Below are 71,458 nucleotides of genomic sequence, written 5' to 3' on the forward strand. Positions count from 1 at the left end.
GTCGATTCCTTTTCGCGCGCGCACACACACACACACATATATATATAAAAATGACGCGCTTGGACATGTGACCTGAAAGGTCACGGGCCAGTTTAATACGTAGCTACACTTCATTATTATTATTATTATTATTATTATTATTATTATTATATTATAATTATTATTATCATTACTATTATTATTAGAAAGGCTCAGAGCTCAACGTGACTCTCGGTTTTCATACTGAGACTCTTCTTTGCAAACAATAATCAGACGCGACTGAACCCGCAACATGCTGATCTTCTGATGATGCTTCGATTTTCAGCTCATATGCGTCAAAATATCCACTGGCGGCGGCGGGAGGGAGGGAGGGGAGAGGAGGTGTTAACACATTTAATGACTCTGGGCTGAAGTTTGACTAATTTAAACTTTGCAACTTGTTCGATTAAAAAAAGAAAAGAAAAAAAAAACACAAAACAAAAACGCCAGACCTGCGTTTGCAGATGTTTCCTTTTACCTTTTAAGGATTGGACGCGAATCCCGCTCGCAGCGTGTGTACTCTCCAAAGCCTGAGTCGTGTTTGATTCATCCTCTTAATAAGAACTTGCTCTCTTCAGGGAGGGCACGAAGCTTTTCTTAATGAATCTTCAGATGACTGATGGCTGCTTGAGGTGAGACGAACAAACATTTACCATGTTATATTGATAATCAGACTAAGTAATGGCAAAGCACGAGGGAGGCTTTGTCTGTCTATATAAACCCTGCAAGGTGCTGAGTGAAACCTGGGGTCCAGACAAACCTCCGGGAAGCACCAGGGCCAAGTGCAGGTAACACCCTGGGTCTGATGTGCTGCTGTCCAGCCTCACTAACACTGAGGTATAATACACAACAAACCCTGCACCAGTGCTCAAGGCCAATACCAGGAGCTGCCTGATGATTTTATAGAAAATCGAACCCCTTTTTAAAAATATGTGATTTGACCTGCTCCTCCTCCTTTTCCACTTATTTTCTAAAAACAGAATTTCACCCTGTGAAATACGGCTCGTGTGTTTTTTTTTTAGCATGAAGGCCCAGAACAGCCTGCGTTTTTACTGTTTCACCTATTAAACAGTTTGACAACGTAAATGTATTTTTAGCCTTGACAGCGTCGTGTCTGCGTGGTGCTGTTTCTGTGCCAAGCAGTTCCATTACTCAAAGCTCCGGTGCGTCTAGTCTGGCTGCCTTTTCTCCGCACAGTTACACACTATTTGACTAAGCTGAAGTGTGTGTACATGAGCCACTGTGGATGTTAATGCTTCACCGTGGAGACTGTTATTCCTCAGAGGAGTCTTATCATTTCAGATTCAGCTTTGAATTCAATGTAAAATTATTCTCTTTTGGATTTGAGGATTTTCATGCATTTTAGAGAGAAACTGCAGAACCGCCTTCACTTAATATCTATTTCTTTATATTTCTATTTACATTTTTACGCAGTAAAACTAAGTAGTAAATACAAACATACCTGATCAGCATTTATGATATTTGACTGGTGAAGCTGCGCGTTGTTGTCCAACGAATTAAATCGAAACACAAGTACAAATATTACAAGAGTTTCGATTGAATTGTGTTGCATTCAAAGTCCTTTTCTAAATTCACTATTTCTTCTTAATGAAGGTCCAGGCGAAAACGATCAAAGCAAATAGGATCAGGTCTTGCAGATCTCGCAGTTTAGTGGGTCATATCCCTCCCCTCCCTGGATTAAATAATATTGGATCAAAGCGCAGTGTCTTCTCTATTTGCTCTTGTGTGTGTGTGTGTGTGTGTGTGTGTGTGTGTGTGTGTGTGTGTGTGTGTGTGTGTGTGTAGGCTTTGGAAATTTCCGGATGTGTCTCCAGGTCCCAGCTATTCTGTGCCTTTTGTGTGTGTCCTTACCGGAGGCTTGACATTACCAATAAAGTTTAGTGTACCTGCTGTAAACTTTATTGGCGGTGTAAAGGCGCGGCTCGGATGTGTCTGAGTCTTTTGTCTGAGTGTGCCGAAGCTCAGTGTGGAGATCACGGCCTGCAAGGACAGGATGCACCTCTTCTCCTAGTATGTAGCACAAATTTCTTTGATTATTTTCTGTGCGGAAATTTATTTTATTCCTCACCGAGGCTGCGTGCCATATTTTAAAGGAGAAGCCTCGCTCTGCTGGGATTTATAAAAGCTGCCTGTTGGGCTCAAATGAAATGATTTCTCTTCATACTGAGCTCTCGTGTTTTTAGATGTAGGCCTATTTCAGATGCAGTATCTTTGTTGAAAGGAGGAAAATCTCTTAAAGCCAGTGCCCGCCTTATGTTGTCCGTTTTTCCCGGACGTAATATTTACGCACACATTTTCCACATTGAGCGTAAATCTACTGTGTGCGCAGTACTTAAAATCCTGGTGAAAGTTTCAACCAGATTTACAATGTATGTCGCTTCCATGTCATTAGTTTTGATAGCTGGTGTGTATCTGTGTGTGTGTGTGTGTGTGTGTGTGCAGGCTCAAGCTCCACCTCACCCGCTTTTCAAGTTAAAAAATATGATGCTTTGTGGCCAATTAGTTAAATTAAACGCAATTTTAACATCATGCGTGCACTTGGGGCATCTAGTTGATGGTGGATGTGTGCAGCACTAAAATCTGACATGTGCTTACAGTCATGAAATCCATTCTGAGGCTCAGTCAGTGAGACGCAGGCCCTAATATGGAAGTATAGTTTCATCAAATGCCGCCAAATTGAAGTATAATTGGATATTTCTCTCTCCCCTCGTGTCTCTGTGCCTCTGTCTCTCTCCCCCCTCCACCACCCCCACGTCTCTCTCTCTTTCTCACACTTTAATTTCCTATTTCCCGTTGGCATGGGCACATCATGGCACACAGCTGCTCCACCAGGGGAACTGTCATGTTTTTTTTGACGCACGTCTAATTTGTGACATACGGGGAATTTTTCAGCATCGCAGTCCATGGAGTGTAGCCATTTTTAGTTTTGTGCAATCGGAAAAAAGAAAAGGGAAAGATGGGTGCAAACATTCCTGGTTGTTAAAGGGAGAAATTTACAGCTGAGTAATAAAAGTTTACGACTGAATCCCTTCTGCGATTGGCTGCGGTGAGCCACGTGGCACACGCTCTATGAACATGAACTTTATGCTGTTGTCTATTCTCTGGTCCTTCCCTTGTATCAGCAGCAGACTAAGCCGGGGCGTAGAAACCTCTTTTTTCTCTGTAATATCAAAACATTGCACGGTCATTTTGACGCTGCTTCGTGTGATATTCATCCGATCTCCGACTTCCTGACAGTGGGATCTTCGGGACAGTCGCCGCCTCTACCAACCTCAGCCTGCGTTTATCCCCCCCACCGGAGGCAATAAAGCCGCGACTGGAAAGGGAAAAGGAGCAAGCAAGCCTGCTAGACAAGACTTTCCCCCCCATGCCTCCATAAGCTCCTTATCACCGCGATGTGAAGACAAGCCAGCAGTGCGTGGGGGAGATGTGCGCTGTGTTGATATTTCCCACTCGCCATCGTGACCCCTCAGCTGCTGTGTTGGACCACAGCGAAGCAAAAAACAAAAAAACTACAGGGAGCCTGTTGTGGTAAGATAGCATGTTTCCCTATCTGGGTTTTTATGCTGAGTTTGGCAGTCGGCCACGATTGCTGGGTCGGAGGGGTGAATGATGCAGAGCGGTGAATGTGTGAAAGCACGAGAAGGTGGAGGTGTCTGCTCCGTGAGCTTATGACCTGACCTGTAGCCTGGGGGGCTGCTGCTGATGCCCACAGTCATTATGCTCCACTGGCTGCTGTAGTAGCACCTGCGAGGGCACTGAGCGCATTAGCCTACATTAGCCGAGCAGTTTAGAGATGCCGTGCCAATATGTTGTAATAAATTGCGCACTGATAGTAAACTTTCTCATCAGTCATAGGCCCCTGTGACCAGGCAGTGACAAATTGCATCCTGAGCTGGCTGATGTGCTCTAATTAGGCTATTTCTTGTTTCCACACTTGTTGTATCCAGTCTGTGCCAAGAGCCTGAATAACAATCTATAGGCTGTTTAACACGCGCACGCACGCGCATATAACACACACAGACACACACACACACACACACACACAGGCTACAGTATGTACACAATGACACTCAGTGCAGCTCCCCACAGTGCCCCCTAGCGATCAGAAGCGGCTCATGTGGAAGTGGGCGGGTGTTGAGGCTTGTTGTTTATGGCTGCTGGTTTTCGGCAGCGGTTCACTGCGGATGTCAGCTGACCCCGCGGATCCGCCGCTGCCAGCTAGTAACTGCATGAGGTGGCACACAGGAGTGTTGTCCGATTTGTGGTCGGACACACTGAGGTTCCTCTGTTGTTTTGCTGCGAGACAATGAGATGCTGTGATTTGTACCAGACGCATCGCTCTGTGACATAATCACTGACGACATCATGAGGAGTTAGCATGTCCTTTTATTCATACCATGAACCAAAGCCATCACAGGAGTCTTCTTCATCATCATCATCATCATCATCATCCGGGTCACCAGCAACAGTGACAGGCGTTTTAACAGCGGTGCACAGGGCGACAACAAAGTGGATCGAATAAATCAGATACACTCCAGAGTTCCTGCTAACATTTGATAAGAAAGTAAAAAAATAAAAGACTAATTTCTTCCTCAGCTTGTGAAAGAGCACACATAAGAGACTGAGTGTGTGTGTGAGTGTGTGTGTGTGTGTGTGTGTGTGTGTGTGAGAGAGAGAGACATGAACCAAGACAGTGAAGAAGAAAAACATCAAGAATCATAGGGGACACAGTGTTGGCCTGTATTATGGCATTACAATATAAACTACTGTGTCTATCAATAAGCTACAGTGTGTGTTGCAAAGGCATCTACTCTCCCACCGTGTGTGTGTGTGTGTGTGTGTGAGAGAGAGAGAGAGAGAGAGAGACAGCAAGCTGAAAGCGGTTGTTTTATCAAAGCTGAGCCCTGTGTATTTTATTATTGTCTGTGCAGAGACGAAATATGGTTTGTGTTGTAAACCGGTTTCATGTGTGTGTGTCCCCTGCTGAAGCTGCAGTGCTGCCTTTCCATCTTGTGAAACACAATTATTGGCACAGCCTCGTCCTGGAAGCCTTTAAAGTCTTATAACCTACTGTTACACATGGTGTTTGCTTTTCCCTTATGAAACATTGCTGTTGCAATGGATCGTGTCCGCCGCTGCCCAGTACTCTGCCTGCAGAGAGAGAGACAGGGAGAGTCCGTTTAATACATGCCGTTTGGGTTGTTAGGTACATCTTGGTTTGAAATAAGAAGGGGGGAAACCACAGTCTATTGTTTTGCCCTGCGGTGTTTTTAAAACAAGAGAGACGGGTTCGCATAAAACTCCATGCAGTCATGAATCTGTCCACATCACCACATTTAGAAGCTCACTTCCAAATCCCGACAGGGCCGAAATTTTGCCTTCTAATGGTCATAATTTATGAAGTGTGGATCAACATGCGCTCGTTGGGCAACAGCTTCCTGAGTGCTTAACGAGCATAACGTCGAACACTTCCGGACATTAATTGGGCCAGCCAGCGACGGTAAAGTGCTTATAGAGGGCTTTACATTGTTAGTACGTGAATTACTCCTTATTAGGAAGGTTAAAAGCGAGGGAGAGGAAAAAGCATCAGCGGCTGACCAGACTTCGCCTCCCTCGCTGTGTTTTTAATCACGGCTGATAATGTAGAAATTTTACAGGTCCCATACAACTAATGCTGAATAATGGCGTGCTGTTTGATACTGATGCACGACTGGGAACATGCGGGAGGAGAAGCGATGTTGGTCCATGGAAGTGGACGGAGCCTGGCATGCTGCAGGGGAGCGGGGCTGTTAAAGTTGGGCCTTTATTAAAGCGTAAATTTAAAGCTGTTGCAACACGTTAATAACTAACATCACAACACCAACAAGTAATAATAATTAACAGCACCGATATTATTATCACGCCTGCCTCACGCGTGATCCTTAAGCTTTCTTAGCACATGCATTATTTTGCGGATAATTACAAATTAAGGGCCTATAATATTCATTGTTGGTCTATTAATGCTAATTATTAATTTTAATGGTTAGTGCACAGTACGAGTTTATTCTTAATAATTTATAATTTTCATTTTGGACCTCCCTGGTCCTTTCGCTGGTCATAATATGCCTTTAAAGATCGTGGAAAAAAGTGGAACAAACGGCTTCTTGCCGTCCTGCATCAAAAGCCGCGCATGGGGATTTGCCTCACGGGCCGCAATAAAACACTAAAACACAAGGGAAAGAATGACCTTTCTAATTCTGCACACTGGCACAACCTCTGCTGCATTCCAGCCTCCCCAGTCCACACATTGGCTTGACTGTTCAGCCTTTATTTACAACCTGAACTCTGTGGACCAGCGTGTTTTTGGAGGGCTGTGAACAACAATTCAGGAAAATCTGTGTTTGGAAACTCAAATGATTTTTAGCGGCGTTTTAAACTGAATTAACGCCTTTGAACTGGTCTATTCATTTCCGGATCGTTTAATAATGAGTGAAACCTATGGAAACACAGCCTTAAACAAATGTCATAATAGTTTCTAATTTTGGGAGCATGACAAATTAGGAAGTTAACAGGAAAAAAAGCGAATTCAGAACATTTTGGTTTTATTCTGAATTAATGTTCAAAAGTGGCGCAGTCACTTTTTAGGTTTTCCTCAGCAACTTGTTTTTAATTGTTCCCCCTGTGGGTTGAAAACGTTTGTGTAAACATGGACACAACAAGTTTTATTCCGGTCTGTATGTTTCTTTTACACCATCATCAGCTAATTCGTTTCTTAATATCAAAGTAAAGAGGAAAAAATATTCCCAGGGCAGCAGTAGAGGGACATTACAGCCTCCAACTTTTTGCGCTTTTTCGCCCCAAATTTGTGCTACGCGGATGTCACATATGGTCACGAATAAGGTGAAGGGGAACTTTTATTGCACCAGCTACTTCCTTCTCTTTGTTCTTGTCTCTTTTATGGGCCATTCAGGATCCCAAACATCAGACCAAACAGTGTTGCATGTTTAGGCTGCAAGTATTCACCCTATTCAAGAAATCAATGAGGTGAACCAATAGGCTGCTGGAGACTGCGCCTGAACAGACGTTCTCAATAACTCTATTGATTATTTTATTGGTATTTATTATGACATGTGGCAAAAACGTCCAGATAATCTGAATTAAATAGTTTCAGATGAATGTGCGGATTTTTTATTTTTTTCAATTTGGTTTAAACGCGTTGGGAAACAAAATGCCAGTGATGTATAAATGCGCTCTGATCAGCTTAAATAAGTGATTTAATTATGTTAATTACAAGAAGAAAAAAAATACAACTGAGCGTGAGTGATGTTGTCTTCTCTAATATTATTAATGTGAAATTTTAAAGGAAGGCACATTTCGCTCAGACAGGCGCTGAAGTTTTGTTGGATCTTTGTGAAAACACCCCTGAAGTAATTTCCAACCCCATCATTTGCTGCCGAGCTAATTATCGGTTCCCCTTTGAGCTGTGTGTGCCAGAGCAGGAAGGAACAGACCGGGACATCTGCGGAAGGATTTTAATGCGTTGCATTTTTACTGTAATTCAACCGTAACTTCTGCGCGTAAAGTGGGAAATGTGCTTTTTAGTGCTCCGAGTTAAAGAGACTGGACAGAGCACATATAGTGGACACCGGGTGCTGTTGACCTGTGGAGCGTTTTCTCTGACATGTGCTGGACAATCGCATGACTGATCTCCCCCCCCCAAAGAGGGAGGCAGAAATAGTCTTCTCACACACAGTTTTATATTAGCCAGCCGGAACTGTACACGCGTTCCTCTTTGCTTTATGTGTGCACATGCTGTGCAGTGCTTTCATTTCCGAGCCTGGAAGATTGCTGCTCGTGTTGCAGGGCTTTGCTGCAGAGATAGTTGTTGGTGAGCTGGGGAACGTCACTTGTTTTATTGCCCTCACAGAAGAGAGACCATAAACGCATTCTTACCACCTACACCCTCCCCCAGTCCACAGCAAAAGCATGGAAACTGTTCACATGCCTGATCATTCATACACAATGGAAGCATTAACAGTATGTTGGAATGGTGTAATTGTCGATATGGCTGAGATAAACAATAAATGCCAATATTAATTTTTAGTTTTCACACGACGGCTGCGCGTCCTGCGGGGATCAGAGCATGGAGATGGTAGATATTGCAGCTCTTTGCAGTGATTTGAAATTAAAAGTGACTGAGTTTGAACACACACACACACACACACTCACACACACACACACACACACATATAAATATACACACACACACATATAAATATACACACACACACACACATCAGGAGAAGTCAGTATCACACGTCAGGGTACTGCATTAAATCTCAGTAAATGTATTTAGTTTCTAAAGAAGGCCCTCTAAGGCACATTTGAGCACGAGTCAATGTGTATTTTGATGCAAATCGTCCGCCTTCCTGTGAATATGATCACTGTACTGAATGACATTGGCCACGGTTTGCGCCACACTTCCTCCTTAAACACCACATCTCTTAAACTTCGATCCAAATATTTCTCATCCAGCCCAGCTGCACAGTGTGCCACTCCAACTCTACGTTGTGTTTATCGGTATTTAGCACTAATGTTCAAGCTCTGAGCTAAAAGCTACAGTTTCTCCTCAACTCCTGCCTCTCAATTGGTGGAGAACGGTCAGCTGACATTGTCATATTGTCTCTCACCGAGCCAAGCCTCGGCTATAACACTCGGGTTTGTGCGTCTTAACCGGAGATTGGAAATTAATAATATTGAATCCTCAAAGTAGCCCACGTCCAGTTAGAGGAGCAGAAAGTCGAGAAAAAAGAAGAGCTTGGAGAAAGGTGTGGTTGGTTGACACATACGGGAAGGAGATTTACTGAGGAGGAGATTGAAAAGAGACCGATAAAGAAGTGGGGAGAGTTGGAGAGAGGGTTTACAGGCAAGGTATGAATTCTTATTTCGCAAACCCGTCGCTTTCCTGCCATTTATCCGGTGGTCAAGATGTTTTGCCTAACGTACCCCTAAACTCCACCACCTATGACACAGTCAGACATTTTTCGTCGTACGGCGCTGCTGTGACCCAGAATCGGATATATGCACCTTTCTACTCCCCTCAAGATAATGTCGTTTTTGGGTCTGGCAGGGCACAGTATGAATATGGCTCAAACGTGTTTCTTCAAGACAAGGACGTGCTGCCCAGCTGCAGACAAACAAACATGGGACTCAACACACAAAGCCACATTGCTCAAGAGTACAGTTTGGATCAAGGAAGAGCGGGAGCGCAGGAGCAGAAAAGCAACATCCCGATCTACCCGTGGATGCAGCGAATGAACTCACACAGCGGTGAGTTTTACTACGACAAATAAATTAAGGAAATGGGCCAGTTTTACGATATGTCTTACCAAGAGAGTAAGTTACTTTTTATGGCCCCATAAAACATTACTGTATCCCCTCGACTTGTAGATGGGCCTTTACATGTGCAAACAAACAGCTTTCATTTTAAGAATGACATAGTGGTCATAATCTGAGACAGAGAAAACACGAGGATGCGTTCATTATTTTAGATAATAAAGCAAAGATGCTCTTTGAGATATGATTTGTCCTACAGTTAAAAGGTGTTTATTTTTTATCTTCTGTGGTTTAGATCACAATTATCATTCCTCCAACGAGGCAAAACTTATGCTCGACTGCCTCAGAGTATCAGCAGACCACAGACAGGAGCATGCTCTTCGCTGTCAAACCATTAAATTAGTCACTTTACTTTGTATGTCAGCAGGAGTCGGCTACGGGACAGACAGACGCAGAGGACGCCAGATATACTCCCGTTACCAAACACTTGAGCTGGAGAAGGAGTTTCATTTCAACCGCTATCTGACCAGGCGCAGACGCATCGAAATCGCCAATGCGCTTTGTTTAACAGAGCGGCAGATCAAAATCTGGTTTCAGAACCGACGCATGAAATGGAAGAAGGAGAGCAACCTGACCTCCACGGTGACTGGAAGTGAACAGACAGGAGCCTCTCAAGAGGAGGAACGCAATGGCGCAGTAGAAGAAACTGGGAAGGATGAGGACAAGAAGAAAGAATAGTTCAAAAGAAGAAGTGAAAAAACACGTGATGACCATTAAATCCCAACATAACTACCTAAAAAAAAAAATCTATATGGACTTGAGAGCGACTTCACTGCATGATGGCTTCCCTGCAGCTCTCCCACACTTGTATCTCATGTTGACCACACGAGTCTTGAGCCTTAGAAATCCAAATGATTTCAGCCACAGTATGGCCCCTGTAACATTTGGAGTCTTTTTTAATTATTATCATAATTATTATTATTATTGTTATTATTGCAATGTCACACTTGTATTGTGAAAGTAAAAAAGAAGTATTAATTCCTGTGTTATTCCCATGACAGTAAAAATCTGTGTATTTATCCCCCACCCCCCCATCCATCACTGTGAACTCTTTGATCACCTCACTAAACGCAGTGTTGGTCAGACATAACTCAGTAATGTACATGCACATTCCACGGAGGCAAAGATCGGACGCACACGTTTTTTGATCACAGTCTAATTTAGTACTTGAATCGTCCGCAGAAAAGTATCCTGCTATAACCTGAAAGTTGCACGGATAGTCTACAGTCACTCACACACACACACACACACACAGACACACAAGTGAAATGCCTGTATATAATCAAACTGTTAGTGTACTATGTAAATCATGTGAGGACTTATGTGCATTTAGCCGCTTTGATAGACGCTGAATAACTTGCGCTTAGCCCCGTTTTATTTTCTGTTTTTTTTTGGTGCTCATTTGACCCAATGGGTTTTTCCTTGTGAGGTCGATTTGTACACTTTTGTTTGGGAGTTACCAATTCATGTTTTGTCATAATTGTGTATCATGGAATAAAAATATTTGTAAAACTTTCATCCTCTCTTTGTGTCTTTTTGGGAGCCCCAGACTTCCTAACATGAGTCAGATGATCCCACCCATATATTAAAAAAAAATAATAAAAGGTTCCTTAAATTACGCACCAAACTCCAGTGCGCGACTTGATGGCACACTTTGATTTTATCATGACCCTTTAGCTCAGTTTGGGCTAGTAAAGCCAACCGAGAAACAAATAACCTGAAGAAGTGATTTTTTTTAAAAGTCTCTTAAATAAAAGAGTTTAGAGTTTTTGATTGACATGACGGGAATGAGCTATTGTCCCGCATTAACCATGTTAAAACACTATAACATTCCCATATCGCTGTATTAGTATAACATGCAGCGACGTTCACGTTTCCACGCGTAAAGCTATTTTAACCAAGTCAGCCCTTTAACTTTCTGTTATTATTATTATTATTATGAATAACAATATTTTTATTATGATCATATTATATATTGGTGGTGTTGTTGTTGTTGTTGGGAATTTTAACATGGAACTGGAGGTGACTCACAGTATGTCAGGGCCAGCGGGGTCTGTCCGGTTCTGACCGTCCTGCCCCATACCAGACACCAGATGACGCTCTTGTCTTACTGTCTTGCCCCTTTTCCGCTAAAGATCCCTGCCTGGTCCTCAACACCCAACGGCTCAAAGTTTACCGGACACGTTTCTCCTATTCATCAATATCCCCATTGAGTATCAAAGCCAATTTATGACTGGCCAACATGTGCACGTGATCCCATACAAATACCCCATATTTGGGCAGCGCACGTCGGATCAAGAATTAAAAAAAAGATACCAAAGCCTACTCCACCTATAAATCCTGGATTATTTTTTTAAGAGCAGACAGCTCTGAATTTTCCAAAAGCGGCTACAAAGAAAAGCAATGATCAACAAAAACAAGGAAATAAGCGCATCCTACATCCCGCAGCGCTCCCTGGTTTAAAAAGAAAGTATCCTGATTAGTTAAAATGAGCTCTTATGTTGACAGCTCCAACCTCACGCAAACAAGCGAGACAACTTCTAACACTATGTTTAGTTTCGATGTGCCTGGGCGCAGGTCCAGCCGCTATGAGGGTGTTAATGTGAACGGGATATTCACTTGTCCCGTCCCCACGACCTCTGTTGAACGGGAGGAGATGAAAACTAGCCTGCGTGGCAATACGGATACTCCTCTCCCGGCAGGACCACAGATAACCATGGTCTCCACTAGCTCGTCCGTGGAGGCAAGCGGGCTGAACTACGGCTGCGGCACTCTGCTGGGACGCCGGGCCGACAGGGACCCGGAGAGGAGCGCAAAGTCCGGCGGCAACAAGAGCCAGGAAAGCGAAAGAAACGCGGAGAACACGCAGTCGGTAAAACGAAACTCAAACGTGAACCAGCGTCAGGACAGTGAGCAACAGCCACAGATTTATCCATGGATGACAAAACTGCACATGAGCCACGGTAAAGTTTTCCTATTTTCTAAAGTGCGACTAAGATGCTTTCCCTTATTCACTCTTAACGATGCAACTCTTCTTTTCGCCCCTTCTAGTTTCCCTCTTGAGTTTTATAGGCCAAACGCAGGAAATAATAAAAACTCGCGGTCATAAATTTTATGACAAAGGCATCCATTGCTCGTAAACCTGCTCTGTTACGGTGAAGAGGTGATCTGTGGGGTGATTTATGGTGGTATAATTGGATAAGAGAACAAAACTGTGATAAAACTACGAAATAATATTACAAATTCAACTCTTAAGCGGTGTTCCTCGTTTGCTTTGCTTTGTTTATAGTCTTAGTCAAACTGCATATTTTACATGATCAGACACTGTGTGTGTGTGTGTGTGTGTGTGTGTGTGTGTGTGTGTGTGTGTGTGTGTGTGTGTGGGAGAAGCTTTAGCCTTAAATTGAACTCTGGGAAACACCGATGCCCTGACCCAATCGTGAACTTTTCACCTCTAAAAGATCTGAAAAGGCGTGCTCCTTCCCCATGGCTGACTATTTAGGCTGCAGATGGACACTGAGCACATTTGCTGCAAGAAAAGAAGCTACTTGCGTTTTGTGTTGCTCCATATGCAAACACCCAGGAGCACACAGCGAGGACGCTTAAATATTTACATCCAGGCCTGTTACTTGACTTTGCACGTCGCGCATGATAGAGTCCATAAACAGGGACACATATCTGGAGAACATCAGTTCCCATGTTTTAACATGAACGGTCCTTTAGATTTCACACATCTGTGTTATATGCAGCCGTATCAGGCCGAGGCCAGTGTTTACAGGGGAGGCCAGCACATAATTAGTTACCTCATTCTGCATTTTGCAGTAAGATAATATTTCTTTTAGCAGGAGTTTGGGTATTTTTTATGTTTTAATGTGAAAGGCTGTGCAGAGCCATCCTTTATTTATTGGATCTAGTTAACCATCCTTATCAGCCTGACATATTTTTTTATTACACAAATTCACAGTAAGTAATATCAGGTTAAATTGGGTTATATAAAGATATTTAATCTTTTAAATGAAGATGGAAGGGGACATAAAATAATAGGTTTTGCTTGTATTTCTCGTTTTTATGCATAACCAAGGTATTTCTTTTTAATGCAATAATATTAGTAGAGTATTTTATTTATAAATATATATATATATATATATATATATATATATATTTATCACTATAATGCTGCTGAAAGCTAACTTATTTTAATACCACTTCAGAATCGGAGGGTAAGCGGTCCAGGACCAGTTACACTCGCTACCAAACTCTGGAGCTGGAGAAAGAGTTTCACTTCAACCGGTACCTGAGCCGCCGCAGGCGCATAGAGATCGCCCACAGCCTGTGTCTAAACGAGAGGCAGATCAAAATCTGGTTCCAAAACAGGCGAATGAAGTGGAAGAAGGACTCAAAGATCAAAGTGAAGGAGTGAAAGTGCACGAGTGAACGGGGTGCACGCAGCACGTTTTCAGCCCCACACACTGCTGCACAGAGCTGGAGTGCCGCCTGACCTCCGGATGAACTGCTAGGAGCAATGACATCATGACACCGCTCTGTGTGCTTCATCACCAATTATGTGCCACTTGCTGCAGTTTGGGACCTAATGTATTGAATATCACTCACTTTGATCAATCGGTTTACATTTCTAAATGAATTTGCTGCCCATGCGATGATAACCTCACTTTGCTGCACGAAGGGGACAAGAGGTTGAGGGGAGCTGGGTCCTTCGCCCTGCAGGGCTTTGGTCCGCAGCGCGCTGAGAGGCTGCACAACGCTTCTACTAATCCCTGTGTTTAATTAGGATAAGACTAGTGCAGGCATAACTCCCGACTCTGTATCATCACCGTGTGATCAAACCTTAAGGTCAACGAATCAAATCAATGCTTATTTTGGCAACAGTCGAATAGTTCCCCTCCTCTTTCCTTTTCCTCCACAGTTACTGTCTGATTTTTTTTGTCGCACTTCAGAGTTGTTGGCTGTATGATGTCTGTGAAGGCGTCCTCCATGTTTTCCACCATGTCCTTGTGAAACTAAACCATTATGTAACATTCAGCGACTGTATGTGATAATATTGTGACGTGCAATGAAACCGTGTCTCTCTCCCTTTGTAAACCGAAGGTGTCTGGTTTACACGAGGCCTAGAATAACTGCTAGATGACTCATTTGTTGATTGTAACCAATAAAGTCTTATCATTAAACGTGATGAGGTTTCCTACTGTCAATGTGCACATTTCTGTTTTGTTTTGTTTTTCCTCTCCTGATATTTGAGGTTAATTGTAAAATTACTCTGCTGGCGTGTATTTAATTACTTTTGTGCGACGAGTACAGTGAATTAAAGTACTTAGAAATTGGGGTATTTTTAAGAGTAGCCTACGTTTATTTTGTTTTGTCCCACTGGTCACGTTTCTAACCCAGAACTCACAGGATTTCATTCACAAGCAAATGCGCTCTGAAGTTTAAAGCCCCATAAAACTTTATTGCCCCTTTTCCACCACAGTCAGACTCCGTGTCCTGTTTTTTTGTCGGGGAAGGAAGAGACACACCGGCCTGTGACAACACTCGCCCTCAGCACAACCTGGATGCGAAACTTTGGCTTCCTGTGTCCAACACACGCTGACGCGCCGGCACTGTCGAGGCCATATGGCCACTTTATGATATCGCCCTGCTCTTTAGTCCTGGCATCATTACGCTGTAGTTAAAACAACACTATCTAATCATAGCGGGAGCTGGGTGTCCGCATCCAGCGGCGGCTTGTAGCGGAGGTAACGGTATGACGCAGCACAGCCCGCGGGTATGAGGTCATTCCTGCCTTAACGCTGCTTAGAGAAAATAAAAATCAACTCACCTCGCAAACTAACAGCTTCCTATTCAACTTCCTTCACGGTTTTGAGAACCGGTCAGCGCAGCGTCCACTTTTCTCTGCGCTCTGTTAGGCCTAAGCTATACGTGGACAATGTATTGAATCCCTTTTTGTATGTCTTTCTTTTAGGGTATTTTAAAGTTTACAAGGTTACATATGCCAATTGCCCCGAGCAGGGCCTGTGAATGGTGCATAGGAAGCACGTGGTGTCATTTAAGTGGGTTTTATGGCCTGGAAGAGCTGACAAACCTTCGATATATACACATCATATATAATCTTAACTGTCCGGAATCGCAGCTGCTGGCTTCCCCTTATCTGAGGAAGAAAGGGCTTTGTGGCAGTGAGGATGCAGTACCTTTCTCCGGACTGTGTGTAGTCGGGCGGTGCGAGGACCGAGAGCAGCTGCAGTAAGTTGCCTTTAACTTTGTCTACAGGCCTGAGACTGTGGCGTTATTCTCTGCCGAAAATACGGTTTATGTTTTGTATGGCTTTGGATGCATGCTTGTAAAACTGATTAACTTTAAAATGAACTCCACTCATTAGTTTGCGAATATGCGTTTTATAATTTTACCACCACACGATGTTTTAAACGAGAAAACGTTGATTTTGGGGGATTTTTTTGTTGCTGCATATTTTGCTCCGCCTGAAAGGAGATGACACGGAGGTGACTGTTATTGGCTCCTCATCAGCTTTATTTGTTACCCAGCACCGTCCTGATTTAAATCTCAGGAAAACAAAATCAAAATCAACATAAAAGCGTGTGTTGAACACAGCACACAGACGCAGTGGCTTGGATTTGCCAGCAATAGAAAAGAAAAACATCAGTAAAAAAAAAAAAAAGGCGAGAGTGAGGAAATTAAAAACAAAAAAATCCTGTCGTCCAGCTTCACCCTCTGCTCCACCCTCTCTCTCTCTCTCTCTCTCTCGCACACCCACCTGTATATGTAAAAAATGTTTTAATTCTCTGTGAGCTGTTATGGTTTGGTGCCGTGGCTTCAGGCTAGAGTGTAATTGACCCTGTGTGCTGAGGAATAAAATGTGACTTAGTGAGTGCGACGCTCAAACTTTGTGTCTTGGCTTAAAAGCTCGTGTGCGTCGATAAACGTGGTGTGGGGCGTATAAAACAGAAAGACTCGTGATGAAATTGCTTCGTGTCATTATTTGACCTTAACACGAGGTTGGTGTCTGGGCTCATGGGTCCTGTTGTTTGAGGGTCGTGTCTGGGACAAGGAGCGGGTTTGTTTCAAAGACATGAGCGCAGCCTCGTTTCAAACCGTGTGTCCTGAGGCATGACCCGCACAGAATGCATGATTCACAAACACGCACCTTTCTTGTGCAATACAGAAGAAGAATGTTTGCATATGCAAGAATGTTTTCAGTGTTGAGCTGCTGGTTATTGTGCACCGAGTTAACAAGCAGCTGTTTCGCTTGCTGTCCTCACTGCAGGGGCAGATATTACTGAATTGATCAGTTTGGAGACTGATGAGACAACCTGATCTTATAAAGCTCGATAATTCCCTGCTGCTCTATAGGGCACGTCATTTAATTGGCCGTGCGTCTGGGAAACAAAACCCCACACTCTTCTCAGTCAATGCGCACGAAAAGTGCGAATGACCAGTTTTGTTGTGAGGTCCTGTTTGGGTGCAGCAGGGATGTATATGCACATCTCCAGGCTAATGGAGGAATTAAAGATGATCCAAATGGAAAGAAGTTTTTGGACTCTCTCATCCAAAGTGCAGCTCTTCAGGCTTTAATGCGCTCATATTTGTCACACACTGGTCCTCACAGCTTTGCTCTCAAGGTGTGCAGGAGGATCAATTATACACTTCCAATAGGGGGCACTGTGTAACACGCTCCTGTGTATTGATATACTGCGGGGGCAAGGCAGGGCATCGATTGTTTTCTTCCTGAGAGTCTGTCTTATTTTTGGATAAACAGATACAGTCAAATTAACTGTTGCCACGAGGAGAAAGGGATCATCATAAACTCTCAATATCTAATAAAAGAATCCAAAAGGAAGACAAAAAAATAAAATATTTGTTGTTTTCCAATTTATTATTAAATCTGATGTATGATAGGCCTATAACCGTTTGGTTGCAGGAGCTTGATTATAATGGAAGTTATTTTATTCCCATGACTCTTAAGTACTTGCATCTCGGGAGGAAGTTTGTTTCAAGTTTGCTTCTGCTCCAAACAATCTCGTGTCACTACAGTAAAAGTGAAAGAGTCTAAACATCCGTTTTCACTGACATGTCCTGTGCGCTTGTATTCCTTTCTCTGACCTGTGGAGCTGACACCGCCATCATTCAACCCGCAGAGGTCATTTCCGGGTGAGCACAGACTTCCCTTTGTCTCAGCCCAAAAATAAGAAGCGCACAGTCCCACTGACATCGCTGTCCAGTACAGTCAGATTTTATTTACCATGTGAAGACAAAGTCCTGTTTTTTTATTGACTGCTCGCCATAATTCAGTCTCGCCGAAGTCCAGGGATTTCTATTCATAGAGGATTTGCCCAAGGAAAAACCAAAATGTTGGAGATTTAGTTTTACTGTCTGAACATGACCCGTCCTAAATTCCTGTCCTCGGTCCCAGTTCTGCAGGAGCTCACACATGCCAGAGCTTTTCTAGGGCAGCCTCCCTTCAATGAGGCTAAATAACACAGGAGATTTAGAGGCACAGGCTGAAGGATTATTCAGATGAAATAATAAAGCAACGTGTTTTATGATTCAATGCAGCAAACGTGCGAAAATTGGTTTGAGTCAAATGACTTTTCCATTATTTTGATTTCTATTCTTGATCACTTATTTGATTTGAGTTTTATTTAACACTGTTATTTTTTCTGATTTGAGATCATTTTATTAGCAGCCAAAACGAAATATGCTTCAATCGATAAATTCATATCAACATGATACTTCACTGCAAAATATCTATTTAATTCAGTGTTTAAATTTTTGATCTGATATGTGTTTAGAAAATTTAAAGATTTATTTCTTAAATTGTAAAACAAAACATTTTTATCAAGAATTTTATTTTTCCAATTTTCTGTACAAAAGAGATTTTGCACAGAAAATGTTTTTTTTCCAATTAAAGGTAGTTTTTTTTTTTTTTTTTTTTTTTTACCATCTTTGATCTAATTTTCGTTTTTTTCCTTTCTGTTTTCAGACACTTCATCGGGGCAAAATGAGTGGGACCGTGGATTTTTCAGTAAGTCTTATATAGGTCTATCGCCCCACGCCTCTCCACCTGTGACACTGCTTTGTGGAGTTTGGTATTTGGATTTAGGCAAACCCCTGGCACATCACACACGTGGTGTTTATGGATTCTGACCTGCAGTTTTATCAATGAGCGTTTTTAACATCCATATAAGACTAAAACATCTGGTGCTTAAATGGAAACCTACAATTTGAATCACTTGTCTTTCTGAAAACTACATGAGTCTAAAAAAAATAGACAAAAGTTGCACAGGTGAACTGGAGTTAACACAGCAGTGCAAATCTAAAATGAGCTATTGCTATAATGCCCAACCAACCAACCAACCAACCAAACAACCAACCAAGCAACCAACGGGTGGTTTCTGGGGGGGTCTAGTATCTAAACCACCTCTGATTCCCAGGCTGCAGGTTTTAGAGGGCATTCATATCTAACTAGTCTCCAGCCTGTCTGCACTTCATTAAAACTTTTTATTTTAACTGAACGGTCCAGCCCAACGTTATTGCACCTGGGGAGAGTAAAACGTGTAAAGGCTATTAGGTTAAGGGTTTGATTAAAAGCGCACCGTAACCATTTTCATCAGGGGGCCGAATATTGCTGCGGTGTCTGCATCCAGGTCAGGTGCTGCTGGGCCACCAAATTAAAAACGACCATGCATGAACAGAGCGACCACCTTCACGTAGTTGTGCACAGATTTATTTTTGCTTACATATGTACATGTGTGCACGGGCTTGTACTGCTGTTATTTTGCAGGGGGAAGGGGACGCTTCACAATTTCTCAAATGAACAAATGAAACATCAAATTAGTCCGCCTGAGGGCCTCATTTTTTGTACTTCTACATTATAACTAGTTATTGAACTAGGTGCACGATCTGAAAGCCATTTGTGGGGAGAAAGAATTCATTGCTGTCTCTCCATCAATAATCCTTGGCAGTGAACTATTGGAACCAGTCAAACGCGAGGGGTGAAACGCGGGTCAGGCTGTCTAACTAATATTAAAATGCGTCCGCCAGAGCGCATGGGGCGAGAGGGAGTATGTGGTGCGCATGGAGCTCTTTCACACTGTTTGGGTACACAACAAACAGCATGTATTGAAATAAGCATATGCCAAAGCCAAATAAACATGATTCCGATTTTTTTTGCCACTATCTACTCATCAGTCCACTGTTCGTTGCCTTAGGATGCTTTGTTGTTAGAGGGAAGACGTATACGCATGGCGCACTTGGAAAAATATGTAGATTAACATGTTTTTTGACAGTGCTGGAAGCCTCCTGTGCATTTCCACTGTAATCAATTCCATTGATTCACAATCCGAGCATGTATGCTGTTTTTAATAACCCCCGAAACAGGTCACATGTCTGATATTGCATTTTTCATCCGAGGCTTTTCTCATTAGCTTGCAGAGTGGCAGGAAGAAAGGTTACCGAGCGGTCAGTATGGTAATAGCAAGAAGAAGAAATGGTTGGGAACAATAGAAACGTATTTTTCATTTGTGCTGTCACGCCGTCCCTTTGTATCCGCCGTGTTTGTGGCTGAATATTCATATAGGAGCCACCTCAAAGGCAGAGGCTGAATGTTGAGAAAGGATACCCTCTTGTCTTCTGTGGTGTGTGTGTGTGTGTGTGTGTGTGTGTGTGTGTGTGTGTGTGGAGGGGGAGTGGGGGGGTTATATTTGTGTGCACTGATTTTTTTAAGAGAAAAAGATGTAAAAACAAAAAGCAGTGCTCTCTGTCATGTGTGAATGTACTAAAGGCAGCGCGGAGTTGATTTGTGTTAAAGGAACCCTGACAAACAGCATCCGCTTTGGCACACACTTTGTGCAGCGTTTTCACTCGATTGCAGCCTTACTATTTGTCATGACACTGCTCTCATATATGATACACCAGCCCAGCCTCACACACGAAGACCTGCTCGCACTGAGGTTTGCCTGAGTGCCCACCTTTGAGGCTTCTTATCTAAAACCCGTTAGTTGTCTATATGTACCCTGTAGAACCGAATTTGTGTGAAGTACGAACAATCGCAAATACGTCTCTACAGGAATACATGGGCAGCTGAAATACCACGCCTGCCATGGATTCTTCTTCTGCTGCTGCTGCTGCTGCTCTGCACATCCCTAGCTTTCCCTGCTATTGCATATAGAAGCATCAGTGATTCTGCACATGCACCCTACATCCAGGCACTAGCATTGCAATAACATTGTCACAAAGTGTATTCACAGTCCAGACAGCAATAGATCGCGTCGGTAGGCCGCGGAGACTAAACCCATGTGTGCAGTGTGCGGCTACTACTGTGTCAGACCCTGTAAAACACGTTAGGAACCAGGGGTCGTTTAAAAGTGACTGATTTACGGCTTTTATTGCTCTATAAAACGCCTCTAACATCCTCGCTAGGGGTAATAGAAATGTCGTGCGCATTCTGTGCAAACAGGACTGCCAGAAATATGCCGTTTCACGTCGTTTTTAACCATATTATGTAATTATTGCTGTGAAATAGACACACTCGTTAACAGCAATGTGGTGCTGTTGACCAATGGATAGGGACCAATGGAGACTTGGGCACTAGGTCTACTTTTGTTCAGGCTTAATGTTTCTTCAAGTGGGAGCCTATAAAGGACATTTATGGTTATTATTGTTTCTGCTTTCCTACTTGTGATTATGGATGTTGATTCCCACACAACTGAAGACATAACAATAAAAGAAAAAGAATAAAAGAAAAACATGAAATCCTGATGTTCTTGGGGGGGGGGGCTGCTAAGATATGAGGGAGTTAACCTCTTTCTCTGTGACTACAGCTGCCCTGAGATATGGGAGGCCTACAGCATGACAAGTTTATACAGCCAGGCAGTATCAGTTTACAAAATAACAGCAGGCCTCCAGTAATGGGGCTGATGGCCACTGCTTCATCCAGGATTAACATGGAACACTTACAGACTGGATCTGCAAATGGCATCTGGGCTGACATTTTACTGTAACATTAAGATTTTAACATTCGTATATATGTTTGGACCAAGTGGAACTGTAGTTACTGTAAACAGGACTGTTTGTTTGTTTGGTATTTCTCTAGGCCCCAGACTCTTCCTCTTATATTTGCTTTTTAAAAACTCAGGTTGTAGCTGCTTTTTAAAAATGCTCTTCTCCTCCTCTGGTTGGATCTCAGTGAAGGTCCACACACACACACACACACACACTCATGCTTTTATTTTGTCCTAAAAAGTTCTCATAAAAGGTTTTGATAAGGACCTTTCAGTCATATAAACACAGCGAGCCACGAGGACATGGAGCTACAGCCAGGAGCAGCGGTGCTGTCTGAAAAACTGGTCTGATTTCAGTTGCATTTAGGTTTTTGTTTGGTTTGATTTTTCTCCAGTCTGCAAGCAAGAGGATATGGGAGAGGGTCCACTGCAGTGGTGAAAGACGTACTGAGATCCTTCACTTAAGTAAAAGTATGAATACCACAGTATAATAATACTCTCTTACAAGTAAAGGTCTGCATTAAAAATTGTGCTTCAGTATCACAAAAGTATCAGCATCGAAATCTGCTTGAAGTAGCAAAATTAAAAGTACTCAATGGCACATCTCACATTACTGTATTTTCTATTATTACTGATGCATTATTGTGTTCATCACTGTAATGTTGCAGCTGGTAAAGGTGGAGCTAATGCTAACCAACATATTTGAGTTACTTTACACTCTGCTGGGTAGCTTGTTAATTCTGAGGTTCAATAAAGGTTTAGGATTGTGCTGTGTTTTATATCCGATTCCAAAAAGTAACTAGTTATAAAACAAAAAAGTAAAAGTACATTATTAAGTAAAGTAAAAGTACATTATTAAGTAAAGTAAAAGTATATTATTAAGTAAAGTAAAAGTACATAATTAAGTAAAGTAAAAGTATATTATTAAGTAAAGTAAAAGTACATAAGTAAAGTAAAAGTACATAATTAAGTTAAGTAAAAGTACATTATTTTCCATCAAAATGTATAAAGGCAAAGTATAAATTTGCTACAGATGGAAACACTCATGTATTTCAAGATGCCTTAGATACGTAGTGTTTGAGTCAATGTCCTCAGTGATATGTGCGACTGTACGTCTCCACGTTGCAGCTTCTCAGTCTGCAACAAACAACTTTAACTTCATTTCACTGTTTCACATAGTTAAGTTTGTCCTTGTCTGGTCTGTGACACCATGATGATGATGACGATGATGATGATGATGCACAGTTGTCAGGTTTGTGACACAGTTGTGTTGTTGTGTGGTGGTTGATTGTGTTTCCCAACTCTCTGGCCTTTGACACAGTGTTTGTGAAATCACAAAGCTCTTAATGAAATCTGATTTAATTATTAAAGACTAAAGACGTGTGTTACACTCAGCTGGTATCACTAAAAACCTCAATGACTTTATGTCTTTTATTCTTTTTGTTGTACATCAGCCTACACACGTTTGGCTTCCTGATGTGACATTAACAACAACTTTAAAAAGTACTGATAGTCTATTAAAATATGAAGGTCCGATTGTTTAAAGAGCATAGTTTCAAACCAGATAAATATCTCGTCTTTGTTTAGACACCGACTCTTCCCGTCCACTTTTCTCCAACATTATAAATAATCAGGCCTATTTTAAGGAATCAACCCAGCTCCAGAGCACCTCACCACTCTAGTACCCTCTGACATTTAGACCCACAATAAACCTATTAAATCTTGGTGCTGAAATGCTTTTATTAATATCATCTGACAGAAATGATGCAGCTCTAATTCCTAAGTATATTAATGAGCCATAATGTGCTTCACAGCTGAAGTGCTGTTGGTAAAGAAGGTGCCTCCATTAATTAGCAGATAACCTTTATATAACTCGAGCAGGCTAAAAAAAACAAACAAAAGACTGGTGTGCTATTGTTGCAGCCTATCCTTGGTGAATCACCTATTGTCCCTTTGAATAATTGAGAACAGCGGATTTTGCCTGTTTTATTTTTCCCTTGGTCAGCAACTAGCTACTAGTTTTGTCCCCAAGATCAATTGCTTTGGTAACACAACCAGATAGAGACAGAGAGAGAGAGAGAGGGAGAGAGAGAGAGGGGAAGAGTGAGGGAGAGAGTGAGAGAGAGACAGAGAGAGAGAGAGGGAGATTTGTGCCCACAATGGCGACTGTAGGTATGCTAAACACCTCTGGTTCCTTATCCGGGAACTACCTCTTACTCTGCTATTGGGCCACTGGGTCACGTGGTAAAAGTAACTTTACAGGGCTGCTCGCAAGTAGGAGGGCTTTATGGAGCAGAAAAACGACAAAGCTAGAAAAATTATTTTCCACTCCAGAAATTAATGATCATGAGCTCGTATTTGATGGAGTCTAACTACATTGATCCGAAATTTCCTCCATGCGAGGAATATTCGCAAAATAACTACATCCCTGAGCATAGTCCAGAATATTACAGCCGCGCAAGGGACACTGGCTACCAGCATCACCACCAGGAGTTATATCCTCCGCGGGCGAGCTACCAAGAGCGCCAGTATAACTGTGCAAGCATCCCTGAACCTGACACGCCAAGGGGACATGGAATACCCCATTCTGCGCACCTGCTGACAGGGAAGGGGCAACCAGCTTCATGTGAAACCCCACAGTTGTCCATGTCCCCTGCCACCCCTCCGGCCGCAACCTCCGCCTGCAATCAAGCCACCCCGGAGCATCCAAACAGCACAGCCTCCTCCAAGCAGCCCGTGGTGTACCCATGGATGAAGAAAATTCACGTCAGCACTGGTAGGCAACTTGTGTGTTTATGTTCCCTGCACTCCTCATGCTGCTCTCTTCCTTTCCCTCCCTTTATCAGTCCCTCTGACTCCCATCTCGTTGCCAGCCCCTGCTCCGATAGCAGGGAAGCCTTTGAAATGGCACAATTGAGGCGGATTTACGACTCGGCATTGGTAATTACACCCACCATAAATTTTATAGCCGAGGTATACTCAGGGCAGCCGTATCACCATGTGGCTTCTGCTGTTATGTATTGCGCGATAGAGACAGAGGAGAAATGAATAAGAAAAAAAAAATTGAGCTTTGTAATCTTGCATTAATAATTTAGCTCCTAGTTGGATGTGAGTGTCCTCTCATTACGCCGAGAAGTTCTTAACTTCCCATTTAAATTTTTCAAACAGCTAAACATTCATATCCAATAAATCTTTCCAGCCATATCTCAGTTGAGGCCATTCTTGTTTACCCCTCCTTTCCTCCCTTCCCTGTCTCCCTTTCTCTGCACTTCTCCTTTCTCCAGTGAACTCGGGTTACAACGGGACGGAGCCAAAGCGATCTAGGACAGCATACACCCGGCAGCAAGTCTTAGAATTGGAGAAGGAATTCCACTATAACCGATATTTAACTCGGCGGAGGCGCATCGAGATCGCCCACACCCTGGTTCTCTCCGAGCGACAAATTAAAATCTGGTTTCAAAACCGCAGAATGAAATGGAAAAAGGATCACAGGCTCCCGAACACCAAAGTGAGATCCTCTTCCTCCACCTCCGGGTCCAACACAAGCTCAGCAGCCGGCGCTGTTGCCGCTGCCTCGGCCACTAACACTGGGGCCCCCGACGAACTCACCGGAGCACAGCATGGCGAGGATATTACCAGGTTATAAAACCACGCACCAAGACCGGGGGTAGAAAAAGAACTGGTTATTTATAGAACAATTATATATTTTGTTTTCGTAGCTATCTTGTGCGGTTTCCTTTAAGTCCAAAGTTATATAAAATGCATGTTATATAGCATGGATTACTGCGAACACCGATGAATTATTTTTACGTGACACAGGGTTTAATTTATTTGAAGCTCAATTAAAATGATGTTTTTTATTAAAAATGTTTTGAATGAAGGAAAAAAAAAGTAGAAAAAAAAATATACATTTTATCAAAATGTTATTGTGGGCCATTCTTTTGCCCTGCTGCCCAAGGTGAAATGCACAATCTATTTATTTCAAACAACACTGGAAGGAAATCAATATAATAATAGTTATTTTTGGTATTAAAAGGCTGGAACACACCATTGATCTTGAACTTGTATGTTTAGGATATTAATGTGTGATTTACCTCGTGTATTTCAGAAACAGGATTTTGATTTACAGTTTAGTTTTGTGGTGTTGATGTTGTGTTTAGACCGTTACAAAGCAGATTATTGTGAAACGCAATAAACGGAGTTTAGTGTACTTGTGCTAATCATATTGGTCAATAAAACAGTGAGTGTCTACTAGTTTTATACACGTTTGATCGAACTTCATTTTAGGCAAGACGAGGTCTGCTGCTGGGTTGGCTCTGTGGAGGAATCTCCTCCAGACGTGTGAATATATTTGAACATTTCACGAGGGGAAAACAAATCACTGTGTTCTCAAACTGTGTCCATCAATTCTGCAGCTCATTTTAGCCTCTTTAAATTAGCAGTGTGTACACACACTGTGCGTAGGTTTGTGAGCGTGCGTGCGTCTGCGTCTGTGTGTGTGTGTGTTTAAAGCCTCATTCATAATGGACTGAAGTTATTTCTAAAATCTGAAAATGAAATAGTTACTCTGTGCATTATGTGCAACCTCATCAGTCTGAAGGGCATTCAATTAACGCTAAAGACAAGCCACTGAGGCCCTGCACTCCCTGCTCTGCCTCTGCCTGGGAAGCTCTGTGCTTCCTGCCTTCAACACAAAGCTGCATGCGATTCGTTTGGAGGACCTGTGCACAGTGTTAGGGACTAGAGGTTGTTGTGAAACCATCCTTACTCATGTTGTAGAAGTAGCTGCCCTGCTTTTTCTAGAGCCCACTGCGCCACGCGACTGAGTTTTCAAATGTAAGAATAAAAAAAAAAATAAAGTCGTGGATTTGCAGATAGAGTCACTAACATGCGTCATGTGGTCTTCGTTAACAGTGACGGTGGTGATGGAGTGAACCAGCTGACCTTTGTTATCAGGCTCTGTGGCGGGGCACACAGGCGGTGCAGTCGTGTTTTCTCTGTGACTTTATTGTGTAAACACTGACACGCTGTATCCCCAGTGGGCACTTTGCCTCCAGAGTCTGCAGCAGCTCGCGAGATTACACCCCCCCCCCAAAAAAAAAAAAAAATATATATTCAAAACTACAGTTTCAAAAAACGGCGCTTAAACGCGTCTGTGCGACGTCACCGTCTGGCAGGAGGACCAACACACTGCAGGACTGTTTACGACCGTAGACCTGCTGGACCGATACAACAATCTGACAAAGCATCAGTCAACCCTACTCTCTCACAAAGATCCGATCATTTTTTAAGGGTTTTGGACAGAGCTTTGCAGAAGCTTTAAACGTGACTTAAACCCAAAGACGCGCAAGAATTTGATAGATTATTGAAATCGTGACATGAATGGGTCTTATAAAATGCCTGGCGAAGCAGGGGGCAAAGGGGGCACAAAAGGAAGAGGTATTCTCCATCATCAATCTTTGACTTTGTGCTATGCTCTAGAAAACAGCTCCTAGGACAGCCACTTTAGATCCTATCTGGTGTTATACATACTTTGCCATTATTCTTAAATGTGACAGTTAAACTGGACTTTTCAGTCAAGTATTTTAACTGGACCCAAGCGGTTAGAATCTGTTTTTTGGACGCGGCCTTGGAAAGGCAGTAGAATAGTGAGTGAGACGGCGCTGAAAAATGAATCCAGAAGCCTTTATGTCGCTGGACAGATCGGAGAAATTAATGTGCTCGCCACAGTCGCAGCATCCCTCCAGTCCCTTTCTGGGCCCTGTCGCCTCCATGTCGCGAGGCTGAAAAGGTACTTTATTGAAGTTTGGGGGCGAAGTGGGAGAAGGCCGAGTTCACCTCGAGGACACATTTTCTGTCCCATTAGGCTCATTTCAGTCTGGATGGCCGACCTCTCCAACCCTCTGACCCGACTCACTCTCTATACGTGTACCTTCTGTGTGCGCCCTCGCTGGTCCCCCTTGGCCTCAGCTTTCTTTGTGGATTTTTCAGCGTCGAGCCTATAGAGAGGCCTGCGGCGGGGCATCGCTGAATGTGTCGCTCCTTTTGTTAATCACAGTGACCCGGGACAGTGTTGGACTCAAGGACAGTCCTCTTCAGATCTGCAGGCCTTTCCAAACACGCGCCTTCTTTAATTGGGGCATTTTGAGAGTTCGGATCTGGAATAGTTTGCAAACCGAGCTGACAAAGATTTGTGTTGTTAAATCTTTGACAAGACGTGCACGAATCTGGTCCTGTCTGTTTTAAGCATTTCCCAGCCTGTCCAGGCTTTTTTGTGATGGGAATAATACTTGAAGACAGACATTAACTGCATTCCCCAAAGTCTCCAAAAAACTGCAGGCAGTAAAAATAGATTGCGTGGTCACGTGACTTTCGTGGGACTTGAGAGAATAACTGGTCTCAGGTCAGCACTTCCATTCAAAACTGCCTATTAGTGTTTCTGACAGTACTGGGGCAGCTGGTCATTGTCATTACTTTATGGACAGGGACCTTCAAGTCGGTTTATAGTCACAGAAACCTTCCAAACTTTCCACACACTTCCCTAAAACTTTTCTGTTTCCCCTCACGCATTTCTCCCTCAGACTGGAGCTACTGAACCTACTGAACCAGTAACTGATAATCGAAGATTTACACTCAAGTGCTGCAAAATTAGGATTATTACAAAAAAACGCGCGTCACTATTTTCTGTTCGCTCGAAATTATTTACTTCATTGTCATATTAATATTTTGATGCGACACGTTTGGGGCCAGGGCAGAATATTCAGCAGCGATGTGAAATAACATCTGGCGCCGAAAGTCCAGCAACGAATCCAGTGTCACAGTGATAATTCAGTGTAGGTCAAATTACAGTGACGCCTCGTCTCCTCACTTGAGCTTTTTGTTGTTGAAGATTTAAAGTAGAATCGAAGTCCAAGAGGGATCATTTGCTTATATTTTCCTACCTAAGTTTCGTTGACTTAGCAGTGAAACCGATTTAAATGTTCCACGGGTTTGTTGGGTTCATTATGGGCATAAACAAAATGTGGAGTTTCAAGTGATTATTTAAACAATTCCTCACGTCGCCATAAATCACTCCAGCCTGGCGTTTTGTTGTTAAACTCTGCTGTGATGTACAAAGACTTCTGCTCTACACATCGGAAACTTTACGCAGATATTTATCATCATAATATTTACCCAAGGATGGATTCGCTCTTTGTGTGCCTTATACGTTTACCTTTCTGTTCCCACATGATTTAAGCAAATAATTAATTCAATCTATAAACGTCAAAAGTTATTTAGTCTTACCTGTCAGAAGATCAACAAGAATAAAAGAAAAACATAATCTCCGTGATTTATAGCTTCGTCTTTTGTCTTTTTTTATGAATGAGCAGGGTTTTTAAAGTTCAAAATAAAATAGATTTTAATTTCCATGCAGCTATTAAGCAGCTCTTAGCTTTCATCTAAATCTGTGGAGTAACTTGGCGGTGTTTATTCTTTGCAGGACGGTGTATTTTATGTGTTTGAGGTCCAGTGTTTAAATTCCTCAGCACTTACTCAGCTCTAACTGGCTTCTTCTCTGACTTGAGACTGTTGAATCGCACATGATTTTCAGCTCACATTGCACCGCTGCAGGCTGCCCGTGATTTATGGCCACCTCAGGCGAGGACTCTCTCTTGGAAGATATAAAAATTTTTACACAAACAGCCGCTGAAATGTTTGAACAAGAGCAAACACGACACAAAAATCATCAGCTGTTGTGACGCTGGTCTGGTTTATCACCTGGTTCCTTCTCTATTGTCTACGCAGAGTTAAGTACAAATGGTTTTGTTTTGTTTTGGTTTTTCATGTCTCAGGTGAGTGTCTTCTTCGACCACTTTAGTTTGAAATGAAAGGTATTGTTATGGTGCAGTGTGTTTAAACTGCAGCCATGGCAGCTGCATAAAGGCTGCGGGTTGAAACAGGGGTCACGCTGCTATTTTCCAGGGACAGCGAGACGCTCTCGCATTGACCAGCAGTGGGTGTGTCATAAATCCGTAAATCTCTCCCATCTAGGGAGCAGATGCACCATGTCTCTTCTTTGTGTGTGTGTGTGTGTGTGTGTGTGTGTGTGTGTGTGTGTGTGGGTGTGCGGTGGCGGGAGAGTTAAATGAATTTACATAAAACTGGATTTTAAAACTCCATCAGACATGTTAAAATGATTTAGTGTCGGTGCTGGCAAACATTTCAAGCGGGATGTGACAGAGCAGTTTGGATCAACAGTCTGATAACCCGCTGTAGACCTCAACATCACATCACACAGGGAGTGATGGCCTGGGTAAACTTGCCAGTAATACTTTATGTCATCATAACGCCTCAGTGAGAAATATTTCATTAGCCTATTTGCTGCATCGTTGAGGACATTAGAAATTACAGTCATTTTCCTCCGTTCAAGGTGTCACCCGGGGCCCAGACAGTCACTAGATTGAGTTATGATTATGTTATTCACTTTTCATTAGCAGAAGTGATCTGAATATGGGATGCTGAGACTATAGATCCACAATTACGTATAGGTTAAGTGAAAATGTGCTTTTTATTTGATTTGTTCTCTGCAAATGATCCTCCTGTGTGGCCACCAGTTGCATTTGCACCACAGCCATTTTTTTAAGCACTCAGCTGCTGCACGCGTTTCAGAAGTGAGATTTAAAAGCTACGTGTCATTATTGTTAGAGAACACACAACAGATGACTGAATAGTAAAACCACAGCACCTAATGCAGAGGTTAAGACAATAATATACTTATTCTTAAATTCTCTGATTCATGCACCTGCAGCCACGAATCTCTGATCTTATAGTATTTTCTGTCGCTGTTTAAAGTTTGTTTACACCAGTAAAGTCAGTAGAGACACAGAGTCAAGGTCTTACCTATTGAAGATGCACACAACCTGTCAACTCTCATTTTGCATCATGTACATCAGATCTCACGTTCAAAATCTGATCTTTTATGTTGTGGTATTAAATTATTTTAGGTCAATATGTATCCTGAAAATATATATATATAGGCTATGTGTATTTTATCCTGAGTTAAACTACATGCATTTCTACATTTTTGACTTTCAGGTAGCACATTTTCTGTTTGGCTCAGAGCTGCAGGATTGATGTTTGCCTGCTCTCTCCACAGACGGGCCAGGATTTACAGCGGGCCCAAATTAATTCTCCGTGTTAATGCACATGCTTATGCAAAAGTCAGGACTTGTTTGGGAAATTGACAATGTGTGTCTTTTCCTCACTTATGAAGTGCAGCCTGCAAACTCTAGTCCTTTCATTTCACTCTGCATTGTTTACAGCAATATAGGGCACCGGGCCCATAAATCTTCTCCTTGCTCTGCCAAGACAGCGCCATTTGTATGCACCGTTTTAACCGACAGCATCCTCTGCCCATTAACGTCTTCTCCCCAGCTCTCTCTGAGGCTCCTCTTATCTGCTCAGCTCTGTCCCCTGCAAACGCATTAACTGATCCGTGCTTTGTTGGGCTCCGGAAGCCAGTTATGCTTTTCGATGTAAAGAACATATAAGGCACAGAAAAGGGAAATAAAACCAGAAGAACCACGCTGCCTTCTCTGAGCCCCGCCACACGTTCCCCTCTCCTCGATGCTGCTGTTTTCTCTCTAAGTTATTGGTATGAGAAATAAAAGTTTATCGACGATTTCCTCGGTTGTTTGTGTCAGCAGGCGAGAGAGCGCAGAAGGTAAGGAGGAATTGTAAAAGGCTTGACACCCAGAGCGACCGGCGCGCTTTTGTGTGAGAGAGAAAAATGATTTATTGCCGCTGAGGCGGTTCAAACAGAGTTCACGGAGAATTGTGGTGGAGGCGCGGAGGAGCTAAATTATGGTCTTGCTGAGCCAGTATATCATAGATCCTATCTTCAATTCAGAGAGTGTGTTCAAGGGTGTGAGCTAAGAAAAACAAAACAAATTTAATTACTTTCCCCCATTTCAGTCAGAGCTGATGTGTACTGTTTAATCCACCTGTTGTTAATATTATTAATAATAATAATTATTATTATTATATTATTATTAATAATAATAAAAACATGCAGATCTATTTATGTTCTTCTGTATGTCTCTATTTGACTGACGATGATTTTAATGCTCAGCCTGGAAGCATCACACGTGACCATGCTCGTCATTATCTCGTTCACACTTTCTAATTAAAACCAAGTCTCCCAGCTCGACTTTGAGCATTTTATACAGTTTAAAACGAAACATCCATCAATAATGAGAATAAAGTCAAGACACTGTAGTGCTGATTGTGGTTACCAATAATAAACCCTGCTCTGTGATGGGAGTTGGATTCAGCTCCTGATCAGAACTGTTCAAAACTAAAATAATTGATTTATGTAAAAAAAAAAAAAAAAAGGCTGTGGCTCTTCTCTGGGGCTCCAGGTGAAGCCTCATTGGTGGTGGCGGCAGCAGCAGGGGTGAAACTGGAAAAAAAAAAAAAGGGGGGAAGGCTCCTCTTCTTCCAAGCTATGCAACACTGAGTGCATAATCCATCACCGCCCAGAGACATCTAAAGAGGGGTTTCTCGACAGCTTTGTTGTAGCGAAACACCAAAAGGAACTTGAATCTAAAACCTGGTTCACAGATTAATATGCTAATATTATTACCTGCAAAAACCTCTAAATATGGAAGAAGCTTTTGGGTTCTATTTAAAAAACTGTGAGAGCTTCATTGTTCTATATTTATCCACTTTGTACACATTTAGATATTGTTGAAACGAGGAAATTGTGGTTTATGAGGTTATTATTAATAATATTAATGCTATTCTTTCACGGTCCTGGAGCCCTGTGTGCCCTACACTGGAGCCGCAAACAGACGCACAGAGCTCAGAGCTCAGAGCTGAACATCTCCCCCTGTTCTTTGTCCACACATTCGTGCAGGAAGGGGCATGTTTACCATCAAAAATGTCCACAGTATTAGGCTGTTGCCTCACACAGCCACAGACAGGAGACACTTGATACTGTCCAGTGATTCATGCAAATGCGTTGAAGTGTCCTACAGGAAAAAAAACATCTCTAATGATTGCCTCCTTTGTCTTTGTGTGGCAATGACTGTCAAGCCTTTGTTTGACCACTCCCAGTGAATTGTATTAAGGCAAAGCTTCACTTCCACTCCGACACTTACAAGCATATGGTGTTATTTAAAGCAAAGAGCGCCGGTTCATAATGGCCACTTATTAGCTGCAAACCAAGTTACCAAAAACAATCTGATTGTTTGTTTGCTTTTTTTTTTGTTTAAGAAAAATAGCAGCCTTACAGCAGAACGTCAATGGAAAGTTAATAGCACGGAAATACTGGAATAAGTATTATTATTTATCGTTATGTTTAATTGGGTAGAATACCACGGAGCACAAATTCTTTTTAGGTTATTTACAATTTAAAAGCTTTAGCAATATAACGAGCCGCGGTCCATAACCCCGTTATTATTACCCAGTAAATGACTGCAGCTCATAGACACACGGGCTACAGAAGCTACCATGGGATCAAACCTACCACCACAAAGTTCAGGGTGTGCAGCTGCAAGCGGCGGCTCCGTCTAATAAACGCGTCCTGCCAAGACATTTACAACATTACAAGAAATCAACCCTCAGTTTCCTCACCACACATGTCATGTCTGCCTGTCCACCCCCTCTCTCCCTCCGTGTGAACACCTCTCTCCCTCTTTCTGCCTCACACTCATTACACTGTTGTTGGCGTCTGCTCATATTCCGTTACATGATTTTTTTTTTATCTCCCTAGATAAGGAAACGCAGGCTGCCCATAGAAATGCTGTCTGAAGAAATATCGCAGAAGCGTCTTCGGGCGCCCCAAGTTGCCAGCGGATTACTTTGCAACTCCAGAGCTCGGTCATTGGAGGACGACCCCACGTGACTACGGCACCCTTCTGGTAAATATTATTCAAATGATCCACATGGTTACTCCAAGTGCTCTTCCCTGCATGCCTTTACACATTTAGGTTAATTGTGATCTGATATTAGACAGACAGAAGTCTTTAGTACTGCAGAGGGATTCCTGGTTTGATTTGAGACACTTTGATGAGCTGGGTCCATGGAAGCCCAACAGTCTGCCCTCCCGCTGCAGCTGCACACCAACATTTTTGCTCTGAGCTCTGGACAAGTGCCAAAACTAAGCCCGGGATACAATGAAGGAGAAGGAGGAGGAGGAGGCCAAGAAGCAGAACTTAATCAGCAAAACATGACCTCCTCTGCTCATGTCAGTTCCAGGTTGAACCCAGATGAACAGTTTCAGAGCCCACTGGAGCCTCCGGTTCACTGCCATGCCAAGGGCAAGCTGGACATCCAGAGCAGGAGCTGCAGTCTAGTCACCATCTGCCACTCAGGAGTAATTTTTCCCTGGATGAATCCACGGACAACTGACTCCGAACAATCTGGTAACTCTGCTTTTGTTTATTATGAACTAAGTCTCTTTGACATTATAAAACCAAAGTGAGTGCACAAAATATTGTCGACTGATGGGTCGAATCCATAAATCCGATGTGTCCCACTTGTGAATTTAAAACTGTAGCTCAAACACTGACATATCGCCTTAATGTTGTATAAATTCTGTGACATAAAGGCACCAAATACACACAAGTACGTTCGCAGGCCTTTCACACTTTCTGACAACACTTCTTAACAAAAGTTTAACTAGTCAACGATGTGTTGGATGTGTCTCACGCGTCATTTATCATGCACTAAAGTACATTCATCAGATGTCATAGTGTATGAATGAGTGCTGATGCTGCAGCACAGTTAAACAAATGCCAGTGTCATGATAATAGCTGTTTGCTCTTCCACTCCTTTAGGCAAAGTAATGTTGAAAACAGAAAAGCTGCAGCAAGTAGGCGGCAAGAAAAAAAAACTCTTTAAACCACTTTAGCAACTCAAGGAGGAAATATCACTACTTCATATTATATTCTACTGATGTATACTACTGATGTTTGATCGTACCATGGCCCAGGTAAGGCAGGAAGTATAAAATCACGTACTGACCAAGTACACACATAAAAAGAAGCTAGAAACAATGACAGTGAAGGTAATTACGATAAGAAACAGACAAAATAAGCAACAAAAATGTCTAATTGTTTGATTCACCAACAGACATCACTGTCTAAACAAGGAAGCCGACGTCTGTGTGGCGTTAAGGAGTGCAGTCTACTCTCTAAGGCCACCACAGGCCTTATTAACTACCCATTAACCCCTGCATGTCATATAGTCAACAGGGCCCTGGTATTGCTCATATACATGTCAAACGGAATCTCTAATGGTGGTTATTTTCAGTGGTGGTCCCAAGGTACCTTTTAAGTGACTGAGATGGGGATTTGACGAGTCTGCTTCTGTGTGCAGCTGTGATTAATGTGGCCTGTCAGGCAGCCGTAGTGGCGTCAGATGTTTCCCCCAGACTGTTTCTTCGGGAGGTAACTTTCCCTGAACACATGACACAGTAGACAGTCAGTCTTGTATAATGTCTCAAGCATGACTGAATACACAGGAAGAGCCTAGGGCTCTACTTGGTCTCAGGTTGATCGGCTGAGGATTAAAATGGGCCTTACTGGCTCTTGAAGTCCTCCACGTGGAGGTTATACATTTCAGGAAGGCCTTGTTAGATATCTGGCACTTACTTTTAACACCCTCTCTTCTTTATGTTCTTCCACCCTGCATCAGTCAGCGGTGATGTAGCGGCTGGTCTGTCAGGCGGAGGGAGGCACGGTGGGAGGAGGGAGAGAACGGCCTTCACCAACAGCCAGCTGCTGGAGCTGGAGAAGGAGTTCCACTTCAGCCCCTACTTGTGTCGACCTCGGAGGCTGGAGGTTGCGGCTGGGCTGCAGCTCACCGATCGCCAGGTCAAGATCTGGTTTCAGAACCGCAGGATGAGGTACAAGAAGGAGCACAAGTATGGAAAAGCAGCAGGTTCATCCCAGTGGTCTCTGTGCAACTCGTCCTCCTCCGGCTCATGGGCGGACCACCTGACATTTCCAGGTGCACATGCAGTTACGGCTTCCTCCTCCGCAGACCTGCGCTTCATGGATTATGCCCCCGTGTCCTCTTCCCTGTTCGGCTCTCAGAGTGATGGTCAGTGTGTTCACCCTGCAGACCTTCCCCATGCGAGCTGCATACTTCCATCTGTTGCAAATGGTCCTGTGCCCTCCTGTACGGGCATAGACAGTCATCACTACGATGGCATTTCAAACTGGCCCTAGGGGCCCATAATGGCCATCCCCCTTGTGCTCATCAAAATTTCGATGAATCCATCCACTTTCACTTACTTATGAAAGACTGGGGGATATTTGATTCACGTGCCAGACTGAACTCCATTTTTTGAAATATCTTCATTAAACTATATGCACATATTTTAATTAAAGGGGAGCTGCAGTACAGTGATACAATTTGTTTTTCTCAGGCACAATTGACACAAGTGACCGAAGACTGGCACAAGACGTTCGAGCAATTAATAATGACATGGTTTTGTGGTTGTTGCATTTGTATTGTTGTTGCATGTTTAATGCATGTGGGAGTCACATTAGAAGTAAGTCTTCCATTTGTCCTCCGTCTCCCTCGTAGGTAATCATAAAGTGGCTGTCATATATCGCGAATGGCACATTAGACCTCCTTTTCATTATGTCCTGTAAATAGCTGGTTATTTGTGTAAAGTGTTTTAACTCTGAGAAGGACAGAGCAATCTTCATACTGAATGATGTTATATTTTTGTTATAGCCATTAAAGGATATGGCAAGTCTTTGATACTGTCCTTGATTAATTGAGATGCCACATAGTGTACATGCTTAATAAATGCATTTGGGAAAAACTGTAGCTCTTGTGCTATGTTTACCCTGTTCACCACTGACCAGAATTATATTTTTTTCCAGCAGTATCTCATTATTAAGGATTCCTGGATTGGATCCCAAATGGAAAAAATGAGAAGAATTCTGTAATCAAATTGAGGCATGCTTTGGAAACTCTACAGTATCATGCATTCAAGTTGCACAGCTTTGCCACATAAGCCTCTCCCTCACTCCTGCCTCCAAGTTCCCCACCATTAATCACAGAGACAAGGCAGTCTTTCCAGCACTCCAACCACAAGCTCTGAACCCACTGGGCACCATGACAAGATCTCTTGCCTCCTCCTTCCCACCCCTTGCCTTCTCAATAGCCAAATTGTAGTAATGCAAGTTGGGGCTGGCCTCCCTCTCAGGGGGCATGTTAGTTGTGTGGCTCAGAAGCCCTTCCAGCAGCCTATAGGCCACAACAGACCAATGAGGCTCAATCACTAATGACAACATATTATTTTAAAGAACAACGAGGAGATTGTTTTTTTTCTCAAGCATCCGTTCTGACATATGAAATCCCAAGTGTAAACTGTGGCATGGAAATTATTTTCCTCTTGCTCTTTTTGATTTGAAAATTCCGGCTCTCACACTCAGCTAAATTATGCATACGGGTCATTACGCGTTTATGTGACAGAAGTGGGTCACAGGTTCTCTTGGGTCTCAACAGTTTTACACATCAAAGATAGATAGCAATGCTCACAATGCAGGAGCGAATGTGCTCTTCCACTCGATAACTTCGGGCTCCGGTATCAATAATCTAAACAAAACTTACATGCTGACAGTTTTATATCGCTGGCCTTACTGTGAATGAGCTGTCGCAGAGGACTACTGACAGCTATGAAAAGAGGGAGGTAACGAGGAAGCTGATCCCCTAGTGGGCCTGGATAGAACGACTTCCTGCTCCTAATTCATTACCTAATCAGTCTGTGGATCAGCTGTCATTTGGTAAATATTACACACCTTTTGCAGCAAGTTGCCGTAAGTGCCAGGGGAGCAATATAGCTGCTATAACTATGGAAATGTTGAATAAAATAAAGTAAGGCCTACAACCACATCTGTATCAGAGAGGTGGTGACAGTTGGGTAATTTAGGAGAAAAGTAATAAAGGGCAAGAGAGAGAAAGAGACAAAGCAAGAAAAAGTTCTCCCTGCAAATATCTTGCCTTTCAAAGAGACAGGGGGGCGGACTGCGAGGAAGAAGAAGCAGACGCTGTCGGATTCCTGAGATTCTTGCATACGCTGGGTGATTTATGGTGTTCAGTGGTGCTGAGGCTCAACAGGACCTTCACTTCTGGTTCCTCACCACATCTTCCTTCCAGACACTAAAAGACAGGAAGACCCACACACTGGTGTGCAGTATTTTCGTGCATAGGGTCAAGGAGGATCCCAAAAGTTCAAGGAAAGCTTCCCCCACTCGCCCATGGGCCCCACTGCAAAGGGACGACAGTCTTCTTCTATTCCAACATCAAGTCTGTAGTTCTCACAGCATGTGACTCCTTTTTGCTTCACATCTGTGTTTTGGTGCAAGCCTCCGTTTGTTTCAGATCTGGGGCTTTGATCAGGCTGCATTAAGCAGATACCATCGGTGATACTGTGTTTTCAGCTATCGGTCACGCTCCATCATTCATTTTTAAATTTGTGATTTGTGTCCTTTACATTGACTCATGTCCCACTGCAGCTGTGGTAAAACTGATTTTGGGGTTAGACTTGAAAAAAAAAAAAAAAAAAAACCTCAACTCCCCCTGTAGTGAAAACACAACCGCTGCATGTTTAACACAAACATGCTGCTTTAATTATCTTACAAAGCATTTGGTCCTGGATTCAACAAACACACAGCCTGAAGCTCGTCATATCACAGAAAGCTGCTGCTGTCTTAGTTTATGAAGTGGTGATTCCATTCATTAAATAGAAATAAATGATAATAGATAATAACCTACTTTGATTGGAGTTTATGCCTTAACTGGGATAAACACCCTCTGAAAGCAGAAAGCATCTCTCAGGCTTCACTTTCTTAATTTACACTTCAGTTCTTTATTAAATGCATCTTTTAGTAAATGAGCCTTCAACAGGACACAAGAAAAAGGGGTATCCACCTCATTTTCAGCAGACAATTAGGAAAGAAAGTCCTTGAGTGCCTTAAACAGTCCAGATGCAGACCAACACTGTCACTGCTGACGTTACATTTAACTTGTCCTGTCATGAAACAGTGAAGCCGTTGCACATTTCCAAATAATATAGAATTCAAAGAGAAGATAAAGCTACAAAGGTTGATAAAATACATACTGTACATATAGAACCACAATCCAGGGGTCTGGCAAAAGAATTTATGGAAGTCAAAACAAATCGCGTGACTCCAGTGCCCCATTATTTATTTACCAATCAGCAGCAACCAACAAACTGTGTAGAGCTGGATAATTTGTGAGTTTTCATCGAAAATCACCCTTTTTAACCATTTATGGATTAAAAAGAAAGATGGCTTTGGAACAAACGCTGTAGGTTTTGTATTCATGGTCGTCTTCATGTCATAAATTTCTGGAGCCACTAGAAGAAAATGTGATAGTTTGTAAAAACAAATAAATAAATAAGTTCTTTAAAGCAAATGATGGTAAAATTTTGTATTTTTAGTACCAGTTGCCAGGTAGATGATTCAAAAGTCACACGACAATCAGTGTGAAAAGACAGTACAAAGAAAACCAGACACAAACCTCAGATCCCTGGAGAAGGGATGCGTCTTATTTTAATGGACTGAACCTAATACCAGTCTGCACCTTTAACTTGTGAGAGCAACTGAAACACGACTGGGATTAAAACAGGAATAGTTGCCATAAACTATTAATTCCTGCCCAAGTTCACGACGACAGCCCAGACGGCTGTGCACATGTGCTCCACAACAGACATGAATGAAAGGTGTTAAATGTTTTGAATGTTTCTGGTTTGAGGTGTCAGTATTAACTGTGCTGGTATGTCCCTGCAACCCTGGATGTTCCAGGATAAGTGGCAGATGATGGATGGTCTGATATGGCCTCAGGGCCGCAAGAGCAAAATAACTAGAAAGAGCATAATACCAACGATGATGGGCTTGTTTTCACTTTTCCTTTCCACTTGGTATGTTTGCAAACTGGCTGATCTGTATGATGAAAATCCATCCATCCATCACAGGGCCACATAGAGACAAACAACCTCACACACTCACACTCACTCCTATGGGCAATTTAGAGTCACCAATCAACCTGACATACATGTTTTTGGACTGTGGGAGGAAACCAGAGTACCTGGAGAAAACCCACACAAGCACAGGGAGAACATGCAGACTCCACACAGAAAGGCCCCTGATGGGTTTCAAACCAGGAACCTTCTTGATGTGAGGCAACACTGCTAACCACTCAGTCGCCGTGCTGCCGTGATAAAAATCCTCTAAGTAAAACCTTCCCAGAAGTGATTGTTATATGCAAAACTTTAGTCCATTGTTGAGTGAAACCCTGAACTTTTACGTCTGGTCTGTCGGTGGCTTTGTTCTTTTTATGACCTATTAACCTTCCTGGCCTTTTCCCTCTACAGTAGTAACTGCTGCCCAGCAGTCTCTCCTGGTGCTTGTTGCTGAAGATGATTGTTAAGTATCAATTTCCAGTGTCACCTTTATGGGTTTTATTTATTTGTCTGTTCCTTCATGTGGAACAGAGCCTGAGCATCACTCAGAGAGATGGATTATAACTCAACTGCTACGACTCATCAATCTTGAAAATTTGACTTCCTGAATCTCATACAACTGTTACTGTCATATTACGGCACGGCATTATCAAGATCAATGACATTTTAAATGCTTCCCAGTTAAGGATGATCGGTGACAATAAAAAGGTAAGTTGGTGATGAAAGTGTCTCAGCTGTCTCGGCACTGGAGCTCACTTCTCCCTCTGAGGAGCACTGCTTCAGCGAATGAACTTGTAATCACAACAGTCAACCTGCTAAATGTCACATGTTGACCATTATTGATCACTCAAGAATTAGTTAGCACCCAATGGCTTCATCATGCAGAATCTAATCAATGCACGTTTTCTTTTGGTTGATCTGGCATTAAAAAAAAATTTAAAAAATTTCATCATCAGTTTATTACGTACATCTAAGTTAAAGTAATACAGTCTAATACAACAGCACTGTCATCAATCCTACTCTCATGAAGGTGATAACTGATGTACATAAGGGTCAAAGTATAAGAATCAGTATTAGATTATTTATTGCTCATCTCACTGCACTGGTTTTTAGAAAGGTGTACCTAATAAACTGGAAACTCACTGCATTTTTGTTTATGCATAAACAGGGTTTGCAAAGTGATTAGTCCAACATCCCGGGGCTATTGTGTCAGTCGAGCTACCAAACTTTATCTCCACCCTGCCCGTCGGACTATGGAGCATATACAACATGAAATATCTGTTCAACATTCTATCCCCATTTTGTCTGCACCGCCAACCCAACATGTGGACCGCTTCAGTACTTTTATAAAAGTTATTCCTTTTCTGTGCTTCGGCCCTTACAAACTCACCACGTGCAGCCAAGAAGTGTTTTTAGCAAGATTACTTTTTTTGTTCAAATTTACATGAGCATCTAAAGTTTCTGAAGATATAAAATATGTCTGTTGGATTTTTAAGGAGATTTGTATAAACTTTGCCCAAAGCTTGTAATTTGTACTATTCTATAAAACTCATCTTGGGTTTGTATATTTCCCTCATCGTAAGGCATAAACATATTCATTCTGTGTGTGATCCTGTCAGAAAATGAGAAATAAAATGATTTTAACTACCTCAAAGCTACTTCATGGGAAATAAAAGACCACCTTTGTTATTTTTACATTTCAAACATTTTTCATACTTTGAATTTTTACTTCGCTGAACCTCAACAGATTAGTGTTTTATTAATATACTGTAATTTTTCTATTAGAATTTTGTTAATAACCATGATTAGTATGCACAGTAGACTACTGATCTCCTTTGAGAACAAGCAGGGGATGTTTAACCAAAAAAGAAAATAAATAAATAAATAAATAAATAAATAAAAATAAAAACCAGCTCCTCTCTTGCCCTGCAGGGAGAACAATACCGTATGAGGGAAAATATTGCAGAGTGTGCTGCAGTGATGAACATTTCCTCCTGTTTCATGTTTAACCCTGCTCATTTCCCACAGTAAGATCTCCGGAAACACACAAGTGTGCGCAGCAGCTTGGGGGGAAGATGACTGATGGCTTGTTGTCATGATGTTTGGGATTCTGCCGACTCGAAGCCTCTTGGCTCACTGAAGCTGTGAAGCGCTGCAGTACATACTACAGGCTATTGTTGAAAAGTCCTCGTATTAGCAAGGTATTGCTTCATTGTCACACGGTTGAGCCCGTGCAGAATGCCGTTATCTGCAACGTCCCTAGCCATTCGCACAGTAGTTGCATTGGATCTGTGATTATGGTTCATGTACTGTGACAGATTTCATACCATTCAACAATAAAGCAAGGACAATTATTAGAAATTCACGCTGCGATTGGATGGATTTTTTGGTTTTCATGCACTGCTCCCTGGATTGTGTGTGGGCTGGGTATACACGAGGCTAAACCTTACTTCCAGGATCACTATTTTTCAAAAATGTCAATATTTGAAAAGCACAGACATGCTCTATCAATCTTACAGATAGCCATCTTTCAGCTGGTCAATGTGGCACACTTGAATATCTGTGTCTGCTGCTTCTTCAGCTCTGCTCTGACCCTTTCTCTCAATTTTTCTTTTGTCTCTGGCTTTATTTTTCTTTGTCCCTCTGTCATATCACAGCTCTATCAGGATGCCACACTGATAAGGCAGTCTTATAAACACAGTATATATAGCTGTCATCTTCCCCTCCTGGAACTGCATTAACCACAGTGACCCCTCGGGCTGGCGGTGACAGTCGTCTGTCAGCGCTGGTTAATTCTCAGTCTTGTGAGGGTCAAGAGCTGACATATAATGAGGCCTGACAATGTTGTAGGGCTAGACAAGGGTCTGGTGTCAACAGCGTCTGTAGCATCATGTCAACAGTGGCAGCATGAGCATTCAATTCAAACCACGGAGGTAATCCGGCCAAGACCGAGCTGATCCCAGGGCCTCGTCTGGCTATTGACACACATCAGAGCATGGATGCAAAACAAATGAGCATCAGTCAATATTCTTTCCTCCCCCCCTGCCGCCTGACACAGCCACACACAAGTGCTGCCATGTTTACCTCACCTCCAGTCAAAACAATAGACAACAGTGATCATGATGGAAACCCTGCACTGAGCTTTAAGAGGATGTTCTGGGAGTCTGGGGGCGCAATATTCAAATTCCTGGTGTGTAAATGGGGTGTCGAATTTGGTTTGAGGGAAATGAAATTCTGAATTGTATTTGTGGGATCCATTTGAGCTAAATTATGGGATTATTCCCTTTCTTATTTCTGAAGCCATCTCACGCAAAATCTGCAGTTTAGGGGATACAAGCTGTCCAGGGGAAGGAGCCTCGGATAAAGACCACTTGTTTTCTGTCCTAAATGTGCTAATATAACTTCTGTTGCATAAAGGTGCTGGGCAGTGATGTGGAACAACGCTTCAAAATGCTAATCAAACATATGGTACTTCTAAGAGCAAACAGGCATTTGCTGTTGTTGTCCTACAAGATGAAAAGGTTACTTGGTTTTAAATGTAATTTGAATGCATCCAAGAGCTGTAACAGGCTGAAGCTTCTTTTATTTTTTTTTATTCGTTTGCATATGGGAAAGCGGAGATTGCTCACACCTGTTTTTTCCTCTTCTATTTCTTCTTTTCCCCTCTCTGCAACCCCTCTCCTGTCCCCCTCCCACTGCTTAAAGCCATTACAGAAATACAATTTCTAATACCTCCGCACAGGTCTTCGATCGACTGCAAACAAATTTATATTCAGGCGGTAAACAGAAAGCTGCAGAGATTTATTTATTGAGTGTGGAGGAGAGAAACAAGCTAGCGCCTGAACCCTGAGTAACCTCCGAGCTGACATGAAGATGGATCAGTGCACCATGCAAATGCATGGAGAGAAGGGATATATTGCACTCAGTCATTCAGCACATCGCTGCCTGTAGAATCCCATTAACTCCCACAGCTGGGGCCATATTTCTGTGTTGTAAGAATGCAGTTAGAAGTTGTTCATTACCCTGAATTATTTTGTAATTACTGCAGACTTAAAGACACAGGAAATATTGTTAAAATAAAACGATAAGAACAGAAACAGATAAGTTTAGTTTTTATTAAATGCCCTGGGTGTTTGTTTAGTCACATTATCTCTAACATAAAATACAATAATAAAGTTATAGCAATAATAACCAAAATAATAATAATAATAAAGTTATAATAATTATAATAATAATAATAACCATAATAATAGAGTTGTGGCGTTTAATTACTTGCCTATGGAATGTGTTAATTATTTTATCAATCAGTTTTATATTAATTATTTCTCACTCACTCATCTGAACATACAGGGGCAGGAAAAATAAATGGCAATAAATAAAAAGTAATAAATTAAAGTAGTACCATATCTTTCTGACACAAAACCAAAATCACTTTTCGTCCTAACAGCCAGTTGCATGAGACATGCCTGAAGTTTTCCTGTTTCTTCTGCAGCCACTTTTTGGGATTTCTCTGAAAAAATAAAAGGCGCAATTTCTTCACAATAAAACAATTAAGCGGTTAAGAGATTGGACATTAACGCTGACAATTCAGGATGTTAGCTCTTTCAGTTCCCATTATTTCAACAAATATGCGCCACAGTGATGTGTTTGAAAGTAGGTCAACAAACTTGTGCTGCACTGTGAGGCTCCATGACATTTCACTTCTGTGGAAATACTGGGCCTGTGTTTCTGTAGATCTTGTTGTAAACAAGCTCAAGCCAATTGTTTTGTCTGAACGTTTTTTAGGGCCCAGCAGCCCTGGGCTTTTTCTTTCCATCCAATCGGCGCAATAATATTTGGTCTGATGTTTGTTTTTGCCACTCCTACAAGTTTAAGTAGCGTTTAGCGGTGTTTGATATTACGCTGTGATTCATCCTTCACTAAACACACAGACGCGCTGAGGAAAGCGCAGTCCTTAAAATTAAAAGGTAAATAAATGACCGCGCTCTATGTTTTTGGCGGAGGAACCCACTAATCCAGCCAAGGAGCTGTAGTTTAACCTAAACTGAACATGTCTTTTCTGTCTGATCTCCACTCGAAGCTGTTTTTGTATTTGTGTGAGGCTAATTACAAATCTGCTGCCACTGAACTTCTAAATACCAGCTGTCACGACCTCTGACCCCATTAAGTGTGCCTTTCACATGACCTAAGCCCTTCGCTAAAGAGGGCCTCGGCTTTTTCAAGAAACCTCCACACAACTGCATAATCCATTACCCCGCGTCAGTGTAGGCCTGTATTATGCTAATTCAGCTTTGGAAAAAGAGCTTTTCTTTGTTATCTTGGAAAAGAATCATTCAGAAGAATCCGACCCAAAGCACAGACCTACTTTCTCTTGAGGCTAAAAACTTTTACGCACAGTCCTGACGGCAGAGCCTACCTGTCTGTACAGGTGAGAGGCCCATTAAGGCCCTCACGGTCTGATGGTGGAGCTGATAATAGTGATGAAGCTCTTTTTTTTTTTGCTTTAAAGAGTGTTTGTTGTTTTTGTTGTGGCCAAGACTTCTCATGTTTGGACACCATTAAAATGTTGACCTGAAGTAAGTTTCACAACTTCCGTGCGCGGCTTAATCAGTGCTGTCCTCCCTGATGACAGAGATGTCCAGCTATTGGCCGAGACCAGGAGGGCACGTCATCTCCATCAATCAGAGACCGCTGCTTCTCCTCTGAGGAATGTCCCCACGGTCGTCCAACCGCCTGACCATGCGTTACTGGATGCACGAGAGGCCGGGCATGAAGTGCAACCCCGTCCAATGATTATGCAGGGGAGAGGTGATAATGACTTCCCATCAAGAGTTAACGGCCGAAGGGGAGAGTAGCCCTCTGTTCACGGGCTGCTGTCTAGCAAAAGAGGTCATAAACCGGGACCTGGGCTGCAGGATTCATCCTGAAGTCAGCATTCGTGATGAGGAGGGGAAACTGGAGGTGCTGGAAGTTGCCTCAAGATTTAATTCTGCGCATCCAGAGTTAACTCTTTCCAGCAGTTTAGCTTCGGACAGCCCTCCTCCTCCTCCTCCTCCTCCTCCCCCTGCTGCTCCTGCTCCTGCTTCTCCTGCACCGTGTGAGACACTCGAGGGCTTCTCGGCACCGGCCTGCCCCCACTCGTCCCGTGTCCCCTGGCGGTGCAGGGCGCAGGGGCAGGGCTCTCCAGGACGCGGATTCTGCGCAACAAATAACAACGAGACGCGACACTCCGGTTTTGGTTCCTTTACAGAGCCAACTCAGAGCTACTCTCATAATGGCCCCGGGATGCACGTCGCCGTGAGAGGCTCGGACTGTACTGCAGCCGACAGAAATGAGAGGAGTAAAACTTTTGAGTGGATGAGAGTGAAGAGGAGTCCGCACCGGGCGGGTAAGTTTTTGTCAAGGGAGCTTGAGCACAACAGGAGGGAACGAAGTCGCCTGGAGACATAGATTTATTCAGGGTGAGCGAGTTTAGGTCGGATTTTTTTTGAAGCTTTGGTTAACTCTCACTCAGAGTTGGAAAAGTTCTGTGGGAGTTTACTCCACGAGCTAGAAAAAAAAAGACAAAAAAAAAAAAAGGTGACGTGTTTTGTGCGTCACCGTGCACATTTTCCTCCGTCACCAACAAACAAAAGAAAAATATTTCCCCTTTTTTTTTTTTTTTTAAAGCAGATAAACGTGCAGGAAAGTCAACATCAGCTGTTTGCTCGAAGCCACATTTGAATATGCACAGGACCCGGTTACTATTTCCTTAACGGTTCCATGGTAATGGAGGTCTGCGTAACAGTTTTGCTCCACCTGCTGTTTCATGGAGACTGTACACACAGGGAGGGTGAGGTATAGTAAAAGGCCTGTTTAGTCTTAGTGTGTATTCAACCCAGAAAATGATCCATTATTTACCCTTGGCCCTACTAACCAGTAGCCTCTGAATAATGCAACAGACCACCAGCTGTCCAGACTCGCAGGAAGTTGAGTAAAACTTACTCTTGTAAGCTGGAGTGCTCCCTGAGTATTGATTAGTTGTCTGTTTGTAATGAAAGCCCTTGTGTATTGATTTCAGTTTGCAGCACCTTTACATGTGTCCACCTTTTTAACATAATTGCTGTCACAGATCATCATTTCCCTGACTGATGAGTCCTGGGCAGAGAGCCCACAGAAGAATTCATATCCTAGGCTTAAAAAATACCAGTAGCCTACTAATGTGAGAAATGCCTATCAATCCTCAGGTTTATGTGACTTATAGTATCTTATATAGATCCCTCATTTGATCAATAATGTCAGTTGTTGACTGACTGGCCACTGTACTTGCACTGGGTTTCATAAATTTTACATGGAGGAAGATTTACAGCAGTGGTGGTCCAGGTTCTTCTGTTTTTTTCTCTCTGCTGCTGACCCAAATGGGCAGTGACCAAAGATACAGGCTGGTCGTTACCACAGACGGGCCTGAGTCCGCCTGCAAAAGGGGGCTCCCACAAACACAAAGCTGCTGCAAAATTCAGATTAGTGCATAAAATAATGCAAAGGTTCTAAACCGTTTCTCATAAGTTAAAGAACTAAAGGTCCCATCAGCACCATCACTTCCACTGCACATTTGCATGTGATGCAACCAACAGATCTGCGATGTAAAGATTCTCATTAGCTATTTGTCTGCTCAAAACCCACACTGGTGAGTAAAATGATGTGAATTCATAATTAGTGAAAGACAGATGCCTATGGAGGCAAAAAATGACTTGTAGGCACAAATCTTATAATTTCATATGATGCAACAAGCACAAAACTACAAAAAAAAAGCACTAAAATTCAAATTATTAACATCATTGAACACACACACATCTGCAAACACTGAGAGGGAAAGCAAAAGGTGACATCAGCACCACTGTTTTGCCATCAGTATCACAGCGTTGTAAGATGTAACAAATGGAGAACTATAGTTTCTAGATTTTGATTACCACCGTGCCGACGCCACCGTGAGGGAGGCAGAAGATGACAACACCACCTTTGATTGGTCATTTTATACATAAAAGACATTAACCACTGATCCAAATCCATGCACTTGAGAAAGCCATTTGCTTGCACCCACCCACGCACACACACACAGACATCCCCTCACTGTACTGTTAGTATCTTTCTAACCTTTTTCTGTATCTCTCTGAAGGGGATCATCTGTAGGAGTAACTCATTAGCGCTACTGTGCAACTTGTAAAGAGTCATTAGTGAAAGTATGTTTTGCTCTTGAGGTTGTATTGGTTTTGGCACAAAACAAAGCCTTGCGTATTCTTCCACGTTGAAAGGCCTCCACAGACCCGCTGTAACCTGATCTCCTGGCTCAGTGTATATACTCCCAGTGCGTCATTCTTCAATTATGCTTTGACAGCACCTGAATTACTGTGGGCTGGATGCCCAGATGACTGAGGCAATGTGTATCGATCTATCCCTTTTCTTCTTCCCTCTCCTTGGCTTGGAAGGCCCTTTCATTCCCTTTGCTGGCTGGCTATTTTTAAGTGTGCAAGTCATTCCTCAAATATTTAGTTTGATTCTTTTATGCCTTCTGGCTGGCATCAATTCTATTATCTTTGGAGCCATTAATCAGAACGTGCATGTGATTTGCACTACAGAAAACTGAAGTTCTTAATTACGTACAGTTCCACTGTATTGGTCCTTCGTATTCGCTGCCCTCTAATTCTCAGGCTCGGTTACCTTGACATTCATTTTCTTAAAACACAGACGTCAACATTTATCCTATAACTGACCTTTCCATCTGCTATGCTTTTCCAAGTGGCTAGAGGCCTGTTAACCTTCCTGCCTGTGAGTTGTGGTGGGAGACAGTGCACTACACCTGGCACACTGACTCCATTATGCAGCAGCAGCACATTTTCTCAGAGGCAAAGACAAACTGACGACCAGCCACAATGTCAGCAATGAAAAATCAAGATATAGCTGTGGTTCCTGTCATTCATCGCACATAAGCAGCACAGATGATACTTTAATGTGTAACCCAGAAACCTCAGAGGAAAAAAATGAAGACATTTGTCATTAATGCAGTGTTTGAAAGGATTTGTAAACTGTTAAACTGTCATTGACATAGAAAGGCCTAAAGGCAAATTATTAATGATTCTGATGAACACAACTAATGGACTGTAAACATTACAAAGTTGTTTTGAATCGCCAAACATTTCTCTGACTGCTTTCATACATATCTGCAATACACAGCAGCATGTTTTTTTTCTGCCATTTGTTGAGTTTGTCCAGAACCCGTGTTAAGCCGTAACAACACGCAGTCCGATCTGGTACAATAGTCCTGCAATAAACGTGAAGCGTGCAGATCTCGGTGTTGATTCAAATCTCTGATCGTTTTTCACTCGGTTGGTGATGTTGTTGCTTTAGATTACAAGATATTTCACGAACAAGTGTTTCTGTTTTCATGGCCTCACCTTTAGATAGAGCACAATTCCCAGGCCGCCTGTTTTACAGCACCAAAAGATTGCAATGTGCCTGTAAGCTGTAATGTTCATACCTTGGTCAAATACACAGGGAAAAATGGCTCCCAGCTGATGACTCTAAATCAACATGATGCATGGACGCCAGGTTCTTTACAATAATTTTATCTAAGCAAACCTGTGATTATTTATTAGATGCATATATATTCTGTATTATCACACAAGTTAGTTACTAGTCCAGTATCAAATGCATTAATAATATATATTTGGTTTATTTTCTGGGAATTTCTGCAAAAGTTCTAATTCCATATAAATGACACTGATCAGACTTTATGATGTGAGAATTGTTGTTATTGATACGGATGTGGATCATTTATTTAGGAGGGATTTTGTGCTTCAAACTCATTGATCTTGCTGACGACTGTGTTTCTCTGTTCCCAGCCAGGGAGCACACGACCTGTGGGCTCAGCATCGCTGGCTCGGGCCTCGGTGCGGTGGGAGCTGGCAGCAGCAGCAGCAGCAGCAGCAGCATCTGCACGGATCGTCATCCTGCGGTGAACGGGGCCTCGAGGACCAGCTTCAGCACCAAACAGCTGACCGAGCTGGAGAAGGAGTTCCACTTCAACAAGTACCTGCAGCGGGCCAGGCGGGTGGAGGTCGCCCGCGCCCTGCAGCTCAGTGAGACGCAGGTGAAAGTTTGGTTTCAGAACAGACGCATGAAGCAGAAGAAATTGCAGAAGGACGGGCTGCTCCGCGACCCGGGGCCCGCGGGTCCGTACCCACACACGGACACTCTGGACGCCTGCCCCTCTCCCGGACCGACCTCGCCAAGGCAGCTGCCCCTGAACTCCTGAGCAGCAGGAGCTGCATCATGCGTCACGCAGCGAGGGCGCCAGCCTGCAGATGTTTTGATTCGCCTTTGCATCGGTTTCAATCAGGCTTCACCTTTATTTGCTTACAGCGATGGATGCTGCTCGCCAGAAGCGCAATGGCAAGTTTCTCCATGCAAGAACGGGTCATAACAATTTATCATCCCCCGGCTTCAGACTGGCGCTCTGATTTGAATATTAAAATTTAAGTCACTCCATTTGGCTCCTATCTAAACAATGTAAACGGAGAAACTAAATTATATTAATTGTCCGTGGAAAAAGATGGCAGACTATTTGTTTCATTATTTTGTCAAATTTATTCAGGGACTGACATCACTTGGATATATTTATTTAGCAGGACACGTGTTTCCTACTTTTCTTTAAAATAACACGAATGACTTTATTTATTCAAGATGAGGTTTGATAATATTTATTTTATTCGCAGTAGACTAATACAACACACTTCTGTAACTTTTAGGAATTATCCCACAGCATCACTCTGCTGCTTTCTCGATCAGTGGATGTTCAGGATTATGGTTATTGCCTTTTGTGTTTCTTTAAAAAGCTGTTTGTCTCTGACAGGAAAAAGGTCTGACGCACCTGCTGTAGACGAAATGCATCTTATACAGCATGACGTTATAATTATGAGGCTAATTTAGCTTTAATGCTGCTTTAATGGTGTATATTTTGCGCGAGTTGTAAGGTTTTCGTTATTCTCCATCCATGGGAAGATTAAAATGCCATAATTGATTGATAGGTTTATTGATCGCTCGTATTAAGAGTATTGATCCGTAGTGATCCATCTATTTGAGGCACAAATCTGGGAGCATTTGCATGCATCTGTAACTGCATCTTAATGGAATGGAGAAATATCACGATCGGGAGTTGTTGCGTCTTTTATTACCCTACATGCATCAGAAAATGATAATTTAGCTTGAACACTCATACGGGAGAGCAGACAATAAAACCCTGTCTGTGCTGTTTTGCAGATCAACCAATAAATTTTGTGGCCCCAGCAATTCCAGCAGCTAAATATTCCTTCCAGATTCACATCTCATCTCATATAAAGTAAATGATTGTAAACTCGGCCCTTAAACACTGTTATGTTGCCGGTATAGCAATGCGATTCTATCATGTTAATGTCTACTTTAATATCAAGCTATGGGCCATCAGCCACATTAATTCTATGTAAGGGAATATTTTTGTTTAGCTTTCAATTAGCGGTGTTTGCACTTGATAGAGGGTTATTAGATCCAAAACGGATATTGATAATAACAAGGGGATTGAACTTAAAGCAGCTGTGTTGTCCCTTAGAAATAAAAAGCTAAAATCAAAAGGATTTAATTAGCTTTGCAGCCCAAACCTTTAACATGTGTCTTCGGCTTGTAGATGCAGATAATAAGATAATAATTAGAATAATTAGACAGTTGCGTCTCTGCAGGACGCAGGAGTGGACATGAATGACATGAACGACATGAAGCTAATATATGCAGCCACACCAGAGTTCACCTCTCACCCCTTGACCTTTGTCTTGCCTCGGGACAACGATGACCCGGTCAGCGGCTCAGGGAGAGAAAGATGCGCCATTAATACTTGTGACCTCGACGTCTAAGCTTTTTCTTTCTCTCTCTCTCTCTCTCTCTTTTTTATCTTTTTTTTTCCAGCAAGCAAGTCGGAACGTTTTTGTTCAGGCGGCGGATCTCTGTGTCCACACAATAATATTTCATCGAGCTGAACAGAAAGGCGACCAGGCCATATGATAATTGTTCATATTATAATTCCATACCAGGCCACATATTACATTTCCTCCCTACACCTAGTGCTAACCTAATTTTTTGCCCTATCTCTTATTTTAATAAGGCAAAAATATTCTACAGGCTCACTTTATAAACTGGATGAGTCTTTTGGATATAAAGCACAGACCTATTTTTTAATAGCAAAGTTGAAAAATGAAAGTTACATGAGCGGTTAATATGACAGAGCCAGTATAAACAAATTTTAGAACAACTATTCATTACATGTCGGCTGCTTATATTTCACGCATATCTGCCTGAATAATTTTTGTAAAAATTCAGGCATGAAAATAGAAACTTTTTTAATGTTCGTATCATTAATATTAACTGAAAACTACTGTACAATAAAAGCTAAAACCTAAAAGTCCGAAGAGGAGCTTTTGACACTATAAACATTATTACTTTTGTAATTAATACGAATATTTTTAAATGCAAGGGACAGGCTGGAAATGTGTTGAACCAGATATATTTTTAAATTGCGTGTAAACAAACTAGAAACTACAAATAAGGCCAATTTTCTTTAAGAATATTTAACAATTCTGTCTTTCCAACACAAATAAGTGCGAACTTATGAAGGTTATAAAGGTGATGAGCATCAAACTAATGGGATGATAAAGCCTGTGAATACAGAAATGGACTCGTGTGCTCAGAGGTGACTTTGACCTTATGACGGAGATTCTATCATTATGTGCAAACATGTTCCTTCGCCTTTACAGGTAACAGATGTAACGATGTTCGCCACAGGTGCGCAGGTAAATTCCTACATTTCTTTATCACAGTTACTGTTGAACCACAACAGAGGTGGGGATCTTTAGGCATCCCACAATTCATTTCGATTTCTATTCTGAGGCCCACGATTAAAAATAACGATGCATCATTTCTATATTTGCTACCGTTAAACCCCAACGGCCCATAAACGGGTCGGAACCTGCATTTCAGGTCTGGCTATTTGGAATAAAGACCAACAGAACCACATCTCATTTAAAAACCAAAAAAACGATTCAAACGGTGTAAACAGTTGAGGTTGAATTATCACAGGGACAACAGCTCCTTAATGTTCAACAGCAGCACAAACACATAAAGACGTCATTCTTACCTTTGCTGATGTGCACAGATTCCCACGTAGACAGAAACGGCAGGTGTTGATATCCGTTTTTTAAAAAAGTCCAGGGAACAAACTGCCTCCAAGTTTTTAGTCCAACAGAGAAAAACCCCTAAAACCATCGTCCTTCACTTTTCAGGCCTCATGAAAAAGTTTGAATCCTGTTTGTTCTCGGTTGTTTTCGACGTTTATTTACACAAACCGAGAAACAGACGGTAGATTCAAATTCTGCAGGCTCCCGCTTTGCTTCTGATTCAGTTTAATACAATCCAAAGTTTTTCCAAACTGTAAATTTTAACGAAACCGGCGCCGGTCGACAAGATTTTCGTTTATTCCGCCATTTTCTCACGTGGATCACCTGCCTAAACGTGCGCATGCGCTACAAGCGCGCCTGCATGTAGGCCGTTTGTAGTCCGGTAGTGGTAAAACGCGTCTGACTGGCGAACTTTATTCAATCTAATATTAAAATCAGTGATTAACTTTTTCGCATTGATTCAGAATCGTCTTAAAGTGAACGACGACGCGTCGAGAGAAATGTTTATTTTTCCAGCTCAACCGAACAATCGATTCACTTAAACCACATTGATTAGCAAGACAATCTATGGAGAGAAAAACTTCCTGCCCATTATAAAGGTGAGGTTGAGTTAAAAACAAGAGTTTTGTTCTGGCTGAGCCACAACTTCAGTCTGAATCTGTGGAAGCTTCAACTTCTGCCTCTCAATTTGATGAAAGGCAAAGCGCATTGTTTGTTCAGGCCTGACATTTAGTTCAAAAGCATTTGAGTGTGACTGTGCTCTGATGAATTTCTGCTCGTCCGTAATACCTCCCTGAAGATGTATGGCAGGTTTACGAGACTGACAGCTGTGCTGGGCTAATACACAGCAAACACATGGTAAATAAAAGCAAAATAACTCAGCTCAAAATGAATCTGCTGCCACAGGTAGCAACAGTGTTGACACTGAACAAGTTGGAATTTTCTTCACCTTTATTTTTCTCCTCCCCCTTCTCCTTTAAATCATTTCCCGTGACGACATTCATTCCCAAAATCCACTTTATTCAGCTCATTCATTTAAATCAATAAGAAACATATTTATAATGAAGTACAATGGCTCCAACGTTATTTGTAAAAGGGAAGTTTCTTGCTACATTTTTTGATAAAACACTTCAATTGAGATATCAAACTAAAACCATTGATGTATTACTTCTTGATGAATGGGGCTATTAACAGACACTGTTTTCTTCTGTACTGTCTTCTATTGCAAGTTAGCTGATGTGGGCAGCTGTTACAATCCTCCTGAGATGCGTTGTGTGGCATGAGCAATGAGACAGCAAATGCAGCTTGCAGAATATCTCGCCTTACGTTTTTAAATTAACACATATAAGTGGGTTCCTTCTGAGCTTATCGAAATTAATGCGAAGTTGACCTAAAATTAACTTAATGCATAATATGCATGTAATATCCTCACCGGTGCTCAAGGGAATGAAATCAATTGATCAAGTTAAGCTCTTTCTAACTCTGTGTGAAGCACTTTTACACAGCCCAGTTGTTGTTTTAATTACACATCATTTGAATGTTCTCCTCCCTTGTAGTTTTTCTGCACGTCTGATTTTACTGTTGCAAAGACTTTCATGCACTATTAGTCTTTTTGATCAGCCTCATTCACATATTTGACTACCAAACAATTTGTACATCAAGTTGACATGAAGTGCACCTGTTTGTGTGAGCGTGTGCACCTCTGCATGTTTGGATGCTCTTTGTGTACAATTACACAAATACGTGTTTTGTTTCCTCGGGGCTACTGATAAAGCACTCAAAAGATACGAAGCACCTATTTGAATAATCGCTCACTCACCCGTACATGCACATGCACACATACAAATTCATACATAACATATTATGACAGAGCTACACTCAACAGCACCACACCAATCCAGTCCCTGGCTCTCCTCTCCTGCTCCACTCCAGGGAGCAGATGTTTGGGGACAGCTTACAGCCTCAGCGAATTTCTGTGTACAAAGCAAACAGCAGCACTCAGCACTTCTTGCTGCAAAGGGAAATTTGCTCTTGTAAGGGGGGGAGGGAAGGCTTTTAAGTCAATGTAAGGTATGGACGGGCTGGGAGGGGAGGGGAAAAAGGAGTGCGAAGGGGTGCACGTAGAGGTGAAACTGTGTCAAGGTTGTGACTCTGTTTTATAGGAAACTTCCCCGTCTCCTCAGACATTTTGTGTCGTGTGCTACAGCAGCAAATACAGTTACATCAGTGTCACATCGTGCAGCATCAGTAGAATCAAGTGAGGTGGCTCTGCTACATATCTGATTGCTTCTGACCTGCTCTGTGCAGTTCTGTCTATTCACTAGTTTGGATTGCCCTTTCAAAAATTGCCTACAAGCACAAAGTGAAGGGAAAACAATGCAATGAGCCTTTGCCGAGTTTGCTGATCTGAGACATCGGCTTTAACCTAGGACCAGCTATGCTAATGATGCCATTCATATAACTCATTGATTTCCTGGCACCGGTTATATGATGCTGCGCTGCCAGCGCTATCCTCAGCTTGTATACTAAACTAGAACCACACTGGTGCTAAAAAATAATTGTGAATGAAAGTATGCTTTTCAAACGAACAGGATCTCACGTTATGTTGAGGATATCATGTTCTAAAGACACCTCCTTTCCAGCCCCTTCTCTCCCTCCAAAATATTTGCAGAGCAGCTTCACCACAGATGCTCGGCAAGATGCCGCACAGAGTCTTATGTAAATAGGCTCAAACATACGCATAGACTCTTATGTCCAAACATGTGTGCAAGAACACACTTTTTGACCTCTCATCAGTGTATTCTAATCCCTAAACAAACCATCATAAATGAGCCCTGCAATGCTTATTTGTCTGAACGCAGGCAGCTCCCTCCTCCTCTGCCCCTGGGGTGAGGTTGCCATGGTGACAGATTCATAGACATATGGAGAGATAGGACAGGGGGGAGTTGGGTTGAAGGGGTGGAGCTGCAGGGGTGAGGTGGAGGGGCGGCGGAGGAGAAGGGGATGGGTACCAGCTTGAGGACGTTGGCGCGCTGTCTCTCAGATGTGTCTTTGTGTTTCATCTGTCAATCAGCCGCCTGTGTCAGTCTGCGCTCAGTGAGGGGAGAGTTTATGAACTTTTTTCAATCAAGTCTCTGTCAGGCGCCATCTTGGCTGTATGTCATGAGGCAAAGGATTGATTCTCCTACTGGCTTCATAGCACAAAAAAAAAAAAACCCCCAGTATATGCCAGGGCACCACAAGCAACGAATCCCCCTGGAAATATGTGTCATTACACTGATTTGAAAGGCTATGTTCACGTCTCTCCATCTTTGGCCATGTCAGTGTTTACACAAATCAAAAATGAACATACAGGTTTATTTGTTTATTTACTTTCTTGCTCCGACATTATATTCAGATGACGTAATCAACCCTTCAGCCAACCTGAGGACAGTCTGACAATGGACAGGGAGGAAGAAGAGGATGGGAAGGTGGAGGAGATGAAGAAGAGGGAGTTTTGTGGTGGGCGGTTGTGTAGGGATGAAGCGACCAGCAGGTCTGGCCTTGCTGCTATAAAAACACTTTTTTTTCCATCAGCCATTTTATGCAAAAGGAGAAGCCCAGGCACTCAATCAAACCTCACATCTACTGTTTTATTTTTCATCCTCACCCCTCCCGTGCTCCTCCGCACTAGCCTTCTGTGTACCTTCACCATGCCCTCACACCATTCTTCTCCTCCTCTTCCCTCTCTCGACGTCATTCATCTTCCCTCTAGCCTCTCCACTGCCTGTTCTCCAACTGATATGAGACAGTGACCCTTGGGCCCTCAGGGGTCAAGTGATACAAGGTCATTGGCAGGTCATCTCTGCTGACTGGCTGACCTCTAAAAGGACTTTTGGAGGGAGCCAATCAGGTCTTGCTCCTTCCCCCCTAAGGCGGATCCCTCTCCCTAGCTCATCAGCAGCCTGTGTCACATGACCAGGGCGAGGCGTCAGAGGGAGGATGATTAATGATGCTTTTAGTACCTGTTTAGAATGAAGCTGTCCACACCACACTGTAATTACCCACTCCCAGGCGGCAGCTGCCCAACATAATTGCTTTTTGTTTGTTGACCTGGTTTATTGAGGAGAAAGATGGCTTTGACTGGGTAAGATGGTGCTGTGTACAGTATACAGAGTTAAGGATGCATGCACGTTAAAAATCTGGATGACAGTGTGTGTCTGAGATTCATGTAAGCCACGAAAGAAGACGTGCTCCTCAGTGGTGTGTGCATTTAAATTAGATTCAACTGACATAAGAGAGAAAAGGTGTTTCATGCATATCCACATCTTACATACACAATACAGCCTGCACCCTGTATGTGGATGTGGTATGTGGCCGCAAAATCTTGGTCAGTAAACAGTGAGACATGTCACCCTCCCACTAAGGTCAAAGATAGCTGCCGACCTCTTGTGCAAAGTTACTGCATACCACTGAAATACACATGCACACCTAAAGAGGGGTGTGTTCTGACATCCATAATTTATGTCCAGCTCGCAAAAGCATGCACAATATATTGCTCAGAAAATTCAAAACTAAGTTCAGAAGGTCAATAAAATGCTGCACCCACAGATCCCCACTCCCCCTCTTGCTTTGGCTATATGCCTAAGGCAAATATGAAAATTTCAGTACCTGCGGCGCACTGCCACGAGGACAGTGACAATGAAACCCAGATAAACAGCCCCTCTTTTGACCTATGGTGAGCATAAATTTAACACCTATAAATCCTGGAGTGTTTCGGCTCTGTTTGGCGCATTTGCAGTGCCTCTCTACCCAGTCAGAGAGAGCCAAGTGTTGGGTATCAGTGCTGCTGTATGAGCAGCTTTCATCCTGCTTCTGGTTCTCACATAACTCAGTCCTGCAGCCTTTATCACCGCCTCATAAATAACTAGGCTATCGCCTGATAATGTCCACTTAATGCTTAGTCAATAAAGCCCACAGTAAGAGGGGCCTTTTTTAGCCTCTCTCCTGTACATAAATATAAACAGTGCAGTAGATTGATGTGATGGGCAGGCTCTTTCTACACTGGCACAAAAAGAGGCAACGTGTGGGCCCGCGAGCTCAAGGTGGGCTGTGGGGTTGCAGGTGTTTAGAGGAGATAGTGGGTTGTAATGAGGGGGCTGCAAGAGCAGGGCTGAGTGGATAGCCTTGACTGATCACCTGTGAAAGGCACATACACACAAAGGATAGCACGCAGGCACCAACGCACAAAGGCACATGCGCATTTAGGCTCACTCATTCACACACGCCCTCACACACACAAATACCATCATTAGTTAACCCATTGGTGTCAGTGTCTAGTGCACAAAAGCCCATCCTCCCCATTTGAAGGGCATTAAAGCATTATGATAAAGAGACTCCTCAGTGGCCTGATTTTGTATCTTGTTAGCATCTTTACTTAATGTATTGACATGTTTGCAAAAACAACCATATGTTGCTGCCACAGAATTATATCCAGAGATGTAAGATTCATTTTCTTGTGCACATTGCGGGGACAGTTATCGACCATTCACAGTAGTCATCAGACCATCCAATTCCAGTGTGGCGCCAGGGGCAGCTGTAGTCAGTGTGATGGCTGGAATGGGATCAGGCCGAGCCCTGGGGAGACAGAAGAGACTGACAGGGATGTTGCTGGGTTGAACGAGGGGGCTGATTGTGATCCATGAGTTAGTCAGCGCAGCAGCACCTGGGCTTGGAGCAGCAGCTGGAAGAGATGGGCAGGGTGACACCGAGTGGGTTCAAAATGAGAGGGATGAACCAATCAGCTCGTATTGACATACTTGGTGGTGGTGCAGTTAGCAGTTTGGTTGTTATATGAACATTTACTCTGCACATCAGCTTCAGCCCAAAGATTGGGTAATTCACCAAAGACAGCAAATAATCCTGAGTGTTTTTCTCATATCGTGAGTTTCCCAAAGACAAGTCAGTATGGATTTGTTTTGTTGAATAATCTCAGACATTTTCTCTTCTTGACTCGAGGCACATTAACAACAATTTACATTCAAAGATGTCATTCAGTGATACGAGTGTCAACTACACATAAATCTACACCAAAAATAAACAGAAATCAATTAAAAGGAACTTTCCTGGGGCCTTGTTCTGCTGTTTAAAGAAGTAGCAACAGACTCCAGATGATGGCGGAACATCATCATCAAAAAGAAACGGGGGTTTATTCACAACACATGATGTTGGCAGACAGTCATGATGTTGTAACTTACCACAAAACAAAGCGTGTCTGGTTTCTGAGGTCAAACAACAAAGAGGAGTCACATAGCAGGGCTGTCATTCTAGCGGTGAGGTGGCAAATGATCCAGCTCAGTATGTGAGTATAACTTTATATAAAAACCTGGGACGACACGGAGCACAGAGACGTTTAATCCACAGGGGTCAAGGTGAGCTTTGAAGAACTGGTTTACATGAAACTACAGTTAACAAGAGATTTCTACTACAGCAAGCTGAAAACTAACCCAAGTGTATATCTTATTGTAGTAATTAACAATATGCTGCAATCCTCTGCCATAAAGCAAAATTATATCACTGGAAATGTGTCTTTAATAACCAAATAAATAACAGAGCCAAACTGCAAAAACAGGACTGTGGTATATTAAGAAGAACCTGAAAAAAATAATGGATCCATAATTTATGTATAACATGGAAGTTGCTGGGAGAAGTTTTTTCTGGCTGTAGAGATGCTGCTTGCTCTTAGTGTAGTCACCTCTTAATATGCTAGAGAGTTAGCAGCAGCACAACAGTTATCTTTCAACAGAATTCGAAGAGAAGGGATTATTACAAATGAGTTTGTCTGAATGGGTAAGTAATACAATAAACTTATTTGATAAAACACTGGGTGTACTTAAACGCGTTACGCCCGGCATGTCTGCAAAAGCATCACTGTCATCTACTGCTCACGCTGGACCTCATTTATCAGTATTTGCTCCACTGAACAGTGCTGGAAGATTTTGAAAAGCTAGACCGAACGCTGTGCAAGACTCAATAATGCTGAGGTTTTTTTAATTTGTGGACTCTGTAACAACCTGTGTTGTGTATCGTTAGACAAACATGTTCTTGTGGTGCTGGAGCTCCACAAGAACATGTTTAGACATACAGAGTCTAAGGACACTAAAACCTTTCAGGTGCAAGAAGAAGACGTTCAAACTAAATCTAAAAATATCTCTACCACACTATGTTTTACCTCAGGTTTGCAAATTTGGATGTAAAATACTGCAGAGTAACCAACCGTTTAATGACCTGATCCTGTGTATTTACAATTTCCTCACAACCTCAGGCTACTGGTTTTATCTCTGGCAGGTGCTGTACTAATGTAGGAGGTGGAACCAAAGCTGAGCTGGGGCAGGGGCCATATTTAGGATGAAGGTGAGTGAGGAGGCACCCAAAAACTAGTGGAGGCAGTGTGCTGAACACTGCAGCAAATGAATCTCTTGGGTAATGGAGACAGAACTATAGCAAAATTAGTAGAGACATTAACTGGGGTATCAATAAATAAACCTCTAATTAGGAAAAAAGAAGCGGAGCGCAGCGGAGCAGGAGCAGCAGCAGCAGCACAGGGGGAGAATATCAATGGCATGCTCCCATCTGTATGCAGGCACAGCTCTCTGGTGATGGGCTGGGCCTCACCAGGGCTTCACCAATGGCATTAGCTCACCCATCCGTTCCCGACCCGCCCTGGCGGAGAGCGTGCCCACTCTTTGACTGTGCAGTGAACCCAGCGCACCCACTGCCTCCCTCCAAGTCCGGCCCCTAGTTCTTCTTCTCTTCTCTTCTCTTCTCTTCTCTTCTCTTCTCTTCTCTTCTCTTCTCTCCTCTCCTCTTCTCTTCCGTTTCCTCTAACCATCTTATCTGCGCAGTGCCCTTAGTGTGTCGCTGTGCTGTATGACTTCACCATGATTGATTGTGGTGGGGGTCCTCCACTCCCTTGGTGAGAGAGAAAATGGAGGAGGGAAAACAGGAGAAAGGGAAAAGGGGAATGGACAAAACAGAGAGAGAGCCTATGGTGGGTAAAAAGAAATAGAATCCGCCTCCTATTAGTGTCTGCATACATGTATGTGTCTCATTCTGTTGGTGCATACACTAAGTGTATCCTCAAGTAAAATTTGTTTGCATTTGTAGGAATGAAGATTAACTAGATGCCCTGTGTCGATGTGCAGGTACACATGCAGGTATAATGTGTCAGGATTAGTTGGCCAGCAGGGGGATGTGGAGGTGCGACCTAGGTGTTGGTGGAGTCTGAGGGTAGAGGGGTGCGTGGCGCTGACCGCTCCCTGTCTCTCCCCCTCTGTTCCCTGGAGGATAATAAAGACTGATGACACTGATGCTGTGCCATCCGGCTCCACAGTCTCCACTGCACAACCATTTGCACCATCATTTATCCCGCTCCCCCCCTCCCTGCTCTAATTCTGCTTTAATAACCGCCAGCTCCATTCATCAGCGTATTGACAGGCATGACAGGCGGTACGGCACACACTAACTCCCTGCCCTTTACTCGCTCACAGCTGGGGTCAGCGTGAGGTCACATAGTCAATAATCACAACACACCTCACTGTCACCTTGGAGCGACTGCATGCCCTGCATATCTATCCACACACATGCCCAGGCTCCTCATTGACTTTACTGCTTAGTACCCTGCACCATGCACATTTGTTACGTTCTCAGAAACTATGGGCAGAGTTAGAGCAGCACCGCAGGAAACATGCAGAGCAGCGAAAGTGTTGATGTTGCTCCACTGAATATCCAAATACCATGTGGACTCAGAGGACTCTGGTCCATTAAACTGAGTTGGATTATAACAGTTCTGCAATGTCAAAAAGATTTACCGCACAGCCTCCTAAGTGTGCATTCTCTCAACCCAGTAAGTGAAAGTCTGTCATACACAACATATTTACACTTTGCTCTCTCACCAGTTGTGTTTTGAAGGGGAATCTTATGGAGGTGTAGGGGAGGAGGGAGGGAGGGGGGGCTATAGTCATTTGTTACAGGTGCAGCATCTCCCTCTCTCTCCTTGGGCATTCACCTCTTCATATGCAAAACATGTCCTGCTGTCCTCCAACACATTTTTTCTTCATTTCAGCTTGACAATGACATTTATGTTCATTTGCACTGTGCAATTGTGAGGCATCTGGAGAGGCTGTTTCCCTTTTTTCTGGCTCCCTTACCTCTTTCCTTTTTTCTGTCTTGACAAAAATATTAATGTGGATTTGCATGCCACAGTGACTAAGCCCTTGATGAGCAGTTGGATTTTTGGGAACACACAGAGGAAAAACCACCTCCGCAGTTATACATGGCAAGAAGACTGAGGAGTGCAATGGAGTCTACTGTTTTTAGACAGATTACATTGTCCATGGTAGTTTAGAACATAGCCAAGATCAGTGGTACAGGGAACCTGCATCAGTCCATGAATCTTGTGATGCTGCTGAGTATGGTGGTGCTGGGAGTCGTGGTGCACTGGGGAGCTGAACACGCTGCACACTGTGCTGGACCAGGTGGCACGCACCCTTCTGGTCACATGATTTATCCCTGGGTTTCCGTATAATCCACCATCCCTTTCCTGACCCCTTCTGCTCATACTTATAGCCTTACAAAACCTGCAGAGGGACAAACAAGAGGTCCTGCAGAGCACCGATAAAAAAAAGAAGGAAACAAAATCCATACTATACCTTCAAAGATAAACGTACTGTATGCGCACACCCCACCCCCTGCTTCACCTATCCTGGCCAGGCAGCAGTAGCCAGGGGTGTGGGTGCTGAGGGCTCTACTCCACAGTGCAGGTCCCATCAGCAAGGATCATTGAGCTAATTAATAATGTGGCACAGAGAGGGATGGCAGTCATTAAGGAGCCACGTCTGTGTGTGCTGAGATGCTGTGGGCTTTTGCATAGGACTGTGCATGTGCATGTGTGTGTGGGGTGGAAAGAGGAGTTGGCGGGTTTGGGGAGGGGCCACCGCAGACACAGGGACTCATTCCGGCATGCAACGCTTTAATTCATAATTCACAGAAGTCAGACACACGTGCACATATGCACGCACGTATGATATAGTTATAAATGCATGTACACAACCTGTATGTTTAACCTAATCCGCTGGAATGAAGTCAAGTAATAGAATTTGTGTAAGGGTCAGCGAAAGTGCAGCTGAGCAGGATTTCCCTTTCTCTTGGTATCAATGAAGACAACTCTGTGTGTTATTCCAGTTCGTTCACACTGTAACTCAGACACAACCAGAGCAGCACAGTGCTCCACAGGGCTCTGTATAAAACATTCTACCGCACCAGCAGAGCCTATCATTTCCAGTCTGTGGCCATATGTTAGAAGGCGCTGTATATATCGCCAATATTTACTATAGGCTGGGGGACCAGAAGGCTAAGAGCACTTAGTTGTGTGAGGCAGCCCAATAGCTCAGCCTGGGCTAATGAAAGGAAACAACAGGAGCAATTAGCAATGTAAACAAACAGCTCACTGAGGCCCCAGTCTCCAGCCTCCCCCCTGACAGCAAAGGGACTGGCAGCCTGGAGTAGGAGGTAATTGGGGAGCTAGGAGCCGAGACAAAATCAATGGCAAATGCATGCACAGACACAGTACGATTACTCACCACCCTGTGTCACAACCCAGGGACTCGCACATGACAAGGTATGGTAGCAGGTTTAACCCTGACGACCTTACTCTCACCCCAGGAAATGCTGTTTGACTGTAGCTCTGTGGTGTACAAACTGTGCACACACTCCACAGTAGCATTAATTTTAGCACAACAACACACAGAGCCAGACACACACACACACACACACTCAAGAACTCACACTGACAGCTGACACAACATAGTATGCAAGGATCCCACTTTGACCACTGGCCATACAGGAGCCTAATGACCTTCCTCTCAGTCTAATTGATCTCATCTTGGTGCCATTTATGTGTCTGCCTGTATGCTAATGTCTCCCACTCACTCACTCATTGGGAAGCATCAGCATCTACAGTACGACCATGTGGCTGCGGCCTGCAGACAGTCATGCACCGGCACAGCCGTGTATGTCTCCTTCCTCTGCCTGAGTGGAGCCGCAGGGCACAGGGGCATCACTAATGCAGGAGGCTGGCTGCGACTTACACTCTGCAGGGCACATTCTGCTGCAGGCATGGGGCTTCTGCTGTCTGAGTGCTGGCCAAGACAATAACCAGCAAGGAAGCCTTTCCTGCAGAGTTTTACAAAACTCTCCCATATATCCATTATGGGATGTTTTTCCAAGTACATATCTCATCTGAATCAGGGCTGGTGGCTCTTGTCTTGGGCACCAAGGTTATATATTGAGAAGAGCAATGATAGTAGTATTCAAGTCGTTTACATATGTACAAAGACACATTTCTCAATCTAAAAAATGTTACAGTATACGTGTATTTACAGCATTAAAAAAGAAGTTGATCAAATGGACTTTGGATTTTGTCAGTTTGTGGCCTTTTTATAGACAAACAATTAATTGATTAAACAAGAAAATCATGTTTTAATAGGTGACATTGGTATTTATAAGCTGTAGCCTTTAAGACAGCATCTAAACACTTCTGTACTCCACACAGGAGGGTGTGTGTGTATTCAAGCTGTTTTATCGATAAGTATCAGTGCCACTGAAGTGTCCTTGAGCAGGGCTTTGAGTTCCATCTCCAGGGATGCTAAAATGTGCTCACGTCCTCTGGCATGTCTGTGAAAAGACAAATTTCTGAGATGATTCATAAAGTGTGACATTTTTGTTGTCTTTAGTCCTTCTTTCGTGTTGGTGAGGACGTCAGGGTGTTGGCTTTATTCTGTTCTTACCACCTTAACTAAACTTAACTAAACTAAACTTAACTAAACAGCACTGACCAAACTGTGAGGCCAACTGAACGACTCAAGACTGTTTTTAAAAAGGGATTCCATGTGGATATGAATTTTGAGCTCACAGTGGAGTTTAATCTGGATCTAAGAGACTTATTCCATCATTTATGATTCAGAAAATTGGGGAGAAAAGTACATTCATCACCTACTTCAGCTACGTTTCTGATTTAGTGGTCAAATGGATGGATATTACCTCTATTAGTCCTCATTATTACTGTAAATTCTGCAATACAGCCGGGTCGGCTCGGTAGGGATTATGGACCATTATGAGCAGAGTGGAGAGAGAGACAAAGGTACTTTCTGTACCAAATGTTGATCAGGCAAAGTGGAGGGGGCAGGAAAGAGGACTGCAACCAGACTCCATTTAATGTTAGTACAGGAGACAGAACGTTGATTGGGCTGCAACACAGTCCCAGTCAGCTATACTTAATAGCATTCTCCATAACAGCATCAGTTGGTTTAGAGAGTTAAATGAATGGGTGCTGGATGGTGCACACACACACACACACACACACACACACACACACACACACACACACACACGCACACACTGCCTGCATCACTATCCTGTCTCTAATTGACAGAGCTGCCACTCACCACAGAGATAGATGCTCCTCCTGGGACAATTTCAAACTTCCTTCTTTGACTCATTTGCTGATCTAACTACCCTTGAACACTAAGCTGAGGTGAGTGTGTGTGTGTGTGTGTGTGTGTGTGTGTGTGTGCTCTTAAAGAGCAGGGCAACCAGTGTTTTGCATGAGTACTTCTGTGCCAGAAAGTGACCACAGCTCCCACTCTTGTGGCACTGGTAATACCCTCATGAGGACTGCTAACAGACTGTACAGAATTAACAAGCCTGCAACCAATTTATTGTTCCTCTAAGTTTAAACTACTAGTGATGCCCTCCCTCTGGAGATGCTGCACAAATAAGTCCTGTTGTGTATTTATGCACGTTTGCCTCCTACATTGATTAAAAACATGTAAATGCCTCGTTTAAGGTCCCAGCTTCCCTGAGCATTATATTAATCTAAACAAAGCCTGAAAATCTACATTTGAGGAGCGTCAAGGATCTTCCAGCCACCGGTCTCTACTCTGCCTCACACTTCCAAAGACATCTTCATCTCCTATCAGTCTCACACTGGAGTGTGTCACAACCATGTACTACACACATATTTCAACAGACAGACCTGCATTCATCACAGAGTCCCAGCCATGTCGATAGTCACCAGGCTGACTAGGCTCATAATGAATTTGAAGAGTTGCACACCTATAGCAAAGTCATTTACTTTATCGGGCTGATAAAAACAAGTGATAAGATAGTGGCTTGGCACTGTAAGACTATCAACCTTACTCTGCTATTCATCTCACCACGATCTACAAATGGCAAAACTCATCCCTCATGGCAGCCACGCTGAGCCCTTATCTGCAGAATTTAAAGAAGCTCTAATATCTCATAAGAATGTGTGCTTATGAAAATCGCCAGTTTCATATCATTATCATCCTGAATATCTGCCTGCCACACTAAGAGGCTTCTCTGGCCTCTCTCTATTCTGCTTCTGGTTCAGGAACTGCTGGGAGAATACAGGTGCAAATATGATTTGGGTCTAATCCTCTTATGAAGTTGACCCACTGTAATTGACACAGACACACTGGCAATTCGATTAGCTCTTCCTGCTGCTTAAGGGCATTTGACCATAGCAACCCCAGTGTCTGTTTTATGTACATAGCTCCACCTATTGGTGAAGTCAGGGAAGAGCACACACAGCAGCATAAACCTGTTCTCTGACTCACATTGTGTTTGGAATTAAGCCACTGGGCCAAATCCAAGAATCTTTAACAAGCCGAGCCATGGCTGAAACACACACTTAAACCAATTAATGATACAGGATCATCTCTGCGGGAGATAATCAATTTGGATATTATTTATTTTGTTATTTTTATACTATGTTTTTCACTTTGATGTGCTGCTTTCTCATTAAACATCTTTTGAAATGTCTCCTTTCCCGTGCTTTAGAATAGGAGTATCAGTTTGTGTTTGGGTGACAGTCTGGACATGCATATACAATCATTTTCATGCAGATAAGAATGAACGTGTGAGTGAATGTGGGCGTCTGCAGCCGGCCTGTTAGTGAGTGTACATGTGCCACTAAAAGTAGTTCATCCTGTTATTACAAAGAGAACTGATAAGAGCCTCTTGAAACACTTGAGATAAGGCCGCTAGCAGGCTTAAGTGCACTGACATTGTCACCAAACATGCAAGGCACAGGAATGCAAGTCAAGAAATATGGGAAACACACACACACACACACACACACACACACACACACACACACGCACACACACACCTCAACAGCAGTTTCGTTCACTGCACCGTACAGTAATATGCTCAATAGCAAAACAGCGTGTTACATGAAGTAAAAATTACTGTACATCAATTCATCAAGATACATCATTAAAGCTGTCAAACATCAAAGGCTGTCGGATCACAGCTTATTCTTGAGAGAGACACCAATAGCCTCATTTATCATCTTTGTTTGAGCAACGAGAGACAGAGTGAAGCAATACGAGAAAGAGAGAGGAAGAGACCAAAGAGAGTGGGGAGAGTAAAAGTCAGGAAAAGTAAAGGAAATTAATCTTTGCAGAAATGGAAATAGGAACATAAGACAGAGTGGAACGAGAGAACCAAGAGATGAACAGAAAAGACAGCAGCAAAGAGAAAACGAAAGGTGTAGTGGTGCCAAATGATTTATAATTAATAGCAAGTGCCAACAGACTCTTTTAATGCCTTTGTTTGTGGTGGTGCACCACCTGGACTGAGCCCTAACCCCTGAGGCTCTCCGAACTAAGCATGCTGGTTCAGAGCTTCACACACCTGCATGCACCAAAAAGTGTGCAGAAATTCCTTTCTCTCCTTACACTGTATTATTTTTATTATCTATGTATTAACTGCATTTATTACCTGCACTTTTCACCTCTATTTGGCCTCATGAACCATCCAGCACATCACTCACTTCAAGGCCAGATTTATTCTAATTTATCATTTTATTAACCTGGGAAGCATTTTGGGGGGAGATTGTATTGCTAATTTCTATCCAAATAATGCTTGTAAGAGGACATCTTTAAAGTTTATGCGGCTTGTGATCAAATGGTTTTTATATATCCCCAGGCTCTTGTATTCTCCAAATTGCTTCAATAAATAACTTGTAAGTCTAATTATGCAGCAATTAATTGCAGCCAACATGGAATGCCCATCAATCTTGTGACTTGAAAAAGTCTTTTCCAGCATAGCCTGGCAGTCCAAATAAGAAATTTGATTAGATTTTGCAAGCACGTATGGGATTATGTGTGTGCCAGTTTGTCATTATGGGCACAGTGCTTGTATGACTGTGTGTGTGACCGTGTGTGACAGTGTGTGTGTGTGTTTGAGTGCCCGTGGAGGTTACAGCCAGATCACAGAAGAGAGAGCTCCATCCCAGCAGCTCTCCGCAGTCTGCTCTCTCTACCGTCTCGTCCAGTTGCTATGGCAGCAGAAGTGAAGGCTGTATCCATGGCCAAAGGAGGAAGCTGGCATCCCCCAATAACAGACCTCCGAGCCCTCCTCTCTCCCCGTCTCCCCCCGCCAGGCTCCTGACCTGCTGGTGAACCTGCCTGGGGGTCGGAGGTCAATGGCTCAGAGCTGCCGAGTGACAGTGAGGGATGATGAGGGAGAGAATGAGAGAGAGAGGAGTTACACCACACAGATGGGGAGGAGAGATGAGAAAATGAAAAGATGAGACCAAATTTGATTACTATCTAGAGGTGGGGGTGTGGGTGGCGATTCCACGTTTTAGAAAATGGCTGCTGTATTTAAAATGGAGGTAGAATGCAGATTCTGGTGAAATTCATGTTCCATTTTCGTGTTTGTTCACTCTGTATTGTTATTATTAGTGTGTGTGAGTGTGTCCTGAGCTGATGGGTTGTAACGGACAAGGGACAAGGGACATGGGACAAGGGACATGGGACAAGGGACATGGGACATGGGACAAGGGACAAGGGACAAGGGACATGGGACATGGGACAAGGGACATGGGACAAGGGACATGGGACATGGGACAAGGGACAAGGGACAAGGGACATGGGACAAGGGACATGGGACAAGGGACATGGGACATGGGACAAGGGACATGGGACATGGGACAGGCTGAGACTGGGAAAGATGGATTCTCAGTCACTTCCACCTTGTGTGTTTTGAGTCTATTGGTGTGTGTTGCATGTGGCTACAGGAGAAAGTGTTTCTGTCCTTAAAGAGAGTAATGGTATGTGTGTACAGACCTATCTGTCTGTTTAGTATGTAGTCAGAGGGTTTGATATGGTCGGGGGGGGGTCAAGTGAGTTGACCCCTGACCTGACTGCGTCTGAGAGGTCAGACAGTCTTAGGTTAACTCAGAACACCACTTCCTCACAGGTTTCTGTGCTTTCCTACCTTTAAAACTACAGAGTCGTAAAGGTTTGCTGGCAACTTTTCACATTTTCCGCCCGACAGTAAAATGTGAATTTAATTTAGTCGAGTTTACCTGAATGTGCATGTGGAAGAATTATTTTCAAATATTGTTTTACATTCGGCCACATACATTCACACAAACGGTTTGGTAAAGTCTTTTAACAGAGTGATCCGAAAGAAAAAGGATCCAAAGGGAGCGTGGAGCTAGGAAGGGAGGTGACACCCCTGCAGACACACACCAGCACCACCTGCAATGTTACAGCCTGTGATAATACATTATCATCAACCCTGCTGCCAATATGAACCTGGAAATCACCCACTACTGCCTAAGCACCACAGATTGTTTGGAGAGCCCAGCACTTCTGTGAGGACTGTGAGGATAACATTACCCCCTAGTGGATAATGTTTGCAACTACACCCTTATGTATGAGTTAATGTGAACAGTCACCAATACAATCAGTGGACATCTATAACACTCTATGGACTATACAGTAGAAGATAAGCTAGAACACTCCACCTGTTCTATCTGAAACATGCAAGACACACTAAGGCATGAAACACTAGGTACTGTAAATATAAAACTTCTGTCCGTTTTCGCCGTTATTATGTGCTATGTTGGAAGCCAGTCAGTTATGACTGTCAATCACAGACCCACATGGTAGCCCAGAGGGCAGGGCAGAGGGTGTGTGTTTGCTTTTCACACATAAACACACACACACACACACACACGCTCGGGGCGGTATGCAGACACTTTACACAGTCCCTGTCTCTGCTGCATTCTTTTTCTTCTGCGTGTTCTCCAGATGTCGTGTCCTCTTCGTCACCCCGTTCCTCTGCTCCGCTCCACTTGGTTCCCCCGCCCGGAGACTTGTCACAGCCCCTAACCGCATCAGGAGCACTGCTAGATTGGATATACATGATCTGTCCATCCATCAATGGGGAGAGGGAGAGAGAGAAGGAGCGAGGAATGGGAGTCTATCTGTGGAGAGTGTGATAGAGATGTGAGGAGAAGGAGAAAAATTGGGATGCAGTGTCATTTGCAAACATAAACCTCACACGCCAAAGAAAAAATATTAAAAGGGAGACATAAACAGAAACATATTAGAATCCACACATGCATGTACACTCTTGTTTATGACGAGATTCATATAGGAATAAATTGTACTCTGCAGTGCTATGATTGGGTCCATGTTCCTTATCTCTGTTAGTGGTCAGTAACGTGATTAGCGATAATGTACTCCTGTTGAAAGGTGGACTGGCTGGCAGACCTGGCAGATCTGTGTTGCCATCAAAAGCTGTGTGCACTCTTCCTTGAAAAGTAAAAGACAGTTTCAGACTTCATCTGGGTGTCCGTGTATCACTGGCTTAGCTGCCGATGCTGAATATAATCTCCACTATTCCTCCTTCCATTTTATGAAATGAATGAGCTGGAACACATGTGTTATGGCCTCTGTAAAATGTGGAGAACAATGTGGAGACATAGTTGAAACCACTGGGAGCTGAGCTAACACTTGGCTCTGTACATTTTTATTTGCAGGTGCTCCAGCCTGGCAGGATTACCCCGTGTTGCAGACCATGTTAATCAAGTAAAGTCAGATTCTGCACAGAATGATGAGCTGGTCGGGCTGATGTTTGTCTCAGAGTGGGCTTTTGCATGTACGCTATTTATGAAAACTGCAACCATGTTTGGTATTTGTGATGCTGATTTCATTTAAACTAGGATAATATACATGATTAGAGACTATTAAAGTTCTCCACTGTCTTTAACAACAAGCATCATGAGAGCAACAGCTCTGGAAATGTTACTGTGTTGTCTGGAAGTCTGTGGTTTAAAACGACCAGCCATTTTTCTTCAACTGTGAAATAAGTAAAGCTAATGCAAAACACTAAATTCGACTGCAATAAAAACAGAACTGCTGCTACCATTTCCACTGGTGGTATTGCTTCATATGGCTATGGACAATGCACTGTCATATATTTGTTTGATGTTGAATACAGAATATAAGGAGGGTTCAATCTGAGGTTGCCCTAACATATCGTATTATCTCGTGATATTTATCTCTGTCTGCTCCTCTGTCTTTTCCATACATTTCCAGGTGCTGCCGTATCACAAGCTGTACATCTCCTCCCTCTCCTCTCTGTCTCCATTTTGCTTTCCTTATTCTCTCAGTCTCTGCTCCCTCTGCTTTTCCTCACACCTTTACCTCTGCTTTCTCCTATCTTTTCTTCCATTTTCATACTGATGCCCCCCGTGCCTCTCTCTCCCACCATCCCTCTCTCCCTTTCTCTCTGTCCCCTCTCCTCCCTCTCTCTCTCTCTCTCTCTCTCTCCGCTGTGCTCTGATGAATTGCCTTCCCCTCCCGGTGAACTCGACCGATAATCCTGGGGAAGCAGTAAAAGACCATCGATCAGCCCTGCAGACA

General features: G+C 43.0%; 5 protein-coding genes across 7 annotated transcripts; all 5 read left to right on the forward strand.

Annotated features, from left to right (window-relative positions):
- Positions 1–2,942: 2,942 nt before the first annotated feature.
- On the forward strand, positions 2,943–10,803 carry hoxc6a (homeobox C6a). Of its 3 annotated transcripts, XM_026331993.1 has the most exons (3): positions 2,943–3,570; positions 9,152–9,351; positions 9,782–10,803. In XM_026331993.1, the coding sequence occupies exons 1-3, from the start codon at positions 3,467–3,469 to the stop codon at positions 10,093–10,095; spliced, it is 618 nt and encodes a 205-aa protein (XP_026187778.1). In that variant the 5' UTR covers positions 2,943–3,466; the 3' UTR covers positions 10,096–10,803. The 3 variants fall into 3 exon arrangements, with proteins under 3 accessions (XP_026187778.1, XP_026187776.1, XP_026187777.1); XM_026331991.2 differs by lacking the exon at positions 2,943–3,570 and having other exon boundaries at positions 7,980–9,351; XM_026331992.1 differs by lacking the exon at positions 2,943–3,570 and having other exon boundaries at positions 7,985–9,351; positions 9,785–10,803.
- Positions 10,804–11,710: 907 nt separating this feature from the next.
- On the forward strand, positions 11,711–14,608 carry hoxc5a (homeobox C5a). Its single transcript, XM_026331995.2, has 2 exons — positions 11,711–12,380; positions 13,629–14,608. The coding sequence occupies exons 1-2, from the start codon at positions 11,906–11,908 to the stop codon at positions 13,835–13,837; spliced, it is 684 nt and encodes a 227-aa protein (XP_026187780.1). The 5' UTR covers positions 11,711–11,905; the 3' UTR covers positions 13,838–14,608.
- A 7,805-nt stretch (positions 14,609–22,413) lies between these two features.
- On the forward strand, positions 22,414–25,700 carry hoxc4a (homeobox C4a). The gene is made up of 2 exons (XM_026331988.2): positions 22,414–24,222; positions 24,731–25,700. Exons 1-2 carry the CDS (start codon positions 23,787–23,789, stop codon positions 25,090–25,092), a joined length of 798 nt encoding a protein of 265 aa, XP_026187773.1. The 5' UTR covers positions 22,414–23,786; the 3' UTR covers positions 25,093–25,700.
- Positions 25,701–33,510: 7,810 nt separating this feature from the next.
- Positions 33,511–36,272, forward strand: LOC113145358 (homeobox protein Hox-D3-like). The gene is made up of 2 exons (XM_026331986.2): positions 33,511–33,853; positions 35,127–36,272. The coding sequence occupies exons 1-2, from the start codon at positions 33,511–33,513 to the stop codon at positions 35,660–35,662; spliced, it is 879 nt and encodes a 292-aa protein (XP_026187771.1). The 3' UTR covers positions 35,663–36,272.
- An 8,816-nt stretch (positions 36,273–45,088) lies between these two features.
- hoxc1a (homeobox C1a) lies at positions 45,089–52,499 on the forward strand. Its single transcript, XM_026333575.2, has 2 exons — positions 45,089–45,823; positions 49,314–52,499. Exons 1-2 carry the CDS (start codon positions 45,250–45,252, stop codon positions 49,724–49,726), a joined length of 987 nt encoding a protein of 328 aa, XP_026189360.1. The 5' UTR covers positions 45,089–45,249; the 3' UTR covers positions 49,727–52,499.
- Positions 52,500–71,458: the final 18,959 nt, after the last annotated feature.

Source organism: Mastacembelus armatus, chromosome 7, assembly GCF_900324485.2.
Source record: "Mastacembelus armatus chromosome 7, fMasArm1.2, whole genome shotgun sequence".
NCBI lineage: Eukaryota > Metazoa > Chordata > Actinopteri > Synbranchiformes > Mastacembelidae > Mastacembelus > Mastacembelus armatus.

What these genes read in the sequence shown, in the direction of transcription:
- LOC113145358 (XM_026331986.2), top strand. Translation starts at nt 33,511, where the DNA reads ATGGAAGCCCAACAGTCTGCCCTCCCGCTGCAGCTGCACACCAACATT. An exon ending in AACTGACTCCGAACAATCTG is followed by an intron (nt 33,854 to 35,126) that starts GTAACTCTGCTT and finishes ACCCTGCATCAG; the next exon opens with TCAGCGGTGATGTAGCGGCT.
- hoxc4a (XM_026331988.2), top strand. Translation starts at nt 23,787, where the DNA reads ATGATCATGAGCTCGTATTTGATGGAGTCTAACTACATTGATCCGAAA. An exon ending in GAAAATTCACGTCAGCACTG is followed by an intron (nt 24,223 to 24,730) that starts GTAGGCAACTTG and finishes TCCTTTCTCCAG; the next exon opens with TGAACTCGGGTTACAACGGG.
- hoxc6a (XM_026331991.2), top strand. Translation starts at nt 8,955, where the DNA reads ATGAATTCTTATTTCGCAAACCCGTCGCTTTCCTGCCATTTATCCGGT. An exon ending in GCGAATGAACTCACACAGCG is followed by an intron (nt 9,352 to 9,781) that starts GTGAGTTTTACT and finishes TTTGTATGTCAG; the next exon opens with CAGGAGTCGGCTACGGGACA.
- hoxc5a (XM_026331995.2), top strand. Translation starts at nt 11,906, where the DNA reads ATGAGCTCTTATGTTGACAGCTCCAACCTCACGCAAACAAGCGAGACA. An exon ending in AAAACTGCACATGAGCCACG is followed by an intron (nt 12,381 to 13,628) that starts GTAAAGTTTTCC and finishes ATACCACTTCAG; the next exon opens with AATCGGAGGGTAAGCGGTCC.
- hoxc1a (XM_026333575.2), top strand. Translation starts at nt 45,250, where the DNA reads ATGACTTCCCATCAAGAGTTAACGGCCGAAGGGGAGAGTAGCCCTCTG. An exon ending in GAGGAGTCCGCACCGGGCGG is followed by an intron (nt 45,824 to 49,313) that starts GTAAGTTTTTGT and finishes CTCTGTTCCCAG; the next exon opens with CCAGGGAGCACACGACCTGT.